At 39.7% G+C, this 72,089-nt stretch overlaps 1 pseudogene; it reads right to left on the minus strand.

The window, feature by feature from the left end:
* Positions 1-37,602: 37,602 nt before the first annotated feature.
* Positions 37,603-54,687, minus strand: LOC148775530 (olfactory receptor 10AG1-like; annotated as a pseudogene).
* Between the last annotated feature and the right edge of the window lie 17,402 nt (positions 54,688-72,089).

The following is a 72,089-nucleotide window of genomic DNA, read 5'->3' on the forward strand; positions in this document are numbered from 1 at the left end:
TTAGCAAAAGCAAGACCAGGAGCTGACTGTGGCTCAGATCATGAACTCCTTATTGCCAAATTCAGACTTCAATTGAAGAAAGTCGGGAAAACCACTAGACCATTCAGGTATGACCTAAATCAAATTCCTTACAATTATATAGTGGAAATGAGAAATAGATTTAAGGGACTAGTTCTGACAGACAGAGTGCCTGATGAACTATGGATGGAAGTTGGTGACATTGTACAGGAAGCAGTAATCAAGACCATCCCCCCAAAAAAAGAAATGCAAATAGGCAAAATGGCTGTCTGAGGAGGCCACACAAATAGCTGTGAAAAGAAGAGAAGTGAAAGGCAAAGGAAAAAAGGAAAGATATACCCATTTGAATGCAGAGTTCCAAAGAATAGCAAGGAGAGATAAGAAAGACTTCCTCAGTGATCAATGCAAATAAATAGAGGAAAGCAATAGACTGGAAAAGACTAAAGATCTCTCCAAGAAAATTAGAGACACAAGGGAAATTTTCCTGCAAAGATAGGCACAATAAAGGACAGAAATGGTATGTACTTAACAGAAATGGTATGGACCTAATCAGAAGATATTAGGAAGAGGTGGCAAGAAAACACAGAACTATGCAAAATAGATCTTCAAGACCCAGATAATCATGATGATGTGATCACTCACCTAGAGCCCAACATCCTGGAATGTGAAGTCAAGAGGGCCTTAGGAAGCATCACTACGAACAAAGCTATTGGAGGTGATGGAATTCCAGTTGACCTATTTCAAATCCTAAAAGATGATGCTGTGAAAGTGCTGTACTCCATATGCTAGCAAATTTGGAAAACTCAGCAGTGGCCAGAGGACTGGAAAAGCTCAGTTTTCATTCCAATCCCAAAGAAAGGCAATGCCAAAGAATGCTCAAACTATCGCACAATTGCACTCATCTCACACAGTAGCAAAATAATGCTCAAAATTCTCCAAGGCAGGTTTCAATGGTACGTGAACTGTGAACTTCCAGATGTTCAAGCTGAATTTAGAAAAGGCAGAGGAATCAGAGATCAAATTGCCAACATACGTTGGATAATGGAAGAAGCAAGAGAGTTCCCAAAAAGTATCTACTTCTGCTTAACTGAGTACACCACAGCCTTTGACTGTGTGTATCACAAAAAACTGTGGAAAATTCATCAAGAGATGGGAATACCAGACCATCTGACCTGCCTCCTGAGAAGTCTGTATGCAGGTCAAGAAGCAACAGTTAGAACTGGACATGGAACAACAGACTGGTTCAAAATTGGGAAAGGAGTAAGTCAAGGCTGTATATTATCATCCTCCTTATTTAACTTATATCCAGAGTGCGTCATGAGAAATGCTGGACTGGATGAAGCAAAAGCTAGAATCAGGATTATCAGGAGAAATATCAATAATCTCAGATATGCAGATGACACTACCCTTATGGCAAAAAGCGACGAGGAGCTTGATGAAGAGTCTCTTGATGAAGGTGAAAGAGAGTGAAAAAGATGGCTTGAAACTGAACATCAAAAAAAAACTAAGATCACTATTTTGCCGTCAAAGGTCCACCTACTTAAAGAAATGGATTTTCCATTAGTCACGTACAGATGTGAGAGTTGGACCGTAAAGAAGGCTGAGCACTAAAGAATTGATGCTTTTGAACTGAGGTGTTGGAAAAGACTCTTTGAGAGTCCCCTGGACTGCATGGAGATCAAACCAATCAATCCTAAAGGAAATCACTCCTGAATATTCATTGGAAGGACTGATGCTGAGGCTGAAGCTTTAATACTTTGGCCACCCGGGAGTGACCTTTGACAAGTGAGGTCCCTGACTCCCTCTGCACCTGCCTGTCTGCTCTGGTGATGCTCAAGAGCCCACCAGAGGTGGCCGTGGGAGGGGACCGTCTCGGGAACCAGGGCACAGGCTGCTCATGTCGCGGCTCCCCAGTGCTTTTAAAAGAAGGACCGTACTTTGCTCTTGAAGTTTATGAGTTTTTGTTTTTCCTGTTTTAGGCAAGGCAAGGAGAAGTGAAGGAATAACACAATAAACTCTTATCAGATACCATGGATAAGCTTGTGTCCGAATCAGATGAGAGGTTTCAGCTTCATCTGAGCCAGCCCCAGGGCCCCTTTACAAAGAGGCACATCTGGCGCAGCCTATCCCGGCCTAGTCTGTGTGTGGGGAAAAGCTCCAGGACAGGAGTTGGAAAACTGTTCCCATAGAGGGCCCCAGAGTAAATGTCTTTACTCGTTATGAATAATTGAGTAGCAGCATTTCATGCTAGTCAATAAGTGTGACAGCATCCACAGGCAGTGTGTAAAGGAACAGATGTAGATGTGTGCCCACAACCCTTACAGAAAGCATCAGTGAGCCAAATCCCCCGATGGCCCCAGTGTTAGCAGCCGCCGTGCTCGAACTTTGTTCTCGGTCCACCCTCACCCCTTCGTTTCTTTCTTAGAAGTTTATTTCTGGGGCTTTGCAGGCAGTCCAGTGTCTGAGAGTCTGCCTTGCAAGGTCAGGGACGCAGGTTCGATCCCTGGTTGGGGAGCTAAGATCCCACATGCCACGTAGCAACCACGACAAAGGAATCCCGCGTGATGCAGCTAAGGCCCAACACAGTCAAATCAATAAGTTTAGGTCAGGATCTTTTAAATAATGTGATAGAAAGATTGAATAAGCTAAAAGCAAGCATTCTCGTATTCCAACTCCAGCCTTCCCTTTTTTCATTTGCTTTGGAAAATGTCTGAAAACTTCCATCAGACCAGCTCAATGGGCAACACTCTGGTTCAGGTTCACTGAAAACCTGTCCCTGCTGCACCAGTGCCCTAAAAACGAGGCCCAGAATCTTCCCTGAGGTTGGTACTTGGGCATCGCTTGTCTGAGAGAGACCAGTGATCACTACAAGTTCTGTGGCACATTTTTCCCCCACAAATCCAAGATGTCACACACACCTCACTAGAGACCACTAGGGCAGTCCCCTCACTTCACCCTGACCTGTGGGGATAGTTTTGTCTCAGGTTTGAATTCGGCATATGAAACCCGTGCCAGCTTCCTGAGTGACCACTGAACTGCAAAAGCTGAAAGCAAGTATAAAGCAGTTTAACTTACCCCAGGGACCTGGCCTCCTTGTATCTAGAAGATCAGTTGGGGAAGGAAGAGATTGTCTGTGTACAAGTTAGTATTAAAATTTGTCAACCAGCACTTCACTCTGGGCGCGAGGTCCGCCCCTCCTCCCGAGGTGCTTTAGGCTTTCAGACAGAAGTGTAACCATTCCGCGGTCCATGCAGCGTCTGTAAGAGCTGACACTAAAGTGCTGTTTGTACCTTTTTCAGAATTCTCTGCTATGGGAAGTTGAAAATGCATAAAAGCAATTCGAAGAAATGCAAAATGACAAGGTACTTAAATCTCTAAATACTTTAGAAATTTGTTAAGAGCTGAATTGAGCTGGGTTCGTCGTTACAGTCACTGCAGATGCTTAGCGAAAGTCGAGTTACATTTTCTTTATGGCTAGTTAACTGCTGTATCGTGTATACAATTTCTGGTTTTGAACATTGAATGTGTTTGCATTATAGGTGGATTTAGAGTGTGTGGCTGTTGTGTGTGGTTCAGAATTCTGAGTAGTCCTTTCTGGGTTCACCCGAAAGCTGAGACAAAGTGTGAGCCTTTCACATGGACAGTGCTGTCCGTCAGAAAGATAATACGAGCCACATACACAATCTAAAATTTCCTAAAAACGAACGGGCTACTTGACGTCCTTTTTTCACCGCGAGACTTGAAACCTTCTGTGTGATTTCCACATCGAGCTTTGCACCGGCCTGTCTCGTGTGCTCAGGGGCTGCACGAGGTGAATGACTGCCCTGGCCAACAGCACAGAGCTGCCAGGTTGGGTCGAGTGACTCGGAAACTTGACCCATTTGACTTGTTTTACCCCGCGAGGAAGTGAAGTGGGGTGTAGAGGAGTGAATGTGAGGAATGCCCCAGAATGCAGGTGAGCTCCATGGAGACAGTTTAAGGCAATGGGAGGAGCGAGGGCAATAGAGTGAGTCCTGGCCCCCCACCTGAACCCCCGCCCCAAGTCCAGCTTCCCTCTACAGACGTCATTGTTGTTAATGACTTGCCATGTTTCCTCAGGAAGCTTTTCTACACCTGAGATGGAACTTCTTATTTATTATGGTTTATAAGGTTTATATTGTTCCGAGTGTTTATATTTGCTATGGGACTTAGAGAATATTTCTCAGAATTAAAATGTTCAGAGTTGATAACTACTCATGTAACCTATTATGTACATTTTGGTGCAAGTGATTTTACACCCAGAAAGCAAGCGGTGCAGGCTGTGTCATTTGCTGCTTCTAAACCTGGAAACCCTGAGAGCTGAACTGGACCAGACGAGGCTACAAGGGGCTCCCCTCCACCAAGGGTAGCCCGCTCCCCCGTGCAGCTCCCCTCAGGGCTGTCGAGTGTGACAAGGGCCTGTCTGGTGTGTGGATATATGACTGGGTGTCGCTCATGGTTGCACCTCAAAGAGCCTGTAGCTTCATGGCCAGCGAGAAGGAGGAGACAAGCATCGTTCCTTAGGGTCGAACTTAGTACCTGGGAGAGTGGTGGTCACGGTATTGACAAAATTCAAAAGCACAGGCTGAGGTTTGGAAGTGGGGGCCGACCAGTTGCTATTTGGGTGTATTCATTTGAGGGGCCTGACAGACTGTGACACTGATGTTTCTTAAGAGTCACAGAGGTTAATGACCTGTAGTCTTTTTCATGTGAATGGAGACTGAGACATGACTTGCCGTTGACTGTGGTGGGAGGAATCACCAGGCTTGTGAATGAGACGAGCAGATTACTGAGCATCCTGATTTTTCTTACTCATTGTTGTAGGCGCAGTAATTCTTATTAAGTATTTAAATGTTTCTTTGTCTTCTTCACGGAAAATGGTTACAAGTGAGAGATGAACTTTAGCAAAGGTTATTAAAGTGCTTAACTGGTGACATTCATTCATCTGTAGGAAATCAACTGCTGCTTGAATCCTGATTTAGGAGACCGTTTGGAGCCCATACGCATATTTCTGCATTTGTGTGCTTAGGGGATCCTCGCGGTCCAGGGTCCCCACCCAGCCTTCTTCTAGAGTAAGGGGATATCATTTGAGACAAAGGCAGAGCCAGAAACTTGCCCTGTGTCCAAAACCACAGCAGGTGGAGTTCAAGGTGAGCATGTGGCCTGCAGAACGGATAGGGGGCATGGCCGGACTTGCTGGCCGAGCTCCTCCAGGGTGAGGGGCTGGTGCTGTCAGAGGTGGAGAACCCCTGTTCCCAGGGTGGATGAGGTGAGTGTGAGGAGGACTGCGTAGACAGTGGAGGAAGGGGAGGTGGACACGGCCTCCTGCTCTTGGGGGTTTGGGTAACGAGGAGGACCCTGGTGCTGGGACCCGTAGGCCTGGCAAGGTTGGGGGGTTCAGATTGAGAAGTCTGGGGCCTGGTCACCAGTCCCCTGTGTGTCAGTGAGAGCGAGAGACGAGAAGAGGAAGCTGCCATGGGGAAGAAGGGGCCGCTGTGCTCTGAAGATGGTGGGCCGCAGCGGCTGGTGCAAGGGAGACATGTCTCCAGGAGGCAGCTCTCAGGGGTCCCGGCAGTGACGTAGCAGCGCAGGCGGGGCCTCGGAGCGGGGCTTGCGGGCAGTGTGGGCTGAGTGGGGGCACTATGCTGGCTCAGGAGGGAGGGAGTGTGTCCTGAAAACCTGGCTCATGGGCAGGGCAGGCTCAGCGTATTTGGCAGGACTTCCCAGAGGAATTGGTCACCTTGTCTAGGAGGAGGGAGAGAGAGATGGAGGCTGCACTCCGCGACGGACCTGGGAGGTGATGATTGGTGGGGGGTGACCAATCCGGAGGCCTCTGTGGCCCTCAGAAGACCTGCAAGGGTTCGCAGTCCCTAGCGGGACTGTGTCATACACCCCACCCAATTCCCAAGTGTGCTCTGGCCCCAGGCCCTTGGGTAGAAGTGGAGCAGAGAAAGCAGTGGTTCTGTCAGGAGGAAGGGGAGACGGGAGGGAAGACAGGTGTGGCTCGGGGAGATTTCAGACTTCCATCTCCTGTACAGCAGTTTTCCTCACAAAACCGTCAAGCAGCGCAGCGTGTGAACCCGAGCAGGCTGAGCTGGTGGTTGGCCCTGGCTGCTCTGCAGACATATGGGGTGTCCTGTCCTCGGAGGAGGGCTCTGTCTCCTGGGTTAGGGACTCCTGCACATGTAGGCGCCACCCTCTTTGCAGAGACAAGACTGAGCAAAGCCCGGGCGGTCCTGCTATGCAGGTGGTTCACAGTCAAGGCAGGGCTGCCCGCCTCTTAGCAGGCCCCTCCTGAGTGAGCGCCTGACACCCGCAGGCCCAGGTCTTAGTGATCAGGGCCTGAGCATCTGTGCTGAGCTTCAGAGTCCGGTGATATGCTCATCTCTGCTTTTGTTTGGGAAACCCCATGGCGGCTCAGCTCCAAACTGTGCTCTGAGGACTTTTTTTGCGGGTTGTCTGAGGCGCCGTTAGAAGCGCTGAGAGCGGTGCAGACAGTGTTCCGGGCAGATGGGAGACTATGATCCACGGACTTCATGAGGGAGATGGAGGTCAGAGCGGGAGCAGGCCAGAGGGGAGGTGGGGTTCCAAGGAGAAAGCAGAGCAGGTGCATGCCCCGCACTGGGATCTGAGGGCAGGTTCCAGGGGGACCACGGACCCCCAAACCCCACACAGGCAATCACACCCTCACCGTGTTTGAGCACAGACGAGCTCAGAAAGATTGTCTTTCCTCATCCCTGCAGGAAATATGTAACGGTTATATATTAATATTCTTATTTTTATAGCAAGTTGTCAGGTAAAGTGATTTTTCCTTAGGCAACAAGTTGACTTGATGTAAATGGTAAATTCTGTCCATCAACTTGTTAGCAACAGTGAAAAACTTTCAGGATGCGTATGTAGAAGTGAAAGTGGAGAGATTACGACCTGTAAGAATCTCGTATTTTAAAATGAAAATAATTTTATTTGCATAATTGAGTATTTAAACTACTATATTAAATCATCCACTACACATTAGGGGAGAATAGCAGTAACCGTGAATTCTAGTTTAATGCAGCACGTTGACATGAATCCAGAAACTCAAACAAAGCTGGTTGAGAACTTCATCAAGTGATGCATTTGTACATATACAACCTTAAAAAAAAAAAAAAAAAAAAAAAAAGATCAACTCAGCATTTCATCTGGTCTGGAGACTTGTGTTTAGAAACTCCAGCTTGTTCGTGAATTGCTCTTTTGATTATACAGAGTTCCCGATTCCCAGTGGATTGGGACATGCATTTCTGCCCTGAGAGCAGGGAAGGTTAAAGTTTGTCAACTTCAGGTATCTCCTCATAGGGAGAGAGTTGCCACCCAGGCCACATCAGAATGTTGGAGTAAATAAGTGAAATCAAATGTGAATGATCAGGGGCCACTTTGTAAGACTCAATATTAAGTTATTCTAAGTTTGAGAATATTCAAAAGAGGGAAAGTCGAACCTGAGAGATGTTAATTGAGCAAATGTTCCTGGAATTTGCTAATCGTGACACAGAATGCCAGCCCAAATATGTTGTCCAGACACCGTCCTCTGCTGACAAAGGCAGGTGATGAGTTTTATTCTATTTTATGTTGGTCCAAGAAGAGAAGGAGAACACGGAGCAGTGGGCCAAGGAGATTTAGAGCAGGGAGGGCAGAGGGAGCTTAGACAACCTCTTCCTTTTAGATCAGTGAGCTCCCTCCACTGGTATCCCGCCTCCTTGCTTGCCGGCTCCTCCCTGCCCAGCAGTGGGTGCTCCGCACCCTGAAGGAGGCAGCACAGCACAGCGCGGGAGGTAGACCAGCTGAGCATCATGACTGGGGTATGTGTCTGCCTCCTCCCTGCCGCGTCCCTCCCGCAGCACACTGGTTTTCTTTCTTTGATTTTTCTCTTTCTACCCAGAAGAAAATCAAGTACATTTGCTATGCTCAGAGGTCTAAGATTTATAAAATTGCCTAGTCTTTAATCGGAGAAGGAAATGGCAACCCACTCCAGTGTTCTTGCCTTCAGAATCCCAGGGATGGGGGAGCCTGGTGGGCTTCTGTCCGTGGGGTCACACAGAGCCCCACACGACTGAAGCGACTTAGCAGCAGCAGCAGTCTTTAATCATTCCATAATGGCACAGTGACAAATTAGTCTTGATATTTGGACCACCGGCTTAGCACGTCATCATGAACTCAGCCAGAGCCTGCCTCTGTAACATTGGGCCTGGCCTGTGCTGGGCACAGCAGCTGCAGGGAAGTTTCTGTTCTCAGGGAGCAGACAGCTTCGTGAATGTAACCATAGGCAGCTCTCATGGCGTGTGAAAACCATGCAGCACATTTTCCACTGGGGATGCCTGGCTGCAGGGTGCAGGGCATGCGGTGGGAACAAAACCAAGAATCTAAACTGGTCTGCTTGCTGATGGGCCTGGTCACACACTCAGTCCAGCTCTGCGTGTGAAACCAGGTTAAAAGCCCGGTGCCCCACGTCCCCAGGGAAGAAGTCGGGCTGCCTCGCTCTTCCGAGTCTAAAAACGGGATGACAACCTAGGGCTTTTGGTGACAGAGTGTGTGGCTCTAAAGCACATGTTCCAGCTTTCTTGCGTGTTTAGCTTAGGTTTTGTGAGTGCGTTGCTGTTTACCCCATGAAATCACGTGCACAACACTCTGCTTTGTGACTGCACTTGTGTTATCACTTTTCTCTGTTACCACCCATTTCATGTTAGCTGCATTGTTAGTCAGCATATAATTAAATTCACTATGAATCACTTTAGCGGCATATGAAGTGGTAACTAGTTCATTTTGTGGTCTTTTGACACATTATTTTTATAATTTGCATCATCAGCTAAGTAGTTGATATTTAAAATTCTTTGACGATTTCTCTGTGGTTTCATGCTTGATTTCTTTCTGAGTATTTGTAAAAGAACAGTTCTGTGTATTTTTTCCTTGTCATTGGAGTTCTCTGATGGTGTGTCTGCTTTCATCATTGGCTTTGATTTTCTGCTTCATCCTGTTGTCTGCTTAGTCCTCAATCCAGACCCCAGCCTCGCTTGTTCTCACTGTTTATTTATTTTCTGTGAGCGGAAACAATTGGCAACTGTAGAGCTTTGGTAACTATATTGCATCATGTTACCCGAGCATCTGTCCTTTCTTACTGATTAAAAATGAAAATAGAATTGCCAGAATAAATTACATCAAAACAAGGAGCAGAATTTTCTCTTTCTGAATTAAATGATCATATGACCACTCCATAGTATTCTCACCACTGGAGTAATGTGCATAAGTACAGAGTAGCTTGTTTTTCAATGACTTGAGTTAAAGCAGGTTAGCTCCCACTGAACTGAGCTAAGAAGGTTTAGATTATGATGTCATGTATATAAGATTTAAAACTTTATAAAACAGTAGCACATATGGAATGTAGAACGTTTTGTAACATAGGAAACATTATTAAATCATAAAAGTACAGAAATTGATAATTTCACAAAGAAACACTAGTTAGTTTTGAGTGTAAGCTAACGCCAACACTAAGGTATGAAATATATGCTATGATATAATATAAGCTATAATATAATGTGTGCTATATACTTTGGTATGTTAGAGACATTTCATATTTAGTTATAAAAATAAATAAAATTCTTCACATTTGCATGTCAATTCAGAAATGTCTTCAAATCTTACAACAATTACTTACCTACATTTAAGATACAGTAGGAATAGAGAGATAAACAGCGTCTCACAACACCTAAGAGATTTGTTTTTGTCCTGAGGACTGTTGCGCATACAAGTGAACTTGGGCTCTGATTTACAGATTAAAAAATAAAGGGGGCCAAAATAAAGGGGGCCAAAATTAAGTTCCCCAGACTTAGGTACCTCCTGAAGGTAAAGACAAACAGGAGAGCTTCTCACAGTTACCTTTGCTCTAAAGGGCTAAATGTTCAGCAGACTGCACAGCAGAAGTGTTCATGTCAGTAGATGGTTTGGGTTTTGAGTTAGGGGCCCAGCTTTGGGTTTGGGCTTGGGGCTAGGGTTAAGATTCAGATCGCAGTTTGGCTTTGGGTTAAAGTTAAGTTTAGAGTTAAGATTAGGGTTAAGATTAAGCATCAGGTTTGTGGTAGGGCTCTGGCTTATATTTAGGTTGTGGTTGGGGTCAAGGTACAGTTGGGGCTGTAATAGTGGTTAGAGCTTTACTGTTTGTTCTTTTGGTTTCATATAAAAATTCTTTGCAGAATTGTTATCGTGAGTATTTACCCCTGTTTTCTTGTATAGGTTTCTTGTTTTTGCTCCTATATTTAGATTGGTGAGATATTTTGTATATATTACTCTGTGTAAGTGATTCAGAGTAAAATAACTTTTTTTCTTTTCTCTTCTTTTGTTTTCCTTTCCTTTCCATTCCTTCCCTTTCCTTTCCCCTTCCTCCTATTTCTCTCTTTCCTTCCTCCCTCCTTCCTTCTTTTCTTGGTTGGTGACTTGTTATCCCTTTGTACCAGCATCCATGTGTAAATGCTCTCAGCTTTTCTCATTGAATTGTTTTGGCAGCTTTGTGAAAAACTGTTCAGCATAGACAGGTATGTGTGTGTATTTTTGTACTCTCAAGTCCATTCCATCAGTAGGTTTTGTATTTTCTGCCATGCCATACTGTCTTGACTACTGTCCCGACTACTGTCCCTTTATAGTACATCTTCGTATTGGAAAATACTAATCTTCCTACTTCATTTCCCTTTTCATGTTGGGCAATTCTAATCCTTTGTATTTGCACATGAATTATACAAATCAGGTTGTCAATTCTACAAAGAAGTATTGTGGAATTTTAATAGGATTATGTAAATCTTGGAAGTATCTTTGGGGAGTATTGCCATCTTAGCATATTAAGCATTCTGGTATGTGAACATTGGACATGTTTTCCATATGTTTACATACTTAATTTCTTTCAACACAGTTTTGTAGTTCTAAGAGTATAGTTTTTGCTCCTTTTTGAATTTATTGCTAAGCACTTAATTCTTTTTTGATGCTGTCATGAATGGAAATTTTTTAAATTGTATTTTCTGATTTTTCTTTGCAAGTTGTCTTTGTCTGCTTGGGCCCTCATAACAAAATAGTGCAGACTGGGCCACTTACACAACAGAAATTTTTATTTTCTCACAATTCTGGAGGTTGGAAAGTCCAAGATTAAGGTTCTGACAGAGTTCAGTTCCTGGTGAGATTTCTCTTCCTGGCTTTCAGATGGCCATTCTCTCACTGTGTACTAAACATTTTGAAGTGAGAGAGATGGGTTTCTAGCACCTCTTTCTGTTTTATAATGACAACAGTTCTATTCATATTGGGTCAGAGTGCCACTCTTATGATCTCATTAATCTCAGTCACTTCACAAAGCATCCTATTTGCTTGATAGTATATTTGGAAGTTAGGGAGTTGATATATGATTTTGGGGCAACACAACCCATTTCAGAGCACAGAAAAAGCAATAAGGCTTTTTATTCTGCACCTTGGTGAACTCATTTCTTAGTCCCATTTTTTTTTTTTTTTTAGTGAATTCCTTTGGATTTTCAATATATAAGATCATGTCATCTGTGAATAAACATTTTCTGTTTCTCTTTCCAGTCTGTGGTCCTTTTATTCAAATTTCTTACCTAATTGCCCTGATTCAGGTCTTCAGTGCAGTACTGAGAGAACTGGCAAGAGTGGATATTCTTGTCTTGTCCCTGATCTCAGGGGCACAGCATGCATTCATTTGCCATTAGGTATGATGTGGATGCTGATTGCAGCCATGAAATTAAAAGACGCTTACTCCTTGGAAGGAAAATTATGACCAACCTAGATAGCATATTCAAAAGCAGAGACATTACTTTGCCAACAAAGGTCCATCTAGTCAAGGCTATGGTTTTTCCCGTGGTCATGTATGGATGTGAGAGTTGGACTGTGAAGAAAGCTGATCGCCAAAGAATTGATGCTTTTGAACTGTGGTGCTGGAGAAGACTCTTGAGAGTCCCTTAGACTACAAAGAGATCCAACCAGTCCATTCTAGAGGAGATCAATCCTGGGTGTTCATTTGGAGGGCTGATGCTAAAGCTGAAGCTCCAATACTTTGGCCACCTCATGGGAAGAGTTGACTCACTGGAAAAGACTCTGATGCTGGGAGGGATTGGGGGCAGGAGGAGACGGGGACGACAGAAGATGAGATGGCTAGATGGCATCACCAACTCAATGGACATAAGTTGAGTGAACTCCAGGAGTTGGTGATGGACAGGGAGGCCTGGTGTGCTGTGATTCGTGAGGTCGCAAAGAGTCGGACAAGACTGAGCGACTGAACTGAACTGAACTGAATGATGCCAGCTGTGGGGTTTTGTAGATGCCCTTGATCAGTTTGAGGAAGTTCCTTCTCCCTAGTCTGTTGAATATTTTATCATGTACTAGGCGAGAGGGCTGGAAAGACATTGGCTAAGAAGAGCTGCAAATCCTGGCCAATGAGGCAGTGAGCTCCTTGATGTATATTGAAGCAGGTGAGATGAAAAGAAGACTTATAATGCTGACCTTTACTGATCTCTTATCCTGTGCTCGGCACTCTCCTAAGTGGTTTACATGCTTGATTCATTCAATCATCACAGCCATCTGAAGTTGTTCAAGTGCAGTTATTAGCTTTCTTTCTCAGATGAGGAAACTAAGGCTCACAAACATTGACTCCTGTATCTGGTTGGTAGAGCTGGGCTTCAGATGACCTTCAGAATCTAAGCAATACATCACCCCCTGAAAGAGGAAGGCCTCTGGGGCCTGAGGATCTTGATGGAGGGGGAGGGGTGGGGTGAGAGTGCTGCAGAGGAGATAGCTGTGGTCAGAGGGGATGTAATCAATGAGTGTTCATGCTCAAGGCACTGTCTTAGGTGATTGGGATGAATCAGTGACCAAATTAGGCTAAGTCTATCTGAGCCAACACTCAAACAATGGCAGACAGACAGCAAACCATAGCTACAGCAGGTGATGTCTATAGTTACACTAGAATATCCATAAATACTAGGCAGTAAAGCAGAAGATAGGAATGCAGAGGATAGGGAGGGGCAGGAGTGTCAGTGTTAGTCCATGTTGAAAAGTTACATTTATACTAGTTAGTTGCTAAGTTATGTCTGACTGTTTGAGATCCCATGGACTGTAGCCCACAAAACTCCTCTGTCCATGGAATTTTCCAGGCAAGAATACTGGAGTCGGTTGCCTTTCCCTTCTCCAGGGAACCTTCCCAACTCAGGGATCGAACCTGTGTCTCCTGCATTGCAGGCAGAGTCTTTACCAACTGAGCCACCAGGGAAGCCATTTACATTTACACTAAGGGAGTGAAGAATAAACTGTGAAGAGTTGTGGAAGGAGTAATCCAGAAGGAGGGATTAAGAAATGCAAGACCCTTAAGTGGGAATTGCCAGGTGTTTTTGAGACCAACACAGAAGCTAGTGTGAATTATGGTTATGGCTTTATAGTTTGGGGTTTGTTTGTTTGTTTGTTTATTTTACCTTTTTTGGTTTTAATGGATAAATATTTGTGTGTTTGGGTTAAGATTATAGGTTAGGTTTTATGGTATCGTTTAGGGATTAGGCTTTTGAGATTAATGACTAGGTTTTAGGGATCATGTGTTAGGTTTTAGGGAAAAGATATTAGGAATTAGGTGTTAGGTTAACTGGTTACTACAGGGGTCAAGTTATGGGTGCAGGTTAGGATTCAGGTATGGGTTAGGGTTATTGTTTCAGTCACTAAGTCATGTTCAACTTTTTGCAACCCTGTGGACTGAGGTTGTTGATATTTCTTCTGGAAACCTTGATTCCAGCTTGTGATTCATCCAATCCAGCATTTCGCATGATGTACACTGTATGTAAGTTAAATAAGCAGGGTGACAATATACAACCTTGGCAAACTCCTTTCTCAACTTGAAACCAGTCTATTATTCCATATCCTGTTCTGACTGTTGCTTCCTGACCTGCATACAAGTTTCTCAGGAGACAGGAAATGTGGTCTGGTATTCCAATCTCTTTAAGAATTTTCCACAGTTTGTTGTGATCCACAGGGTCAAAGAGTTTCTCATACTCAATGAAACAGAAGTAGGTGTTTTTCTGGAATACTCTTGCTTTTTCTATGATCCAACAAATGTTGGCAATTTGACCTCTAGTTTCTCTGCCTTTCCTAAACTCAGCTTGTACATCTGGAATTTCTCGGTTCATGTACTGCTGAAGCCTAACTTGAAGGATTTTGAGCATAACCTTAAAAGCATGTGAAATGAGCACAATCGTACAGTAGTTTGACCATTCACGTGGCTTCCCTGGTGGCTCAGACAGTAAAGAATCCACCTGCAATGCAGGAGACTTGAGTTTGATCCCTGTATTGGTAAGATCTCCTGGAGAAGGGCATGGCTACCCACTCCAATATTCTTGCCTGTAGAATTTCATGGACAGAAGAGCCTGGCAAGCTACAGTCCATGGGGTTGCAAAGAGTAGGAAACAAGTGAAAAACTAACACTTTCACTTTGAACATTCTCTGCCATTGCCCTTATTTGGGGTTGGAAAGAAAACTGACCTTTTGCTTTCCTGTGGCCACTACTGAATTTTCCAAACTTGCTGACATATTAAGTGCAGCACTTTAATGCATAATCATTTAGGATTTTAGCATCCACCATAGTGACAGCATTTTACCGTGCTCAGCTCTTTGAAAATTCCATTTCCAAATACAGCCGCATCCTGGGGTCCTGTGGGCTAGAGGTTCAGAATGTGAATTTTGGGGGATACGAATGAGCCTATACTGTCCTGCTTAGGAATGAGCTAGCATGTGCCTCAGTCCCTCATTCCCTCAAGTCCCATAGGAGTGATGTAATGGCCGAGGGAGAGGCCACTTTTGCAGTGCTTGTGTCCCAGCTGGCGAACCCTTCTCTGCTCTCTTTGATCAGGCAGCAGAAGTCCCAGCCCCGTTCTAGGGTTTTGTGCTGCGTCCTGCTGAGGTGCTCAGTGTTCGGGAACCCAGGAGCCAGCAGCCTCATGAGGACAGGACAGGACACCCCAACCAAAGGGAGAAAACCTATGGGGATTACAGGTGGGAGAGAGTCATGGTCTGGTTTATGTCTCAGAACACATTGAGACGGGGTGTGAGATGCACCATGGGGGCAGGGAGTTTTGAAGGTCCTGATGGAGGGATCAGGCTTGGGCCAGGGCTGTGGCTGTAGAGGGGAATTACTGGCCAAAGGCTCTGGGGGATGAGCTGACAATCGCTGGAGCAGAAGGGAAGTGGGAGGCCCTGGGTGTCTGGGCTCAGCTGACAGGGAAGGTGGGGCTGCTTCTGGGTATGGGTGTTGCAGTGAATAGAAAAAAAAAAAAAAAACAACAATGAGGAATGAGTGTTTTGTTTTGTTTTTTCTTTCCTTTTTCTGAAAACAAAGAAGATGAACAGTGAGCAGGCCTGAACATTCCTAGTATTTTTGCTTTGTTGTTGTTCGGTCACTCAGTGGTGTCAGACTCTGTGACCCCACGGATTGCAGCACTCCAGGTTTCCCTGGTCTTCACTGTCTACTGGAGTTTGTGCAAACTCATGTACATTGAGTCAGTGATGCCATCCTGACTTGGGCCAGATGTATATATTTTCTGACCATCAGTTTAAATGTTGCAATGTCCAGTTTGTCATTTTTATGGGTTTCTCGGGTCCTCCAGTTTCTCAGTTTTTCCAGACATTGCAACACCATCCCTCAACCATTTCTTAAGACCTCAGACCATTATTTAGGGGTTAGATGTATGTTTAGGAGCTAATTTTCTACCTGGAGTTTTTCTCCTTGATAAAGTGAACAGCAGGTAACGATTGTCTTGTCCTGGGTCTGAATGTTTTATGACCCTCCAGACTAGGAAGGCATTCCTCTGAATGTCTCGAAACTGGAACAAATGCAGCTTTAGACTAGTGGAGCCAAAAGCGTTTATGTGAGAGAATTAAAATTGAAATTAGTAAGATAACTGAGGCTCTGACTTCTACACTGACTGCCTAGCAAGTTCTACCTCACTAGGACAGGTTACGGGTAACTTGGACCCTCACAGTCCTTTATCTGCCTGGGGGAGAATGTCTTAAAAGCTGTACATGGGAGATCATGGAGGAATGAGTGTTTGTAGCAGGTGTGGGTGGAAAGATGGCCCTGTACCTATGGCAGCAGGGCCTTCCCAGTGTAAAGATCTGTGTGGTTCCCTAGGCCAGTCAACTCCCCACATCATCCTCCCAGGAAGCAGAGATCCACGACTGCAAGGGCAGAGGCCCTCCCCCTTGTTCATCTGTAACTTCCTGCTCCCACAGTGAGGAACCTGGTGCCCACCACTTGCCATTGATCCATTTATTGTTCCTTTCCAGATGACATGTGTTAGCTACTGAACCTTGGGAAGAACTCCACAAAATAAAGCGCATAGTTTATATGTGATCCACTTTGCCTTTAGTCTACAGAGTCTGTTTGTTGCAGGGAGAAAGCCAATTCTGACTCCATGTTGGAAACTGCTTCTTTCACTTGTTCTTTGTTGTTTCTGTTTTTATAATCATACTTAACAGTATGGACACTGCCCTTCTGCTTGACTGTAAACAAAAGCACCTTTGTTCAGGTCATAGAGAGATAATTCATCCCTACTCATTCAGCAGTGGCCACAGGGCTGGAAGAGGTGAGTTTGCTTTTCAATCCCAAAGAAAAACAAGGCCAAAAATGTTCAAACTATCACACAATTACACTGATTTCACAAACTAGCAAAGTAAGGCTCTAAATTCTCCAAGCCAGGCTTCAACAGTACATGAACTGAGAACTTCCAGATGTCCAAGCTGGATTTAGAAAAGGCAGAGGAACCAGAGATCAAATTGCCAACTTCTGCTGAATCATAGAAAAAACAAGAGACCTCCAGAAATACATCTGCTTCATTGACCACGCTAAAGTTGCTAAGTGTGTGGATCACAACAAACTGGAAAATTCTTGAAGAGATGGGAATACAAGACCACCTTACCTGCCTCCTGAGAAACCTGTATGCAAGTCAAGAAGCAACAGTTAGAACCGGACATGGAACAATAGACTGGCTCCAAATTGAGAAAGAAGTACCTCAAGGCTGTATATTGTCACCCCGCTTATGTAACTTAATATGCATAAAACATCATGCAAGATGCCAGGCTAGATGAAGCACAAAGTGAAATCAAGACTGCTGGGAGAAATGTCAATAACTTCAGATATGCGGATGACACCAACCTTATGGCAGAAAGCAAAGAAGAACTAAAGAGCCTCTTGATGGAGTTGAAAGAGGAGAGTGAAAAAGCTGGCCTAAAGCTCAACATTCAAAAAACTAAGATAATGGCATCTGGTACCATCACTTCATGGCAAATAGATGGGGAAACAATAGAGACAGTGACAGACTTAACTTTCTTGGGCTCCAAAATCACTGTGGTAGGTGAGTGGAAACATGACATTAAAAAAACGATTGCTCCTTGGAAGAAAAGCTATGACTAACCTAGGCAACATATTAAAAAGCACAGATATTACTTTGCAGACAAATGTCCATCAAGCCAAAGCCATGGTTTTTCCAAAAGTGAAGTATGGATGTGAGAGTTTGACCATAAAGAAAACTGAGCACCAAAGAATTGATGCTTTTGAACTATGGTGTTGGAGAAGACTCTTGAGAGTCCCTTGGACTGCAAGGAGATCAAACCAGTCAGTCCTAAAGGAAGTCAACCCTGAATATCCATTGGAAGGCCTGACGATGAAGCTGAAGCTCCAATACTTTGGCCACCTGATGTGAATAACTGACTCATTAGAAAAGACCCTGATGTTGGGGAAAATAGAAGGCAGAAGAAGGGGACAACAGAGGACAAGATGGTTGGATGGCATCACCGACTCAATGGATATAAGTTTGAGCAAGCTCTGGAAAATAGTGATGGACAGGGAAGCCTAGTGTGCTGCAGTCCATGGGATCACAAAGAGTTGGACATGACTGAGTGGCTGAACAATAAACATGTCAGATATGATTTATCTTTGTCTTTCCATTGATTCATGGCTCATTCCTTTCTATTGCTGAACAGTATCCTATTGTTGTGTATGGGAGGAAAAACAATTTTTCCTCTACACTTGTAGGTTATTAGTCAAGACTTCTCCTGTAAAAAAAGAAAAGAAAGAAAAACAAACAAACAAAAAAAGATTATCAGGAGATAAAACAGTTTAATAACATATATACCGCCTATATATAGAAAAGTTACCCAGGAAAACTGAATCACTCCCTGAAGTGTCCAAAGCCATCACCTTAAATACCATTTTAGGGAAAACAAAAGAAAGACCTTGGGGAATGGGGGAAGTCAGTTTTGGCAGGTCATCATGCAAAACACAGAAAAGAAGTATATGATTGTTTGCAGATTGAAATCAGAACTCCTCCACCATCAAATCTCTATGTGAGATTTAATCATCTTTCTGTTTCTGTGCAAAGAAGGACAGCCCTTAAATATGGAGATTTCTCTATTGTAAAAGTACATCACAAAAGGACAATCTCTGCTCAGTTTTCTGAGCAGAAATTCTGAGATTCTTTTTCCTTTTTTGTGAAATAATCCTCAGACTGAAATAATCCTTATATCAGAGAGGTATATTTTGGGGTAGCATATTCTACTTGCCTTGACATGGATGTAACCCATTTTGCTTATACATTCATCTTTTGAAGGATATACTGATTTCCTCAAGCTTTTAGCTATTATGGATATTGTTGATGTGCATAATTGCATCTCTGCTTGAATTTGAAGTTAGATTTTCAAAGCAGTTGACTAAGTACAGAAATCATGATTGTTGGACCCCAAGGTGAGACTTTTTAGCTTTGAAAAAGCTGCCCAACTGTCTTACACAGTGGCTGCACATGCATCCTCTGAGCAGTGAGGGAACGTTCCTGTTGTTCTTCACCCTCTAGCGGTTGATATTGTCATATGTATGGAGTTTAGCAGTCCAAATCGGTGTGGTGTGATATCTCATGACTTTAATCTGTAATTCCCTAGTAGTATGATATTTTGTATAATTTTTGTGTGATAATTGTAAGGCGAGTGGAGAGAAAAAGAAGCATGCTGGGAAGTCTGGCAAGAAAAGGGAAATTTATTAGAAGGAAAAGAGAGGGTGACTGGCTCTTAAGGAGAACCAGCATCCTCTTTTTCTGACAGGGTCCTTCTTATACCCCACCAATGAAAAATTCTCCGAAGTGATAGTCACGTAAGTCAGAGGTCTGGAAGCTGGTGGTCTCACACCTTTGAGAAGATAGGCACTAGTAAGTAAACAGCGTGCCGTTTGGGCAGTTTGGTCAGCCTAACAGATCACTGTGATTTTATTCTTTGTGTGCAAGGTCGACATAATGAGCCATCTTATCAAGGAGATCCCATGTGGGCCCTATCATTCCAGCCTTTTTGATTTAGGATAAGGGCTGAAGGTCAGTCTTCTGTAACTGCTTCTTGCGGGACAGGGGCATCATGGGGGTAAGATGAGGAAAGGCTGAAATGTGGGCCGAGGGGATTTGTGTGGGGTCAAAGTTTTTGATAATCTGAGTGAGTTAGAAGTAGCTCATGGGTAGTTCAGTTGGTAAAAGCTTGTAAGCGGTCCTGAAGATATTTTGAAAAAAGATGCATTAAACATGGACTGAAAGTTAGAAATGGGGAGTGCCGATCCTCTGGGAGACGAGAATGGATAAGCAGATCCAACAAGGTTTGGCCACGTACTGGCCAGGGTCGGGTTTGAGGTATTGAATAAACAACAGGTCAGATTTCCAGTTCTGAACAGGTCGGCAAGTTTGGGGACAGGGTATTAGTGTGAAGTTTGGACTGTAAAAGAAGAGAAAGAGTAAAATCGTGATGTGATGTCTCATGTCTAAGAGGAGAAAATGATAAAAATAAGAATCCAGATGTAGAAATAAATTTGGGACTCCTTGATAAGATGGCTCATTATGTCGACTTCGCAAACAAAGAATAAAATCACAGTGATCCGTGAGACTGACCAAACTGCCCAAACAGCATGCTGTTTTCTCACTGGTGCCTATCTTCTCAAAGGTGTGAGACCACCAGCTTCCAGACCTTTGACTTACGTGACCATCACTTCAGAGAATTTTTCATTGGTGGGGTATAAGAAGGACCCTGTCAGAAAAGGAGGAAGGAAGAGGAGGAAGTGGCATGTCACTCCAGTATTCTTGCCTAGAGAATTCCATGGGTAGAGGAGCCTGGCAGGCTCCACGGGGGCACTAAGAGTCAAACACGACTGAGCAACTAAACACACACACACATTTCAGGGGCAAGGTTTAAGGGATCAAGATACAGGAACTTGACTGTAGTATTAGTCCACTAACTAGGTGCACAGTGGTAAAGAATATGCCTGTCGATGTAGGAGACACAAGAGACACAGGTTCAACCCCTAGGAGAGGTTGGAGGAGAAAATGGCAACCTACTCCAGTATTCTTACCAGGAAAGTTTCAAGAATAGATGAGCCTGGCAGGATATAGTTCATGGTGCCAAAAGAGTCAGACACAACTGAGTGACTGAGTCAGTTCAGTTCAGTTCAGTTCAGTCGCTCATTCGTGTCCCACTTTTTGCGACCCATGAATCACAGCATGCCAGGCCTCCCTGTCCATCACCAACTCCCGGAGTTCATTCAAAATCATGTCCATCGAGTCGATGATGTAATCCAGCCATCTTATTCTCTGTCGTTTCCTTCTCCTCCTGCCCCCAATCCTTCCCAGCATCAGAGTCTTTTCCAGTGAGTCAACGCGTCGCATGAGGTGGCCAAAGTATTGGAGTTTCAGCTTTAGCATCAGTCCTTCCAATGAACACCCAGGATTGATCTCCTTTAGAATGGACTGGTTGGATCTCCTTGCAGTCCAAGCGACTCAAGAGTCTTCTCCAGCACCACAGTTCAAAAGCATCAATTCTTCAGCAATCAGCCTTCTTCACAGTCCAACTCTCACATCCATACATGACCACGGGAAAAACCATAGCCTTGACTAGATGGACCTTTGTTGGCAAACTAATGTCTCTGCTTTTTAATATACTGTCTAGGCTGGTCATAACTTTCCTTTCAAGGAGTAAGCGTCTTTTAATTTCATGGCTGCAATCAGCATCCGAAGTGATTTTGGAGCCCAAAAAAATAAAGTCTGACACTTTTTCCACTGTTTCCCCATCTATTTCCCATGAAGTGATGGGACCAGATGCCATGTTCTTTGTTTTCTGAAAGTTGAGCTTCAAGCCAACCTTTTCACTCTCCTCTTTCACTTGACTGAGTACACAAACACAATTTAGCCTACTACACACTGTCATTGATAACACTGCAGTTGTACGATGACATTTTAAAATCAGTCATTGGTGGGTATATGAAACAGAACTGACACAAGAAGGGGAGTGTAGTGATGAGACTGAAACAGACAGGCTAAAGCACACCAAAGTCTTTAGTGTAGATTCCTTATTTTGCAAAATCTAAAGATAGAAGAGTTAGTATACATTCTTGCGTATTTTTTTATTTTAGTTATTGATTCCTAAAATGATTTTCCCATAATTTGTTATTCAACCATGCAAATTCTGGGAAAGCAGAATCAGTCAGTCAATTCTATTGTTGACCTTCCATTTAATTTGCTTATTTTTTCTCTTTTTTATACCACAAAGTAGATCTAATATAATGGGCCAATTTTAGATGAAATCAGGCTTTAAATACTGTAATAAATTTATATCATATAGATGAAAGTTGGTTATACATGGCAATATATTGACATTCCACTTTGCTTGGAATTTAATATAATTTAATAGTAATGGGTTGGAAGAAGCACAAGCTGGAATCAAGATTTCTGGGAGAAATATCAATAACCTCAGATATACAGATGACACCACCCTTATGGCAGAAAGTGAAGAGGAACACAAAAGCCTCTTGATGAAAGTGAAAGAGGAGAGTGAAAATGTTGGCTTGAAGCTCAACATTCAGAAAACAAAGATCATGGCATCTGGTCCCATCACTTCATGGGAAATAGATGGTGAAACAGTGGAAAAAGTGTCAGACTTTATTTTGGGGGGCTCCAAAATCACTGCAGATGCTAACTGAAGCCAGGAAATTAAAAGCCGCTTACTCCTTGGAAAGAAAGTTATGACCAACCTAGACAGTATATTAAAAAGCAGAGTCATTACTTTGCGAAATAAGGTCCGTCTAGTCAAAGCTATGGTTTTTCCCGTGGTCATGTATGGATGTGAAAGTTGGACTGTGAAGAAGGCTGATCGCCGAAGAATTGATGCTTTTGAACTGTGGTGCTGGAGAAGACTCTGGAGAGTCCCTTGGACTGCAAGGAGATCCAACCAGTCCATTCTAAAGGAGATCAATCCTGGGTGTTCATTGGAAGGACTGATGCTAAAGCTGAAACTCCAATACTTTGGCCACCTCATGCGACAAGTTGACTCACTGGAAAAGAGTCTGATGGTAGGAGGGATTGGGGGTGGGAGGAGACGGGGACGAAAGAGAATGAGATGGCTGGATGGCATCACTGACGCGATGGACATGAGTTTGAGTGAACTCTGGGAGTGGTGATGGACAAGGAGGCCTGGCGTGCTGTGTTTCATGGGGTCGCAACGAGTCGGACACGAGTGAGCGACTGAACTGAACTGAACTGAATAATGTTTTTCTGTGATATTTCTGCTCATAAGCAGCAATTCCAAAAGCATTTGCATGAATCAATGAAATACATTAGAGATAGACTTTTGAAGTTTTACATCTAAAACAAGAATTTTCTGTAGGTTTATATTCACCATGCAATCTTTGCCTAGAATGTCGTAATGTCTAACAAAGGCCTCCCTGAGTAACAGAGGCTTTTCTTAGACTTTACTTATATCTAGAATGTTTTCACATAAGGATATTTTATAGGGCAGTTTGAAAACCTAAAACATCAGTGGCTTTTAGCTTTATAATTTTAATAGATAATTAAGAATGTCTTTCATTCTTGTAAGGCTTTTCAAATATATGACCACATCCACACTTTCTAAACAAAAAGATTTAGCTCAAGCCTTCAAGAAACAAAAACAGATGAAATAGTCAAATATCAAGAGCTTATAGCTCTTTGTACCTGTATGTGTGTGTACTTAGTCATGTCCTACAGTTTATGAACCCATGAACTGTAGTCTGCCAGAATCCTCTCTGCATGGAATTTTCCAGGTAAGAATACTGGAGTAGGTTGCTATTTCCTCCTCCAGGGGATCTTCCAACCCAGGGATTGAACTTGTCGTGTATGGATGTGAGACTTGGACTATAAAGAAAGCTGAGCACCAAAGAATTGATGCTTTTGAGCTGTGATGTTGGAGAAGACTCTTGAGAGTCCCTTGCACTGCAAGGAGATCCAACCAGTCCATCCTAAAGGGTATCAATCATTGGGAGGATTGATGCTGAAGTGAAGGTCCAATAGTTTGGCCACCCTGCAAAGAACGGACTCATTGGAAAAGACTGTGATGCTGGGAAAGATTAAAGGCAGGGGGAGAAGGGGACTATAGAGGATGAGATGGTTGGATGACATCACTCGATGGACATGAGTTTGAGCAAGCATTGGGAGTTGGTGATGGACAAGGAAGCCTGGTGTGCTGCAGTCCATGGAGTCCTAAAGAGTCAGACAGGATTGAGCAACTGAACCAAACTGAATTTTGGAATAGCGTTTATGTAGCAAAAGATTGGTCTTCCCTGGTGACACAGATGGTAAAGAAATCTCTGCAATGTGGGAGAGCTGGGTTTGATCTCTGGGTCTAAAAATCCCCTGTAGAAGGGAATGGGGAGCTTGGGGGGCTACAGTTATGGGTCACAAAGATTCAGACATGACTGAGGAACTTTCACTCACTCACAGCAAAAAATAAATATAATCAGAGAGAAGTATTTCAAAACCATACATATGACAAAGAACTTGTATCCACAATATATTAATAGCTTTCATCATTGGGGGGAAAAAAAGACTTCAAATAGAAGATACATAAGCAAGGAGTTAATGCATGAGAGTTTGCTCAGAACCATTAGTTATTAAGGCAATGAGGGTAAAGCCACAACACAATAACATAACACAAATGTCAAATGGACTGAAATTCATATACTGAGCATAACAAATCCCCTAATTCATCAGAAATCTCATTTGGGAATTAACAGGGACAGGCTTTCTTATCTCTTTGGGTGTTTTTCTTTGTTCTTTTCATTTGTTTGTTTTTTTACTTTTATCTTCTACAAATCCAGGAAATCATTTAGTTTAAATCCGTATAATTATTTCATATTTAATTTTGGAAATGTGATTAATTTTTGGGGGTTTTTTTTGGAAATGTGCTTGTTAATGGCAACTTTTGATACCTTTCTATATATCATTGTTATTCTTGGTTGTGAGGATCTCAACACTGAAATACCAATTGTATTCCTGTGGAGCTATCGGTGAGGCAAAGTTCAGTTCAGTTCAGTCTCTCAGTCATGTCCGACTCTTTGCAACCCCATGAATCACAGCACGCCAGGCCTCTCTGTCCATCACCAACTCCCGGAGTTCACTAAAACTCATGTCCATAGAGTCGGTGATGCCATCCAGCCATCTCATTCTCTGTCGTCCCCTTCTCCTCCTGCCCCCAATCCTTCCCAGCATCAGAGTCTTTTCCAGTGAGTCAACTCTTCGCATGAGGTGGCCAAAGTATTGGAGTTTCAGCTTTAGCATCAGTCCTTCCAAAGAACACCCAGGACTGATCTCCTTTAGAATAGACTGGTTGGATCTCCTTGCAGTCCAAGGGACTCTCAAGAGTCTTCTCCAGCAAAGTTCAACCAAAACTAATTGCTAATGTTTTCCCAGGAAAATCAAGAAATTGATTCATTTATGTTTCAGAAGAATTCTACTATCATCCACTTCTCTGTTACACATATAGTGTATATGAACTGTTCTTGGTCACCTAATTATGGTGGTGAGTCACTCAGTTGTGTCTGACTCTTTGCTACCCTGTAGACTCTATTTGCCAGGCTCATCTGTCCATGGGATTCTCCAGGAAAGAATAATGGAGTGGGTTGCCATTCCCTTCTCCAGGGGATCTTCCTGACTCAGGGATCAAACCTGGGTCTCCTGTATTACAGGAAAATTCTTTACTGTCTGAGCGACCAAGGAAGCTCTAACTATTTTTCCCTCAGAAATCCCTGTCTTCTGGGATGCAACTATTTGCTGCAACAACTATTTTGTTCAGCCAGAACCCAGCTTAGCTTTTTAACAGGGCGGCTCCTCAAACACATGTAGATTAACATCCTTTCAATATTCCCCCACCTAAAAATTTAACTGAGTGTGAGTAACTACATTGTTTTTACAAGCTGGGTAACCTAAGGGGGAAAAAATCTTCCAATGGGATTTGTGTTTCATTAAAAATGGAGATCTTAAATAACTGTAAAACATCTCTTAAAGAGAAAGTGTATTCCGCACATTAAGCAAGTGAGAGAAAGGATATACATTTAGAGTTTTCTTGGTGCTTCGCAGACACTAAAACAATTTTAGGCAGACACATAGTACCCAGACACTCTTCTTCAAAATACTGTTGTCTGTTCTTCAAGCCTATTATGACATGGATTTCATTGTGTGGTATGGTACTGAAGCATTTTATAGCCCCAGGTGCTGTGAAAATGAGGGGAGAGCCAGTGGGTGGATAAAGACAGTGTTGTTCTACAAGCAAGGAGGCACTTTTAGTTAAATAGATTAATAATGTACTGAGATACTCTAGAACGTATGCACTATATCCATTACATAAACATAGAATAAATCCTTTACAAGAAACTTTTAGAATTAAAAATAAAAATTAATAGTTTCTACAATCTCATAGTGAAGGTATTGTGTTTATGGAATGCCATTTTAGATTATAATATACACATAGAAAATTTTAATCTAAATCAGTGCTATTTTTGGAATTCCATTTAATGGGCTTAAAATTCCCTTCTCTTTATATCATTTCCACTAGATCTGATAAAATGAGCCAATATTTATAATGCAATCTTTAGTTGCTGAAATAAATATATATCATAAGCATGAAGAATGATTAATTAATGTGTTCATTAACTCTTAATTAATGGCAATCCATCAACTCCCTATTTTGTTTGATTTTAATATATTCCAGTCAATGTTTTATGCCATGTTTCTCCCCATAAGCAACAATTCAAAAGATATTTGGCTGAACTGATAAAATATACCAGGAGTAGAAAATGTCAACCTTTTATATTATACAGTTATTCTAAGGTGTTTCCACCATGAGAACTCTTTTAAACATGCTATAGTGTTTCACAAATACCACTCTGAATAACAAAGGAATTTTGCAGGCTTTCTATTTCCATTCTGAAATATTTTCACATATGGATATTTTACAATGACATCTAAAAAATTTAAGACTATCAGAGGTCTTTTAACCTTACACCTTTAATGGATAACTAACTGTTCTTCAGTACTTTATGGTATTTCAAATATATGTTTGTATCCTCACTTTCTGTGCTTTAGTCTTCAGGAAACCAGATTCAAGGTATATGAAGCAACAAATATCAAGAATTTATAATTTCTTATATCTAGTGCAATTAATAAATATGTACGTCTTCATAAAAGTCTGTTAACTTTTTGTCCACAACCATTTCTGCACCTTCCCCAAACTGTTGTTATATGCGTACAATAGTTATACTATATTGTGATATATAGGGCTTCCCTGGGGGCTCAGCTGGTAAAGAATCCACCTGTATATTGTGATATATATCTTTATTTTTTAAGACACTTAGCAAGCTCTCAGTTAATTTTGTGTTTCTGAGATATAAGTAATAGCCAAAAAAGGTTGTCTAGTGTTTTTAGGTTAATATATATTTGCTTATTTTATGCTTCAGGCAACTTTCAGTGCTATGGTTAACAAGGATGGAATGCTTTGTTCTTTACCAAAGAATGAGCACAAACAGTGTAATATAAAACAATGCTTTAGGTAAGTGGGTGTTTGTGAACCACAAAGAGACAAAAAAGGGGCACTTATGGCTGAAAGTGAGAGAGAAGGAACGAAAGTCAACTTGGACGAAGTGCAGAAGAATTGATAGTTGATAACAAAAACACAATATTGCATCTTAACAAGTCTCTTTCTATACCTTCCATAGGGCTTTATAATCTAATCTTTAGACTTATTTCCTTCTCATTTTTAAATGTAGCTACCTCAAATATAATTGATAGATACCACATATAGTTACAAGGTATACAATGTGATGAAGTGGTATATGTATACTTTGTGAAATGATTATCAAAATAAGGTTAATTAATACATGCATAACCTCACATAGTTACCATTTTGAGTGTGTATATGGTGAGGACAGTTAAAATCTACTCTTTTAGCAAATTTCAGGTTTATAATCCAGTATTGTTAACTGGAGTCATCATGTAAATTAAATCCCCTAAACTTGTTCAATAAATAATAGAAAATTTGTGCACTGTGACCAACATCACCCTTTTCTCCTATCTTTCAGTCCTTAGCAACAACCAATCTACTCTCCACTTCTGTGAAATTTATTTATTTACTTTGGCTGCACCACAATGCTTACAAGGATCTTAGTTCGCTGACCAGGGATCAAACCCAGGCCTGGGCATTGAAAGCACCAAGTCCTATTCACTGGTCTGCCAGGGAGATGCTCTGTTTTACCTTTTAGACTCTTATCTATATGTAAGATCATGCAGTACTTATCTTCCTCTCTATGGGTTATTTCACTTAGTATGTTGCCTTCACGGTTCTTCTATGTTATAGCAAATATGACTTTTTCTAATAAACATGGGCTTGTATATTTCACAACCTGAATAACTGCCAAATCCTCTATGTACTATCCTTTCACTTCTCAAATTGAGTCTTATTTAGATTTGACTGAATATCTCTATTCAAAGATTATTTTATTTACTTGACCATTTAGTTAATATGTTATTTGTTTTAGCTTATTTTTAGTAGTATTTAAACTGCAGAATGCACTATAGTATATAAAGAATCTACATGCTCAAAGATCACTGAGTAAATGCACAATAAGTCTCAGCATAATTGAAACAATGTTTGAATAAAAACTAAACAAAAATTAGCATAATGGAAAAATCAGAAATGTTTTTCTTTTAAACTAAATGCCATGTACAAATTCTGGAAAGATAATTAAACATGACATGTGAGAGGAACAGTAATAGATTTAAGATTGAGATTTAGTGTAATACTACTTTAAGAAATTGAAAAATTATGTTTGTCATGTGTTCTACCATATAATTTTAATAAACCATCTGTCACTTTATCTGTGTGGATGCATGTTTATTCACATACACCTAACATAAATATTTTGGAGAAGGCAATGACACCCCACTCCAGTATTCTTGCCTGGAAACTCCCATGGATGGGGGAGCCCGGTAGCCTGCAGTCCATGGGGTCTGTGTTTTTATTCTGTCAGGTTTCTTGAGTATACTGTTTTCAATGTTCATCTATATTCTTGAACATATAAGTTTGTTTCATTAAGTGACACAATAGTAATTCATTTTCAGGCTATAACACATTTTATTGGTCCATTGTTCATTTAGATGATCGTTGGGTTATTTCTATTTAGCTATAAGCATTCCTGCCAGTGCTCTTTTAAGGCAGCCCTCATCACCAAATATCATCTTATTCCCATCCTCGAACCACATATCATCCAGGGATATTTCATTGATTTTTGTGACTCTCTCACATTCTCTAAATTGTGCACTTTTTTTTGAATTATGTTTATTTTGTTCATTTGAGAATGTCTCTACTACAATTAAGGCCTCAGAAATATGATCAATGCTTATTTTGCATTTCCTAAGCTCCCTGGTACAAGAAGATGAAAAGTAGGGCTTTCTAAACAATTATTATTAAGTATTTCTTGTTATCAGTGATATAAAATAAATAAAACATAACTGTTAGGGGAATTTTAATATAGATATGGCTCATATGTCCAAAGAAGACCTATTTAGAAAGTTGCACAGGTATGATTATTTTTCTAAATCACCAGAGTTCCATTTTATTCCTAAACTACTGTGTTTCCTGGGAGCTCAGATGGTAAAGAATCTAAAATTTGGTCTCACAACTTGGTATCTCTGATGTGACTGGACTATTTCCCAGCATCCCAGAACTAGTTTTCCTTTCACAATGACCTGAATGACCAAAGGGTCAGTCACTCTCCTTCTATATGTGTGCTGCTTAAGAAGTGCTTCATAAAGGCACTTTGTTTGCATATATGAACAACAAAACTAAGAAGTGACTGCACACTTGCTCACAGATTTAATAACAATGACATAAAAAAACTATTAATAAGCAAATCAGTACTTAGAAATTCCACAGGACTGGAAAAGGTCAGTCTTCATTCCAATCCCAAAGAAACGCAATGCCAAAGAATGCTCAAACTACTGCACAATTGCACTCATTTCACATGCTAGTACAGTCATGCTCACAATTCTCCAAGCAAGGCTTCAGCAATATGTGAACCGTGAACTTCCAGATGTTCAAGCAGGTTTTAGAAAAGGCAGAGGAACCAGAGATCAAATTGCCAACATCTGCTGGATCATGGAGAAAGCAAGAGACTTCCAGAAAAACATCTGTTTCTGCATCATTGACTATGTCAAAGCCTTTGACTGTGTGGATCACAATAAACTGTGGAAAATTCTGAAAGAGATGGGAATACCAGACCACCTGACCTGCCTCTTGAGAAACCCGTATGCAGGTCAGCAGGAAGCAACCGTTAGAACTGGACATGGAAGAGCAGACTGGGTCCAAATAGGAAAAGGAGTATGTTAAGGCTGTATATTGTCACCCTGCTTATTTAGCTTATATGCAGAGTACATCATGAGGAACGCTGGGCTGGAAGAAACACAAGCTGGAATCAAGATTGCCGGGAGAAATATCAATCACTTCAGATATGCAGATGACACCACCCTTATGGCAGAAAGTGAAGAGGAACTAAAGAGACTCTTGATGAAAGTGAAAGAGGAGAGTGAAAAGATTGGCTTGAAGTTCTGCATTCAGAAAACAAAGATCATGGCATCTGGTGCCATCACTTCATGGGAAATAGATGGGGAAACAATAGAAACAGTGACAGACTTTATTTTTTGGGCTCCAAAATCACTGCGGATGCTGACTGCAGCCAGTAAATTATAAGACACTTACTCCTTGGAAAGAAAGTTATGACCAACCTAGATAGCATATTAAAAAGCAGAGACATTACTTTGCCAACAAAGGTCTGTCTAGTCAAGCCTATAGTTTTTCCAGTGGTTATGTATGTATGTTAGAGTTGGACTGTGAAGAAAGCTGATCACCAAAGAATTGATGCTTTTGAACTGTGGTGCTGGAGAAGACTTTTGAGAGTCCCTTGGACTGCAAGGAAATCCAACCAGTCCATTCTAAAGGAGATCAATCCTGGGGGTTCATTGGAGGGACTGATGCTAAAGCTGAAATTCCAATACTTTGGCCACCTCATGCGACTAGTTGACTCACTGGAAAAGTGTCTGATGCTGGGAGGGATTAGGGGTGGGAGGAGAAGGGGAGGACAGAAAATGAGATGCCTGGATGGCATCACCGACTCGATGGACATGAGTTTGAGTGAACTCCGGGAGCTGGTGATGGACAGGGAGGCCTGGCATGCTGTGATTCATGGTGTTGCAAAGAGTCGGATATGACTGAGCGACTGAACTGAACTGAACTTAGAAGTTAACAGAGTTCTACAATGAGCTCATTGATAGTTTGGGAAGAATAAAGCAAATTGTACACTTTTCACATATTTTCCTTAGATATACAGTACCTCTTTATCTTTCTTTTGAATTTTTGCCATACTTTACCTGCTCTGATGAACAAAAATGGTCAGAAATATTGTAAGTCACTTCTGAGTCTAGCCTTTAAGAAGACAATATCTAAAAGTCATGACCTACAGTAAAGAAAGTCTGACAAATCTTCTGAATAACAGATTTGACAAATTCTGAGATAACATGGACTGGGAAGAGGAGAATTTGCGTCTATCTTGCTAGTCATTTACATCCTGTGCAGTAATGAAAGACCTTGCAGTCTAACCATCTTTCCATGAATATTTCATGTATCCTCAGTTAACATGAGAAAAAAAAAAAAAACAACAAGATAATGAGTCAGTGGTCATTCTTTTAAGTTATTTAGGTTTGAAATACAGTTTTATGTAGTAAGAGATAACAGGAACCGTGTGGGGAAATAAATCAGAGAGACAAATTTTAAGTGTGCTGTGCTTAGTCACTCAGTCATGTCTGACTCTCTGTGACCTCATGGACTGTAGCCCACCAGGCTCCTCTGTCCATGGAATTCTCCAGGTAAGAATATGGGAGTGGTTAGTCAATCCCTTCTCCAGGGGATCTTCTCACCCAGGAATTGAACCAGGGTCTCCTGCAGTGCAGGCAGATTCTTTACCATCTGAGCTACCAGGGAAATTGCATATATATATATAAAGATTGAAGAAAGTCTTTGAAAACCATCTATTTATCTGACACAGAGAGAATGCCTTTTGCAGCATAGGTCCACAAATGGATCCAGAGATTTTCATATTGAGAGAAGTAAGTCAGACAGAGAATGATACATATCATAAGATAGCACTTATATGTGAAATCTGGAATATGGTACAAGCAACATTTTTACAAAACAGAAACAGAGTCACAGATGTTTGTGTTCCTTTTCTGATTGCTTCTTTTATTTGTTTCTTGCTCTCATCTACATTATTTTCTCTAAAACTACGAAATTCAGCAGGTTAAAGTTCATTTAATAGTCCATTTTTAATTTTGGGGAAAAGATACCTAGTGAAAAATTATGTTTTTTATTTAATTGTTATTCCCATTCTTGGTATAATAATCCCAAATGTTGTTTATTATTTTAGTCATTATGTCATGTCTGAGTCTTTCATGACCCCATGGACTGTAGCTCACCAGGCTCCTCTGTCCTTGGGATTTCCCAAGCTAGAATACTGAAGTGGATTACCTTTTTCTTCTCCAGGGCATCTTCTCCCAGGGATCAAACCTGTGTCTCATGTATTAGCAGGCAGATTCATTACCACTGAGCCACTAGGGAAGTCAAATGACATCAATACTAAGGTATCAAGTACAGTACTCTATGGAGGTATTTTGAAGGCAAAGATCAAACCACATAACTGTTAATAATTTCTCACTAAAATCAAGAAACTGATGCATTTGTCTTACAAAAGAGTTTTATTATCATTATTTACTTCACTGTCACACATATGGTATATACAGAATTGTTTTAGTCATCTCATTCTACTATGCATTTTAGTTTTCCCCTCAACTACATTCTTATCTTCTGGGAAAAATCCCTTCTGTTGCATTTCATTCATCCAGAACCCAGCTTTAGCTTTTTAACAGTGCTGTTATCAAGACCATGTTGAATACAACTTTTCAATCTACTCTCACCCAACAAATTAAACCCGAGTTTGGGTAGATAAATTATTATTTTAAATTGGGTAACATAAAGTATCTCCCAATGGGATTTGTGTTTCATTAAAAATGGAGATCTTAAATAATTGAAAAACATGTCTTTAGAAGAAAATGTCTTCCTCATATATAAGCAAGTGGGAAAAAAATCTCTAGGATTTTCCTGGTACCCCTGGTAACATTAAGACAAGTTCTCTATTGGCAAATGTGTACTGAGGAGAAAATTACTTTTTTCAGAATGTACTTTCTGTTCCTCAAACCTGGAGAACTATGACACAGTTCATTGGATGATGCAGTACTAAATACATTATGCCTCACTGCAGCTAAGAGAATGACTGGGAGAGCCAGTGTGTGAATAAAGACAGTGTTTTTCTGTAAGCAAGGCAGCATTTATAATAACATAAAAATGAATACTGCACTGAGATACTCAGTGGAATTATACATTACACTAAAATCACATATGTACACTGAACATTCATTTTGTACAATAGGCCTTTCGATTAAAAAATACAAATAAGATTTCTTACCATTTCTCATTGCATCTACTTTGCTTAATGAAAATCAGTCTATTATACATATAGAAATTTTCACCTAAAAAAGTACACTGCAAGTACATTTTCAGAAATGAAACTATAATCAGACCCCCCAAAAATTAATTTGTTGCTTCTTGGCAATTTTACCCACACCCATCACAAATTAATGTTCAATACAATATACCACTTAGCTTGTTTATTTTTGAGGTATATACCAGGGAAATCATATTGCCTTTACACTGCTATGTCTGGCTTCTTTCGCTCAGTATTATGTTTGTGAAATTTCTCCACATGTTGTTGTATGCAGAGGCAGTTCATTCATCTACATTGCAGTCTACTGTTTCAAGATACAAAACTACCATAAAGTTATTTACCTAATCCAGAGCAGGAGTCAGTACATTTTACCTAAGCTGAGACATACCATTTATAAGTGAATACAGATGGTTGCTTTCGGGATATAGCAAAAAAACTGTTTAGGTGTGGCTAAGATTTTATGGCCTACAAACCCTAAAATATACTTTAAAGAAAAGCTTGTCAAGTCCTATACTAATGTACTGGGGAAAAATTTAGTTATTTTCAGTGTTATAGTATTTCAAATACTACTATGGTGAATATTTCTGTACATGTCTTTTAGTGAAGATACTCATTCTTCCCTCCTGGGCATAATTCCAGGCATGGTATTTTTGGTCCTAGGACATTTGTACAGCCAGCATTAGAAGACTCAGCTATGGAGTTTTACCAAGTGCAGCAGCAATTTTCCATCTACTATCAATGTGTGAAGTCCATGGTGCTTCACAACTTCAGGAGTAGTTGATATTTCAATTGCTTATATTCTGCCATTCTGTAGATGATACAGTATAACTTTACTTTTTGTTTCAGTTTTATTTACCTGAGCACTAGTAAGTTTGAATATCTACTTTTATGAGGAATCTATGAGATTCTAAATTTGAATAACAGGCCACACAATTCTTTGTGTGAACATGAAGTGCTGAAGTGACTCATTTTTCTTCCATTTTTCAAGTCTGTTCCAATAATAGGGATGGCTTTACATAGAAATAGAGTCATGTTTTATAGAGGCAGATTGTATCATCTGGAAAGGACCTTACAGGTAATCTGGCTGAAGTCCCCATTTTACACAGGGGGATCCGAGGGATAGAAAGGAAGAGTGATGAGTTCCATTTAGAGTGGCATCGCTACCTGGTCCAGAGCATGTTTCTAACTAGGGAGAGATATTTCCAGTGAGGTTAAACATCACTCCCTCCAGCTTAAACAGAAACCCTCTTATGTATTGGTTTATTGAATATTACTACTGCTCTCTTCCTATCAAATGTGGTTCTACAGCCTATGACCACTATGCATCTCCCTCTTCTCTGTGTTGTATAGGTAACCTAGTCTATCATCATGCCACATTTTCCGTTAAGAATTTAAATTCAAGGATGAAGAAAGGGACTATAGAATGGAAACTTGACTATAATATTGTCACATTATCCACTGTCACTGATAATACTGCACTTGAACAAAGATATTTTTCATCAAGATCGGTGATACATCAGAAGGAGAAAAGGAAAGATAGTGATGAAGACTGAAGTAGACTGGCTAGAATACATCAGAGCCTTTTAATATGTTGCTCCCTTTTTCTGTAAAATTTCATTATAGGAGAGTCTTTACACACCATGTCCAAACTTCTACTTGAGTTATGAATTCCTTAAAAAAATATTCCCATAATTTCTTCTTTAACCTCTGTAATTCCAGACATGAAAGCCAGATATTATGTAGATGTTGTTTGCTGCAATTCTATTTTTGGCTATCAATTGATGGGCTCAGATTTTCTTTCGTTTTCATATCACTTACATTAGATCCAATAAAATGGACCAATGTGCACGTCATATCAGTCTTTAGATAATGTAACAAATATCTGTCATATGAATGAAGATGGATTAATTAGATAATGTTACATCACAATCCATTGATGCCCTATTTTTTTTAGACTTTAATTTTCAGACAGTGCTTTGATCAAGCTGCTTTTTATAGGCAACAGTTCCAAAAGAGTTTGATAAAATGATAAAATATGCTAGGATTAGAAACCTATAAGTCTTTTATCTAAAATAAGAATTCTTTGCAGTATTTTTCCACCATGAGAATTTTTCCTAATATGCCATACATGTATGTGAGCTCAGTCATGTTTGACTCTTTGCAACGCTATAGACTATAGCCTGCCAGACTCCTCTTTTCATGGGATTCTCCAAGAAAAAATATTGGAGAGGGTTATGATTTCTTCCTCCAGGGTGGAATTCCTGACCCAAGGATCAAACCCATGTCTCCTGCATCTCCTACATCGGCAGGCAGATTCTTTACAACTGAGACATCTGGGAAGCCCAATATGCCATAAAGTCTCACAAACAACATTTTGAATAACAGAGTAAGTTCTTCGACTTTACTTCCATTCTGAAATACATTCCCATAAGGATATTTTAGAATGGCAACTAGAAAATTTAAGACAATCATTGGCTTTTAGCTTTTAAAATTTTAAAGGATAATCAACAGTCTTTCCGTAGCTTTTGGTCCTTCAAATATATGGCCATATCTTCACTTTCTCAACAAACTGATTCAGTGCTTAACCTTCAGGAAACAAGAACAAAGGTAAATGTCAATAACTTATAGCTGTTTATTTCTAATGTAATTATTATGCATGTCTTTATGGATCCATTATTAGTGTCCACAACTAATTCACATACATTCCCCCCTGCAAATACTGTTGTATACATGTGTAAACAATATGTATATTCAATTATGCTTTAAATATATATGTGTATGCATGAACGTACATGTATTAACATAGGCTTCCTAGGTGGCACTAGTGGTAAAGAACCCACCTGCCAATGCAGGAAACATGAGACATGGAGTTTGATTACTGGATTGAGAAGATGCCATAGAGGAGGGCATGGCAACCCACTCCAGTATTCTTGCTTGGAGAATCCCATGGACAGAAGAGCCTGGATGTCTACAGTCCACTGTGTTGCAAAGAATCAGACATAAGTGAAACAGAAGTAACAACATACAAACATGCACACAAATATTAACATACATATATATATATATGATTTATGAGCATTCTTTACTAAAGGATTGAGCATCCCATCTCTGTTATCCAAACACTGATTATTGTCTGGTGACATAAAATTGTAAAATAAGCAAATATGTAATAAATCAAAACTAGCAAACAACATTTTAAGTGTTTGTTAGTGCTAATTATATCACAGTTACACAAAATTAACTGAGGGTTTAGTATATACCATATATATTTGTGTATATATATATGCACAACTATATGCATATGGGCTTCCCTGGTAGCTCAGCTGGTAAAGAATCTGCCTGCAACGCGGGAGACCCTGGTTTGATTCCTGCGTCAGGAAGTTCCCCTGGAGTGGCGATAGGCTACCCCTCCCCCCCCCACCTGAGTATTCTTGTGCTTCCCTGGAGGCTCAGATGGTAAAGAATCTGCCTGCAATGTGGGAAACCTGGGTTTGATCCTAGGTTGGGAAGATTCCCTAGAGGAGGGCATGGCAATCCACTCCAATATTCTTGACTGGAGAATCCCCATGGGCAGAGGAGCCTGGTGGGCTACAGTCCATGGGGTAGGAAAGAATCAGGCACAACACAGCGCACATGTGTATGCACATACATATATATGTGTGTGTGTGTATATATATATCTTTTGCAATAGTTCTAGACATTTTGCTTTTGGATTTACAGCCCTCAATTTTTATTTCATGATGATTTTAAGTCTTATTATGAATTACTTGACTTTGTTTCCTTAATGTTTAATATTAACACTAACAACTTTTAGTACAGAATCTACAAGATGTACTATAACATATAAAGGAAATAAGTGTTGAAAATGCTCAGTAAATGCACAATAAGTCTTAGGGAAATTGAAATAACATTTGAATGAAAAAGTGAAACGAAAATTAACTTAATTAGAAAAGTCCAAAGGTTTTTAAAAACAGTGGCACATTTAAATTCTGGAGACACACTAAGCAGACTTGTGAGGGGAACTGTAATATATTTTAGGATTGAGGTTTAATCTAAATACTACTTTATTTAGGAATCTGAGAAATTTATGTTTTTCATGTGTTATGTCATATACTTTTTAAATTAAACAAGTACTATATATGTGTGTGGGTGTGTACACATGCATGTGATATAGATATTTAAAAATGCAAAAAGGACAAAAGGACATTTTGTCTTGATCTAGAGAGTAGGAAGAACTTGGCCTGAAATACATGAAGAGCTGAAATACATTCCAGAGTTCCCTGGAAGATTGCCACAGCAGTTAGGTGAACGGTGCAGGTGGAAAAAGCTTTGAATTTCCTCTCAGCAGAGTGGATCTTCAAGAATGAAAGGATGATATAACAATAAGAGACAAGGACTCCCGAAATGGTACTCAGTTCAGTGAAGCCAAAAACGGTGAATATCACTAATTCATTGATATCTGAACAAGATAGAAATAGGAGAGGAGGAACATCACACAAAAAATGTTTAATCACAATTGACCCACAGAAACATAAGCGGAATGATAATGTCGTGTGTATCAGAGCATCTGCCATTCCCACCAGCTAAACCCCAGCCTTGGAGCACACCCCGCTGGACATGCTGACAGCATACAGCGAGGGGCTGCTGATGGCCTTGTACCGGTCATAGGCCATCACGGCCAGCAGGAGACACTCAGAATCTGCAAAGGTACAGAATACCAAGAATTGCAGATCACAGCCATAGGAGGGAATTACTTTGTTCTTGGAAAATAGGTCCACGATCATCTTGGGGTAAATTGCAGTGGAATAGCAGAGGACACAGAAGGAGAGGTGACCGAGGCAAAAGTACACGGGTGTGTGCAGCTGAGGATCCATCTTAATCAGGAATGTCATCCCAAGATTTGCCAAGTGGCCACTGAGATAAACAATTAGAACCATGGTAAATATGGTCACTTTGTCCTTGGTGTTATCAGTAATTCCCAAGAAAATGAATCCAGTCATGGAGGAGCAACTCCCTCCATCCATTTTTCTTTGTTCTTGTCTAAGCTTTCAGAAAATGATCAAGAAAAGGACAAAGGGATGTGTAACACTTCTGCACATCTGCAATATATCGTAAGATAGAACACAATTCTACCTGCAATTGTCTTCATATTCAGAAAATTATACATTCATGCACCCACTCTTGAAAAAGGCATAACTGTTATTGCTCAATAAAAACAAATACCTGGTGTAGAACGTTGAGAAACTGAACATCTAAATGTAATTTGTGAGGCATGTTACTTTCTACAATCTTGTCTCTGAACCTTCCTTTCTTTACTTCAGAGAATACATTTGATTAATTTACCTGTCTTCTCCTCTTCAAAGTAATATGGATGAGACTCTAATGTTAGAGATGCCTGGCTGTAAGCATCAGGACTAAGCGTTTTCTATGAATATTCATGTGGATACATGCGGGGAGCCGGACTGAACAAGGCCCCAAATTTTGGCCCTGGGAATGCCTTGTAAGTGCTGTTCCCTGTCCCGCCACCCCTTAAGAGAGTCATAAAACGTTTACCAGGCCTTATTTGTTATTCCTTGAGAAAAACAGAGCAAATAATCCTTTGCTAGGTTTCTTGTTTATTCCCCCAGGTTTATGTAGGTTTGTTTTCCTTATCTCTTAAAATAGATGAAGAACGTACCCCCTAATCTTTATGGCCTGCTGACTAGTTTTTCTTATCTCGTGAGCATTAGTCTAAATGCCAAGCTTGTCTTAGAAAGCAAACAAGCCTTTGTAATCTTCTATAGATGCAATAACTAACCTGGTAAATGACTTGGTATTTTTATGTACCTGGTTCCCTGTCTCACTTTGTATAAAAACCCTGGAGCTTTTCAATAAAGTCGCTGATTTGCCTCACGAGCATTCAGTCCTCTCGACCCCATTCTTTACTCCTTAATTCTTTTCTCAGGCTTCTATGTCGTTGCAGTCCGGACCTGTTCTCTTTGCCGGCTGGCACCGGCAGATACAAACCAAGATAACAATTTTAATATTTCTCAAAACCATGACTGTTTTAAGAGTATCTGTATCAGTTCCAGAAATAATGAGCATATCATGGATTGATCATAATAAAATAATTATGTTTCTGGTTTTGGTTTATGTTATGTTCAGTATTTGGTGAGACATTAAACAAGTATTAATGAACAGTTCTCTAGATGTGTTTTGTCATAATATTAATTACCTTTCTGTGGGAATTGTCTGGTGCCAAAGAAAGAATCTCTTTACTCATGGAAGGGAAACATTTCTACGAACTTATTTAACACATATATTTTTATCTCTTGAGCTACCCTTAGCTCAGCTGGTAAAGAATCAGCCTGCAATACAGGAGACCCTGGTTCGATTCCTATACCAGGAAGATCCCTGAAGAATGGGTAGGCTACCCACTCCAATATTCTTGCACTTCCCTGGTGGCTCATATGGTAAAGAATCTACCTGTAATGTGGGAGATCTGAGTTCAGTCCCTGAGTTGGGAAGACCCCATGGAGAAAAGAACAGCTACCCACTCCTGTGAAATATAAAAAAGACTTTTTCTTTATAAAATGGAAGTGAGATGAGTGATAATAAATGCTGTGGCCTTCCCTCGTAGCTCAGCTGGTAAAGAATCTGCCTGCAATGAGGGAGACCTGGGTTTGATCCCTGGGTTGGGAATGATCTCTTGGAGAAGGAACTAGCTATCCACTCCAGTATTCTAGCCTGGAGAATTCCATGGACTCTATAGTTCATGGGATCACAAAGAGTCAGACATGACTGAGTGACTTTCACTTTCAATTGTTTCTGAAATATATAGACTTATCTCCATTATGTTTGCATGCATTTATAATGTGTGTCATGGGGCAGATTCATGTCAATGTATGGCAAAACCAATACAATAATGTGCCTCCAATTAAAAATATATATATATGTGTGTCACATGTTTCCATGTGTGTGTGTCTTGGATAATATGTGAAAATTGGAATATGAGTGATATGTATATTTTTTAGACCTAAAAAATATGGCATATTGTTTATATGAAGTTCAGTTTTTCATAGGTTGTTACTTGTAAGATGGAACCTCAACTACTTTTGAAATAAAGCAACAAGAACCTTCAAACTAATGTTTATACTTGGTTGTTGTTGTTTTGAGACCCCCCCTGGACTGTAGCCCACCAGGCTCCTCTCTCCATAGGATGCTGTATGGTACAATACTGTCTGACCATGGTCAGTATGAAGAATAACAGAATACAGCCCAGTTATTTAACCTGTGCCATTCTGAGACAGTGGTTATAGAGCAAATGAGAGCTTCAGCAGTGTGAATAGAATATAAGCGGAGGAGAAAATGTGTTGTTGATTATTAATTATTCCCATTATAATTTTATGAAATCATTTTTAATGTTTTATATTTTTATGTAATGCTATGTATTATTATGTAATATAGATCAATGTTAGATTTATAGATGAAGCGAAGAAAATATTTGCAAAACATTTTTGCAACAAAGAATTTGTAGCTAAACTATACAAAAATGTTTATAAATAATAAAAACACAACCTAATTAAAAATAGGGACAGGATTTGAACAGATACCTCACCAACAGATATATAAATGGCAATTAAATAATGATATAATAAATAATAATGATGAAAATGATAATAAACAGAAAAAAACATAAGTTATAGAAATATATTTTGCAATTATACATGTCCTTTTATGTCCAGGCTTCAAGTGCATGTTCTCTATAGTGCTTCCCAAAGTCACGTCAGTTGACTGGCCATTGAAGACACAGGTTATACGCTTAGTAGCTCATTGTGTTTCTGATACCAGAGAAGGATGCTCCATACTTTCAGTAGTACTTTCACACATAAAAATAAAAGATAGGGAGGAAAACAAATACTTTGCTTGCAATTAACCTTTAGTCTACAAGATGTCACTTGGAAAATGTTTTCAAATTAATTTGGATTAGCTTGGGTATAGAAGATTCTTGACTTGCTATTGGACAGCACTTAAGAAAAGGTATTTGATTTGGTATTATTGCTTTCCTAGCACCCCTGTCTCATACTATCTGGTTGTACTTTATGTATTTTAATTTATTAAAGAAATAGATGTATTTAAGATCTATCAAGTGTTTAAAATGATTCAGGCATGATTCTCAGTATTTAGTCAAACATGTAGCAGTCATTGATGTAGGTATTATACTCTCCTCATTATACTCTCCTCTCAGACAATTGAGACGAAAAAATAACTTAATCAAACTGCAGTTGGCTAGTTGGGTATAAGAGATAGCACAGAAACCAAAGGAATCTGGCTTCCTCCCTAATCCAGTAATTTCATAAATGCAATCTTGTTAATGAGATATTCTACACATGAGAACACACACAGACACAATCTCTGAAGTTCTTACTATATCTTTTAAGACAACTTAATACAATCTGTTCTAGAATTAACTCCCAGCTCCTAATCATTGGAAGTGACAGACTTTATTTTCTTGGGCTCCAAAATGACTGCAGAAGGTGACTGCAGCCATGAAATTAAAAGACGCTTCCTCCATGGAAGAAAAGGTATGACAAACCTAGACAGCATATTAAAAAGCAGAGACATTACTTTAGCAACAAAAGTCTATCGAGTCAAAGCTATAGTTTTTCCAGTGGTCATGTGTGGATATGAAATATAAACCATAAATAAAGCTGAGTGCTAAAGAATTGATGCTTTTGAACTGTCATGTTGGAGAAGACTCTTGAGAATCCCTTGGCGTGTAAGAAGATCAAACCAGTAAATAATAAAAGAATATTCATTGGAAAGACTGATGCTGAAGCTGAAGCTCCAATACTTTGGTCACCTGATACGAAGAACTGACTCATTGGAAGAGACCCCATAGCTGGGAAAGATTGAAGGCAAGAGAAGGAGACGACAGAGGATGAGATGGTTGAATGGCATCATCAACTCGATGGACATGAGTTTGAACAAGCTCCAGGAGTTGGTGATGGACAGGGAAGCTTGGCATGCTGTAGTCCATGGGGTTGCAAAGAGTCAGGCACAACTGAGTGACTAAACTGAACTGAATAGTTGGAAAGTTTTCCAACTATTAGTTTGCAGCAATGTTGAAACTTTTAAATGTTTCTTTTATCTGGGGGCTATGAAATGTATTTGGCTCTGTGAAAATGACATTTTTATCACAGTATTTCAGAATAAACACAAAGGATGTGTGCCCCAGGGAACTTATATTTCCTCCAAAGTATGACAAGACGATCAACCATATACAGATGCCCCGAGACATTACACCCATGTACAGTAAAGGGTTACAGATGGCAACATAGTGGTCATATGCCATGGCAGCCAAGATCTGTGAAAGTATAGAAGAAATAAAACTGCAAGGCTCAGCCGTGATAGGAAATTGACTTGTTCTGAGAGAGGAAGTTGACAAGCATTTTGGGAACGATGACTGAATAGCAAAGGTCTACAAAGGAGAGGTTACTAAGGAAAAAATACATGGGTGTTTGAAGGTGCGGATCAACCTTGATTAGCATCATCAATCCAATGTTCCCCATTAAAATCATAGAGTACAAAGTCAGAAACAGGAGAACAGGACAATTTGCAGTTCAGGGCGAGCTGGAAACCCTAACAGAATAAACTCAGTCACCAAGGAATAGCTTCCATCTAAAAAGTCCATATTCTGTGCTGTTTTCTTCTTAGGAGAATTCTAACATCCTAAGATGCTATGTTGATACAGCAAAAAATTAGATATAATTATAAGGTTATTTTATTATTTCAACAAACAAACAAGCTATCAAGTCAAGAGTCCCAGACCAAATCTTCCAAATATAAATTCTGAGAAACATATTTCAAAATTTAGTAGCTTTATCTCATGGTTGATAGTTTTATTTTATTTGTTTGATTAATAGCTAGTTCTTCCACTGGACAGATATGTGCAGATAACATCTCATATTTCTTACTTTTTTAATTTTCAAGTACAGTACTATAGCTAATACAGAGGATAAATGAATAATGAAGCAATAAATGAAATGATGATAAGAGGAAAAAATATCTGTTATTAAAAGTGTGATAACTTGAGTACATCTTGCAATTATAACTCTAGAACAATGTACTCCTTCTGTCCAGTATTTAATAGATAGTAGTGTGTTGTACTCTTGGCTGTGATCAGTGATGCAATGAAATGTACTTCAGCTATATAAAAATTAAAAACAAAAATGATACTAGTGAAATGAAAGCAAATGTTAATAAACATCAGCTGAGAGCATGTTTTAGACAGGGACAAGTTTAAGTCAAGTCCTTAAATCCTGTCAAGATACTAAATCAAGGAGATTAAAGTAATTAACTGCTTTTCTCTTTGGCATTCTTTATCATTCTTGGCTTCTTTAAGCACAGCATAAATATTAGATGACTGAGTAAAGTGGGCAAAAAATGAGTATTAAATTCTCATCTTTAAAAATCACTCTATATAGCCTCCTCACTAATTATATATGTGAGCAAACACAAATAGCTGCGTTTAATTTTTATCCTAGTATAATTCAGGCTGTTGAGGCTAAGAATTTTGTCAATTTTTGTTTCTGTAATTTCAGAAATTTTCTGGAAGCAAGGAGAATTTGAACATGATTTTTAAATATAAGACTTCTTATTGTAACCTTGAAGGATTACTTCAGTTCAGTTCAGTTCAGTTCAGTCGCTCAGTCGTGTATGACTTTTTGCGACCCCATGAATCGCAGCAGGCTAGGCCTCCCTGTCCATAACCAACTACCAGAGTTCACTCAAACACATGTCCATCGAGTTTATGATGCCATCCAGCCATCTCATTCTCTGTCATCCTCGTCTCTTCCCATCCCTAATCCCTCCCAGCATCAGAGTCTTTTCCAGTAAGTCAATTCATCGCATGAGGTGGCCAAAGTATTGGAGTTTCAGCTTTAGCCTCAGTCCTTCCAATGAACACCCAGGACTGATCTCCTTTAGAATGGACTGGTTGGATCTCCTTGCAGTACAAGGGACTCTCAAGACCCTTCTCCAACACCACAGTTCAAAAGCATCAATTCTTCGGCGATCAGCTTTCTTCACAGTCCAACTCTCACATCCATACATGACCACTGGAAAAACCATACCCTTGAATAGACGGACCTTTGTTGGCAAAGTAATGTCTCTGCTTTTTAATATACTATCTAGGCTGGTCATAACTTTCCTTCCAAGGAGTAAGTGTCTTTTAATTTCATGGCTGCAGTCAGCATCCTCAGTGATTTTGGAGCCCAAAAAAGTAAAGTCTGTCACTGTTTCCACTGTTTCCCCATCTATTTCCCATGAAGTGATGGGACCAGATGCCATGATTTTTGTTTTCCGAATGTTGAGCTTCAAACCAACATTTTCATTCTCCTCTTTCACTTTCATCAAGAGGCTTTTGTGTTCCTCTTCACTTTCTGCCATAAGGGTGGTGTCATCTGTATATCTGAGGTTATTGATATTTCTCCCAGCAATCTTGATTCCAGCTTGTGCTTCTTCCAGCCCAGCATTCCTCATGATTTACTCTCATATAAGTTAAATAAGCAGGGTGACAGTATACAACCTTAACGTTCTCCTTTTCCTATTTGGAACCAGTCTGTTGTTCCGTGTCCAGTTCTAACTGTTGCTTCCTGACCTGCATACAGGTTTCTCAAGAGGCAGGTCAGGTGGTCTGGGATTCCCATCTCTTTCAGAATTTTCCACAGTTCGGTGTGATCCACACAGTTAAAGGCTTTATCATAGTCAATGAAGCAGAAATGTTTTTCTGGAACTGTCTTGATTTCTCCATGATCCAGTGGATGTTGCCAATTTGATCTCTGGTGCCTCTGCCTTTTCTAAAACCTGCTTGAACATCTGGAATTTCACGGTTCACATATTGCTGAAGCCTGGCTTGGAGAATTTTGAGCATGACTTTACTAGCGTGTGAGATGAGTGCAATTGTGTGGTAGTTTGAGCATTCTTTGGCATTGCCTTTCTTTGGGATTGGAATGAAGACTGACCTTTTCCAGTTACAGTACATGTTGCCAAAACCTAAAGAATCAGTTTTCTATTGAATGAAGTTTATCGCTCTTAATAGCATCAGAAAAATAATTGAAGCTTCATTGATTGATTTGAGAAATCCTGTAGAACATACTTGTAGTCTGTATGGCATGTAATAAACAAATTACTAAGCATGATAACAGGAAAGATTTCATGCCCATACAAGAGGGAAAGTGCCAAAAGCAAACACACATTGAACCAAAATTGGAGTTGGCCAGCAAGAATTTTAAAATAATTCTAAAAACATCCTAAAGAAAATTGTCCAAAAACAATGAAAATGACAAAAGTTGGGAGACATTCAGCAAATGATTGGAAACCTTAGAAAATAAGTTAGAATTGAAAAATGCATATAAATTAGCAACTTATTGAATGGATTTATTGATGCATTGAATTTTTAAAAGCAAAGAATTGGATGAAAAATGACAAGGTCAAAAGGGTTTGAATTAAGGATCTTTGGTTTGGAACTTGCAACTAATATGGTAAAGGAGGTCATTAGGAAAATATATGCTCAGTTCAGTTCAGTTCAGTCAGTCAGTCGTGTCCGACTTTTTGTGACCCCATGAATCACAGCACACCAGGACTCCCTGTCCATCACCAACACCCGGAGTTCACTCAAACTCATGTCCATCGAGTCGATGACACCATCCAGCCATCTCATCCTCTGTCGTCCCCTTCTCCTTCTGCCCCCAATGCCTGCCAGCATCAGAGTCTTTTCCAGTGAGTCAACTTGAAATATATGCGGCTGCTGCTAATTCACTTCAGTCGTGTCCGACTCTGCGACCCCATAGATAGAAGCCCACCAGGCTCCCCGTCCCTGGGATTCTCCAGGCAAGACCACTGGAGTTGGTTGCCATTTCCTTCTCCAATGTGTGAAAGTGAAAAGTGGAAGTGAACTCGCTCAGTCGTGTCTGACCCTTAGCGACCCCACGGACTACAGCCTACCAGGCTCCTCCATCCATTGGATTTTCTAGGCAAGAGTACTGGAGTGGCTTGCCAGTGCCTTCTCCGGAAATATATGCTACTTTCACTCAAATATTTAAATGCTCTCCATGAACCAGCCTTAAGAAAACAGACTTTCCTAGCTAATACTCTTTCACATTGGCACTGCTTGAGAGGAATGAGCTTAAAAAAGTGTTTTCCATGTAGCATAGAACCTAGAATTCTTCCATCTTTCAGACAATAGATGGCACCAGAGACAACTATCTAAACTAGCTAGTATGCCTCTAAGTCAGTCCTGAAAAATAAACTCTCAGTGTTCATAGAGATTTTTGTGTAGTTGAGATTTCCAAGTATGTTAGTACTCTGTTTCTCACTGTGTATATATATTTTCTTTCAGAAATTTAAATTTTCTTTTAAGAAATTCTCCCACTACTTGGTAAATTGATAACACTCCTCTCTGTGCAGGAAACTGTGACTCTCAGGTTCTAGTAAGCCATCATCAAACAAAAAGTCCTGATTCTTCTCATCCTTGGTGTCAATACCCAAATATTCTTGTTGTTTAGTCTCTAAGTCATGTCTGACTCTTTGCAACCCCATGGACTGTAACCCACCAGGCTCCTCTTTCCATAGAATTCTCTAGGCAAGAATACTGGAATGGGTTGCCATTTCCTCCTCCAGGGGATCTTCCTGGCCCAGTGATCAAATCTGGGTCTCCTGTACTGTAGGTAAATTCTTTATCACTGAACCACTGGGGAAGCTCTTGTACTCCAATAGGTTGAATTAATTTTGCAGCAGGTCAGTAAAATACAATTGAATTAAAGTTGAACTCTTTCTAGAATCAGCATCAAACTATGGCTTATAGTCTCACATATAGGGCTTTTCATGGGAAGCTGTGAGACAAGTGGATCTCAATACCCACCAGTCAGAAATTCAAATATTTATATAGAGGTCTTAACAAACTTCAAGCATGTACACTGTCCAGGTGGTCTCAACAGCAAGTTGCTCTCTCAAGACCTCTTGTGACTTTGACAATATCTCTCACTGTAGGAATGCTGGACAGAATGTACATTCTAAAGACAAAGGAGAGGTTGAGGAGCACCCAGGTCCAGTTTGCCAGTCAACCAGATGTCACCTTCCCCAGATGACCTTCTCCCATGGTCCTAAATGAATCTGTCAAATTAATCCCTTTATGTGCATGAGTCCTAAGTTGCTTCAGTCCTGTCTGACTCTTTGTGACCTTCTGGACTGCAGCTCACCGGATTCCTCTGTCTATGGGACTCTGTAGGAAAGAACATTGGAGTGGATTGCTATACTCTCTCCCAGGGGATCTTCCTGACCCAGGGACTGAACCGGCATCTCCTGCAGCTCAGCAGGCAGACTCTTTACTGCCGAGTCACTAGAGAAGCCTGAATCCATTTATACACAATGTCATATCCATGTTTCCAGAAAGAGTTGAATGCAGTTAATATCTTGAAAAAATTGTATGAGATGGCCGAGCTACTGAGATACCCTATGAGTTGTCAATTAGAATATCTTGTGTCCCTTTAGAGGTGAAAGCAAACTTCCTCTGAGAGGCAGTCAAAATAGGCACCGAACAGAGTATATTAGCTAAATCTATGGCTGCAAAACATTTGATACTTGCTAATGGAATGAAGTTGGTAATTTCATTGTTATTGCCTATGGAGCCTTCATAACTGGGGCTATGACATTAAGGTTGTGATCATATGGTGTCATTCATTATTTTCATTTTATGGACCGGCCTAACTGGGTTGTAAAATGGAGAAATGTTTGGAGGTAATCCCCGCCCCCCCCCTTCCTGAATCAACTTGATCTGGAGAAAGGGGATGGATGAAGGTGGAAGACAAAGCAGGGACACAAACCAAGGGCCCCAGGGCATCGTGCGGCTCCTCGCTGCCGGGTGGGTGGATGGGTGGGTGGGAGGATGAGTCCTTCGTCCCTATTCCCTGCAGATTGTTCCCTTGGACTGGGAAGACGGCCTCTGGACCAGCCTATACTCTGAGCCCAGACTGCCTGAGCAGAGGCAAAGCAATGGTCCTTCTGCCTTCCTGGGGAGGCCAGGACTGCTAGGGCCCCCATCATCTCCGACTATAGGAGGATCCAGCTTATGGCCATTCTCTCCCAGATAATCCCCAGCTTGAAGCTGGGGCTGTGCAAGGCCAGCCCCCGGGAGGGGGTGTGCAGGGAGCCTGAGGGCGGACAGGTCTGCGCAGGCTCGCCGAGGCCTTGACACCACAAGTTGCCCGGAGAGTCTGCTCCCCAGGGTCGGGCTGCAGAGGCTGGTGCAGATACAGAAGGAAGGGGAAGGCGAGAAGAGGAAGGAGCTTTTTGGCCCCAATTACTTAAAAAAAAAAACAATTCCCCTTCTCTTTCAAATGGTTCTTGTATAATGAGTTTAAGTCTTAGAGGATCCCATTTTATTTTACACTGGGCCATTTCAACTGTTTTAACTGTGTGCTTTAAAAGCTGTCCACAGTCAAACATCAAATATGGAGTCAGACTCCATGTTACAAGTCTCTTTTCATGAAACATAGCATACATGTGCAGCTGAGCAGTTCTATCAGCTTAATTCCTGCCAGTAAAATATTTGGATAATGGCTTTCTTTCATTTTGTAATCTGTTAATGAATATTGTTGTTGTTGTTTAGTCCCTAAGTCATGTCTGACTCTTTTGCAACCTCATTTGCAACCTCATGGACTATAGCCCACCAGGCTCCTCTGTCCATGGGATTTCCCAGGCAAGAATACTGGAGTGGATGGCCATTTCCTTCTCCAGGGGATCTTCCCCACCCAAGGATTGAACCCTTATATCCTGCTTGGCAGGTGGATTTTTTACCACTGAGCTTTCAAGGAAGCTTGTCAGTGAATATAAACATATATGAATACATATACACTGCATATATACTTTTTATATTTACATATAAATATATAAAAATCTTAAAACTCCGTAATAAAGAAATCAACAGCACAAGTAAAATGTTAGAAAACAATTTGAACAGATAATTCATCAAAGAAGATATAGAGATGACAAATTACACCATGAAAAACTCAGTGTGAAATTACTGAGTTTGATTAGGAAAATCAAAATTAAAAAATGAAGTATCACTAGACACATTATAGTTGAAAAAAATCTAATAAAAACAAAACAACAACAAAAAACAATGCACAAATAATATTTAATGCTGGTGATGATTTAGAACAAGTGAACTTCTGTGCATTTCTCGTAGGAATGGAAAATTGAGACAGCTTCTCTGAAGGCTGGTGGTTTATTATAAAGTTAATTGCACACTTACAAAATACATTTATCCAGAAGTCCCACTTTATAGAGAAATGAAAACTTGTATTTACACAAAAATCTATTACCAAACATTCAGGGCAGCTATAAGAGTGAAGTTCTGGAAACGGCCACGTGTTCTTCACCCAAGGAATGAGTAAACAAACTCTGGTATATTACATAGTGTGAGACACTACAGAGAAATATAAATAAACAAACTATATTGATGCAGGCAGCAATATGCTAAATGCTCTATGCTAAGTGAAAATTCAGACTTAAAAGGCTTTATGATTCCATTTATATGATATTTTCAAAAAGGCATATGGAGAGAGGACTGGTCAGTTCAATTCAGTTCAGTTCCGTCGCTCAGTCGTGTCCGACTCTCTGTGACCCCATGCTGGTAGTAAATTGGTGGGGTATTAACTAGAGAAATAAAAAATGAGAATTTGGAGATTTATCAAGATGTTATGTATTTTGACCATGTTTTTGGTAACATAACTCTGGATTTGTCAGACTTCTCAAAAAGTTTACAACAGAAAAGTGCATTTTAATTTGCATGCAAATTTAAAATATTATAGAATATGTTTTTAAATGCTATCAATTAATGAAAACATCTCTGTGGTATTATACATGGCCATTCCCCTGAACCTTTTATCCTCATTTAACAATCAATTACCTTTGACAACTAGACTGCCATGGTCAGCCTATGGGTTGAGAAATAATCTCAGTTAGATGCTGGCAGGAGGTCTTTGTCGTTCCTGAGTCACTGTTTTGTCACAGATACTCTCATACACCTAATTGATACAGTTTGCAGACAGGGACACACAGAGGATGACAGTAAAATTTAATGTTAAAACAAAACATGTCTGTATGTCACTGTTGTTTGAATGATACATGCACAATATTGTTTAAATTGTTGTATATTTCAAATACCAGAAAGTGATTCTTTCCAGACTAGAGAACAACCCATTCTTCCTGAAAGGCTATTTATAAATATTTAACTATTTAATCTTAATGATAAAATTTTAGTCATAGGAACTTATTATCATATTTGGTTGAACATTCAAAGGAAAGATAGATTGAAACATAACTATAGGTCAGTAACAATATAGGTATTGTTCATTAGAAGCATAGCATATCAAGTAAAGGTGGCGAGAATACACAGAAGAACTAAACAAAAAGATCTTCATGACCCAGATAACCACGATGGTGTGATCACTCACCTAGAACCAGACATCCTGGAATGCGAAGTCAAATGGGCCTTAGGAAGCATCACTATGAACAAAGCTAGTGGAGGTGATGGAATTCCAATTGAGCTATTTCAAATGCTAAAAGATGATGCTGTGAAAGTACTGCACTCAATACGCCAGCAAATTTGGAAAACTCATCAGTGGCCACAGGACTGAAAAAGTTCAGTTTTCATTCCGATCCCAAAGAAAGGCAATGCCAAAGATTGTTCAAATTACCGTACAATTGCACTCATCTAACATGCTAGCAAAGTAATCGTCAACATTCTCCAAGCCAGGCTTCAGGAGTACATGAGCCATAAGCTTCCAGATGTTCAAAACTGGATTTAGAAAAGGCAGAGGAACCAGAGATAAAATTGGTAAAAGTTGGATTATTGAAAAAGCAAGAGAGTTCCAGAAAAAATCAACTTCTGCTTTATTGACTACACCAAAGCCTTTGACTGTGTAGATCAAAACACACTGTGGAACATTCTTAAAGAGATGGGAATACCAGACAACCTGACCTGCCTCCCGAGAAATTTACCCAGGACAAAAAGCAACAGTTAGACCTGGGCATGGAACAACAGACTGGTTCCAAATTGGGAAAGGGGCATGTCAAGCCTATATATTGTTACCATGCTTATTTAATTTATATGCGGAGTACATCGTGAGAAATGCTGGGCTGGATGAAGCACAAGCTGGAATCAAGATTGCTGAGAGAAATATCAATAACTTCAGATACTCAGATGACACCACTCTTATGGCAGAAAGCAAAGAAAAACTGAAGGGCCTCTTGATGAAAGTGAAAGAGGAGAGTGAAAAAGTTGGCTTAAAGCTTAACATTCAGAAAACTAAGATCATGGCATCCAATCCCATCACTTCATGGCAAATAGATGGGGAAACAATAGAAACAGTGACAGACTTTATTTTGAGGGTCTCCAAAATCACTGCAGATGGTGACTGAAGCCATGAAATTAAAAGATGCTTGCTCCTTGGATGAAAAGCTACGACCAACCTAGACACCATATTAAAAAGCAGAGACATTACTTTGCCAACAAAGTTCCTTCTAGTCAAGGCTATGGTTTTTCCAGTGGTCATGTATGGATGTGAGAGTTGGACTATAAAGAAAGCTGAACCTCAAAGAATTGATGCTTTTGACCTGTGGTGTTGGAGAAGACTCTTGAGAGTCCCTTGGACTGCAAGGAGATCCAACCAGTGAATCCCAAAGGAAATCAGTCCTGAATATTCATTGGAAGAACTGATGCTGAAGGTGAAACTCCAATACTTTGGCCACCTGATGCTAAGAGCTGATTCATTTGAAAAGACCCTGATGCTGGGAAAGATTTAAGGCAGGAGGAGACGAGGATGATAGAGGATGAGATGGTTGGATGGCATCACTGACTTGATGGACCTGAGTTTGAATAAGCTCTGGAGGTTGGTGATGGACAGAGGAGTCTGGCGTGCTGCAGTCCATGGGGTCACAAAGAGTTGGACACAACTGAGCGACTGAACTGAATTGAACTGAATCATAAGCTGTGTAAATAGTTCTCCAGGCTTTGGTTTTATCATGATTTCAAATAATGATAATGCGGTCATATTCTTTGTAAGCCAAATTGTAAATAAAATCTGCAAAGCCTGCATGTTCAACAACGTTTTTTAATGTTAAAATCATATAGGAGTAGCAACAAACTGGATGACAAAATGAAACTTTTTTTTTTAAATAGTAGATATTTGTGCAAAAATGCTGTCAAATATCTAGCTATAGGATTTTTAATTATGAAATCCACACCTACAGAAGCATGCAATTTTTTTTTCTTTACAATAAAACCTCTTTAACTGCTCTCACATTGATACCATGAGTATATTAAATTCTTGCAAAGTACTAATGAGATATGTCTGTAGTTACAGTTGATTCTATTCACAGAAGTTCATATAGCAGATGAAGTTGTGTTGAATACATACACAGCAGAGGAAAGCACTGTTTAAACACTGAAGTGCTCAGTCATAACACACATATTAAAATGCCAAAACCTGCACTTCTGAGAAACATTTCCTACCACAAAAGAGCTTCTGCAACAGCTGAAAAGCTACTAAAAAGGTACTATCTACCACCACCAAACACTGTGAAACATGAATGTGTATTTTCTTCTTTAAAATCATATTCAGGCCTGTGTGAAAAAACACGTTTATTCATTTCACACAGCAACACTTCTGGTGGGATGGTATGGCTAGCCACGTGCTTTTAAATAAGCTTCATACTCATTTTAATTTTGTTCTTTAGAAGAATGAAAGGAAAAAATAGTAGCTAAATGACTTGCTCTACATCTGGTAAAGAGAAGATTAAAAACCAGTGATCGAACTCCTGGGAGAGCAGTGATGCACAATTTTGTAAAAATTTCTTTACTAAGTAATACATATATATGGAATCTAAAAAAATGATACTGATGAACCTATTTGTAGGAAAGGAATGGACACACAGATGAAGGGAATGGACTTACATGGGGGGAGAGAGAGTATGAGATGAATGGAGGAAGCAGCATCAGCATACATACACAATAAGGCGTGAGATGGCTGGCTGGTGGGAAGCTGCTGTGCAGCACAGGGAGCCCAGCCTCAGGTGATGACCCGGAGGGATGGGCAGGGCGGGGAGGGAGGAGACTGAAGGCTGGAGGAGAAGGGGATGACAGAGGAGATGGCTGGATGGCATCATGGACTCAATGGACATGAGTTTGAGCAAACTCCAGGAATTGGTGATGGACAGGGAGTCCTGGCGTGCTGAGGTCCATGGGGTTGCAAAGAGTCAGACATGACTGAGCAACTGAACTGAACTGAAAAATATAGTATAAAAAGAAGTGGTTAACTTCTAAACTGGGAAATGTAGACATCTTTAAAAATTTCTCTGATAACCCTGTGGCCAGCATTTAAAGCATTTTAAAATAAACTCATCACATTACTCTTTTTCAGTAATAATTTTCTCAATGCTGCAATCACATCCTTGATTGAACATTGGAGTCACCATGGTGTAGAACAGAGAGAGGTGTCTGTCAGTTCCTGCAGAATGTCTGGATTTGGGCCTTAATTAGGTAATAGCAGCAGATCCAAAGAATAAAAGCACAACCAACAGGTGAGAAGAGCATGTGGAGAAGGCTTTGGCTCTTCCTCTGGCTGTTGGAAACCTCAGAATGGTGGAAATGATTTTGCTGCAAGAGGCAAGGATCAGCATAAAACGTACAGTAACAAACAACAGAGCTCCTGCATAGACTGAGAGCTCGTGTGCAAAAGTGTCCCCGCAGGCCAGCGTCAGAATGGGGGAAATGTCACAGAAGAAGAGGTGAATCTTCTTCGAATGACAGAGATGCAGAGAGAAGATCCGGCACGTTTGCCCTGTCTACACTGGGATTCCACTGACCCAGGAGCCCACAGCCAGCTGGAGGCACACCTTTGGGGTCATGACCAGGGGATAGTGCAGAGGGTGACAGATGGCCACGCAGCGGTCACAAGCCATCACCGCCAGGAGGAGGCATTCAGTGTCTCTAAGGAGTAGAAAGAAATACATTTGGGCAGCACAGTCCAGCACAGAAATGCTTCTGCCCTTAGTCCAAAGGTTCCAGAGTCCTAGGGAGAGTGACAAACACATAACAGATTTCCAAGCAGGAAAAGTTTGCCAAGAAAAAATACATGGGTTTGTGCAGTGCTAGGTCAAGCCTGCTGCTGCTGCTGCTAAGTCACTTCAGTCGTGTCCGACTCTGCGACCCCATAGATAGAAGCCCACCAGGCTCCCCCGTCCCTGGGATTCTTCAGGCAAGAACACTGGAGTGGGTTGCCATTTCCCTCTCCAATGAACGAAAGTGAAAAGTGAAAGTGAAGTCGCTCAGTAGTGTCCGACTCTCGGCGACCCCATGGCCTGCAGCCTACCAGGCTCCTCCGTCCATGGGGTTTTCCAGGCAAGAGTACTGGAGTGGGTTGCCATTGCCTTCTCCATGGATCAAGCCTAGTTAGTCTAGTTGGTATTAATATGAGAATATTTCCAGTTAAGATAATGATGTAAATGATGGAGAACACCCCAAAGAATAACCCTTAAAGGTTTGGAAGGTCAGAAAACGTCAGAAGTACAAATTCCATCACTTTGGATATGTTGTCTCTTGCTTCCATATCTTAATATTTCATCTGTGGGAATGATCCAATCAGAGGTAGTGTTATTTCATTTTTATTAGCTCTTGTTTTCTTATTTATAAAACAGGATGTTACAACTTTCTATTTTTCAATTTCCTATAAAAACCAAACCTATAACACCAGGTGCTTTAAATGTGTGATAAAGTGTGTTTTTCATCATTATTAAATCTATCTGTAAATTAAAAAAAATAACTTTAATCTTTTTATTTCTGGTGTATACAATATTTATTTAGTTCTGAAGACACGTGTTTGTAATTTTGCTATTCGTCTGAACACTCAAAAATACAAATTCTGAATTTAAGTTCCTTTGTGAAATAACTTGATATTTGCATTTGATGTGTTATTCTTTTCACCTCTCCATTCTGTTTTTCATTATCAATTCAAAATTAATTTTTTTGCTCTTTTAAATGTCTTCAGTTCAGCTCAGTCGCTCAGTCATGTCCGACTCTTTGCGACCCTACGAATCACATCACACCAGGCCTCCCTGTCCATCACCAACTCCCGGAGTTCACTCAAACTCATGTCCATCGAGTCGGTGATGCCATCCAGCCATCTCATTCTCTGTCGTCCCCGTCTCCTCCTGCCTCCAAACCCTCCCAGCAACAGAGTCTTTTCCAGTGAGTCAACTCGTCGCAAGAGGTGGCCAAAGTATTGGAGTTTCGGCTTTAGCATCAGTCCTTCCAATGAACACCCAGGACTGATCTCCTTGAGAATGGACTGGTTGGATCTCCTTGCAAGCCTAGGGACTCTTCCAGAGTCTTCTCAAGCACCACAGTTCAAAAGCATCAATTCTTCGGCGATCAGCTTTCTTCACAGTCCAACTCTCACATACATAACCATGCAATATAAAATAGTCTTAGGGATACATATAGTTAATTTTTTAAAATGAGATATTTTTCTGTTGTATTTTCAATGTCTTTTTACCTTTGACATTCTGCATATTTAGCTGTTTTATTGTAAAACAAAATTCATCAGCTAACCACTCAATATTTTTGAATGGTATTTAATTTTTAAAAACTGTATATATCAATATAGTGTCTACAAATCCAGCATTCATAATTTTTATTCAGATTTTTCTGCGCAAAGAATTCTAAGCTGGTCTTCCTGTCCAGGAACTCTCATAAGGGTAAGAGGCAGGTTCATCTAGCATTTATATTCATTAAAGCATTCAAACTAGAAAACTAGAATGTTCACCTGTTACACACTTATTGTAAGAAATACATCCACCACAATAACTATCTCAGAGACTCCTAAATTGCAAAGGACTTCAATAATTGCAACAATTCTGCTGAATACCTTTAATTAATTGTTTTTTGGTGTTTTTTTTTTTTTTTTGCCCCTATGTGAGTGTTAGTTCATGTGTGTGAAAGCTTTAGGTTGAGATTGTCCATCTTTAAGTCATCTTTTTTCTTTGCTATATCTAGATTTTAAGCATTTGATCATCAGTGTATCTTTGTATTAAATGTGTATTATGTTTCTTCCGCAAAAAGTGATTTACTAACTTCTTGAATTAATAATTAAAATGAACCAAGTTGCTTACTTTGTCAAAATAGTCCTCAACGTGTAAGCAAGGGTACTTACCCAAAATTCAAACTGGCCACCCTTCCCTCCTGGTCTTGCTCAGCCATGCCTTCTCTGCATATATGTCTGTGTGTGAGTGTGTGTCTATTTAGAAATTGCACTCTTTTCACTTTTGTAAAATATCAAGTTACTTCATTATTTTCAGTATCTCACACATAGCTCTCATGGTATGTGTTAATTAATTTGGATGTCCACGGAAACAGTCACTGCAAAGCAGAGGCACACCTATATCCATATCTAAGTGTTTTAAGTCATAATGAATGATTAACATTTCAGCTACAGAAACGTAGACACACATGGGGCAGAAGCAACAGTCCATCAAAGATGTGGGCTTGCCGAGGAATTCTGTGACTTAGAAAAAGAAAGCTAATAACATTTCTCTATTTAATTCAGTGTAGAGTATATTACTGGAACACTGATTAAAATTTTTTTAAATTAATTCCCAATCTTTTTAGGCTGACTCCCATCATGCACCTACGTTCAGAAAATCCCACCTGCTTGATTCTCTCTATTGTCTCTGCTCTTTATGTAAGGTCTTCTTTTCTTTGGTCCTGTCTCTCAATTCTTCCTACTATTCAAGTAGGGTAGTACATTTGAAAATAATACTGAATCTAAGGTGCCCAAAAAAAAAAAAGCCAGAAAAATCAAGAATAACAGAATTTGATATTGAGAATGGTGTTCCACATTTACTGAAATCCTTTTTAGCTTTGACTTTTTTTTTTTGGTCAAATGGAACATTTTGTTAATAATCAATGGAATTATCAATGCAAAATCATTTATAATGTAAGACATATTGCAATTATTCAAGTCCCATCCAAATTATACTTAATCTGAACTCAACCTCATCAAATATGCTTTTCTCAAATCTCATAGCATAGCTGCTGGTTTTTGACTTCTGGAAACCTTTAGATGCTTTTATTTCTACAACTCAGGAAGAAAAATACTAAATGATCCAGCATACATAGCCACTTTTGTACTTGCTCAAATAATTTATGTTTATTTTTCTGGCCTTTCCACTGAAATGTTTATCTTTGGTGTGAGATTTATTATTAATATATACACCATCTTCAAAATGTATTCAGTTCAGTTCAGTTCAGTCGCTCAGTCGTGTCTTACTCTTTGCGACCCCATGAATTGCAGCACGCCAGGCGTCCCTGTCCATCACCAACTCCCGGAGTTCACTCAAACTCATGTCCATTGAGTCGGAGATGACATCCAGCCATCTCATCCTCTGTTATCCCCTTCTCCTCCTGCCCCCAATCCCTCCCAGCATTAGAGTATAGGCAAGTTTTAAAAAATCAAATTGGAGACAGGAAATAAAAATCTAGAATTTGTGACTATAATTCAGCAGCCTGTATCATTAGGATAAGCATGTAAATATAAAAATGAAAGCATTTCAATGTCTCATTATTATTTTCCATTTCATTTACTATAAAATTTAAATTTAACAAATATAGAGTCTCTTTAATAATACGATGCAAACCCATTTTAGGAAAGTTCATTTATTATTTTTCTCTTTGCTGCTGCTGCTGCTGCTGCTAAGTCACTTCAGTCGTGTCCGACTCTGTGTGACCCCATAGACGGAAGCCCATCAGGCTCCCCCGTCCCTGGGGTTCTCCAGGCAAGAACACTGGAGTGGGTTGCCATTTCCTTCTCCAATGAATGAAAGTGAAAAGTGAAAGTGAAGTCGCTCAGTCGTGTCTGACTCTTAGCTACCCTGTGGACTGCAGCCCACTAGGCTCCTCCATCCGTGGGATTTTCCAGGCAAGAGTAATGGAGTGGGATGCCATTGCCTTCTCTGAAACTAAAACTGGAGAATGGAATAATTTTCAAAAGAACCGTAGCAGAAGTTCTCAGGGACGGCTACACCAAATCATCTCTTAATGTTGCTGAATTTGAGGATGGAATTGGGAAGATGGGCATTAATAATCCTAGTAAAATATGTTCACTTTCCTTGATTATATCAGTCAATGATTTAAAATTTTCAACACTAAAGGAGGGGATAAAGACATGGAAAGTGAGTCCAGACACACTAATGTAATGCAATTGTATGGACTGTGGGTAATTCTGAAAACAACTTCTAAAACTTTTCTTCACCTTTATATCCATATATATTTTCTTTTAAAAATTCAAATTGACATAGATTTAGCAGTTAGAATGCAGTTATGTAATGGATGAAATAATGCAAAGCAAATTATTTTGGATCAAATTTTCTAAGTAGAATATGCAAATATGTCCAAAGTAAACCAGTTAAGATGAGTAGGAAGGTACTGTTTTACCATGCACTTAGGAAGAGAACAAAGTCTATGAATGCTATTTTTTTGGTTTTATGATTGGAGTAATTTCATGTGAGTTTATAGTAGATAAGCAAATATGCTCCCAATACTATTAGCTCTCTGAAAAATCTAGATTTTTTTTTTCTAGCAGTCGGATGTTGGCACTAGCAATATTCATTTACCCATTCACTCATTCAATCCCTCCTTCAAACATCCAGTTTTCAACTGCTAGTGGTCATTTTCTGTGCTATAGAATCAAAGAATGCCAACAAATACAAGTGTGGAGATACAGATAATTATTAAGATAAGTAAACATATATTTTCCAGTATATTTAAGCCAAAAAATGTAACTGATTCAATTCTGTTTTAATTTTTTTCAACATGTAAATTACTATGTAATTCATGAGGAAGGATTATTCTTATGCATGGAGGATTGATGACTCATTTGTCTGGTATATATCCAAGCCCAGTAAATTGTGGATTTGTCTTTTAAAGTATTCATAAGTGCATCTGAGAAAAGAAGTGGTGAGTCCTTTGGACTGCAAGGAGATCCAACCAGTCCATTCTAAAGGAGATGAGTCTTGGGTGTTCACTGGAAGGACTAATGCTAAAGCTGAAACTCCAATACTTTGGCCACTTCATGTGAAGAGTTGACTCACTGGAAAAGAGTCTGATGCTGGGGGGGATTGGGGGCAGGAGGAGAAGGGGATTACAGAGAATAAGATGGCTGGATGGCATCACAGACTCGATGGACGTGAATTTGAGTGAACTCCGGGAGTTGGTGATGGACAGGGAGGCCTGGCATGCTGTGATTCTTGGGGTCGCAAAGAGTCGGACACGACTAAGTGACTGAACTGAACTGAACTCCTTAAAAAGGGAAGATAGAAGCTGAAAATGTTTCTCTTTTAACTGTTTAGCAAGCAAAACATTTATAATTAAAATCACCAAATTATTTTTTGAGCAATAATTTTCTCAGAGCTATAATCACATCCTTGCTCTGAAGGCTGTGTATCATGTGTTGAACATCGGAGTCACCATAGTGTAGAACAGAGAGAACAGTTCGTCAGTTCCTGCAGAATGACTGGATTTTGGTCTTGAGTAGGTAATGGCAGCAGATCCGAAGAATAAAAGCACAACCATCAGGTGAGAAGAGCATGTGGAGAAGGCTTTAGCCTGTCCTCTGGCTGTTGGTGACCTCAGAATAGTGGAAATGATTTGGCTATAGGAGGCAAGGATCAACATAAAAGGTACAGCAACAAACAACAGAGCTGCTGCATAGACTGAGAGCTCATGTGCAAAAGTGTCTTCGCAAGCCAGCTTTAGAATGGGCGGAATGTCACAGGAGAAGTGGTTAATCTCGTTCGAATGACAGAAACACAGAAAGAAGATCTGGCACATTTGCCCTATCTTCACTGGGATTCCACTGACCCAGGAGCCCACAGCCAGCTGGAGGCATACCTTTGGGGTGATGGCCAGGGGTAGTGCAGAGGGTCACAGATGGCCACACAGCGGTTGTAGGCCATCACCCCAGGAGGAAACGCTCACTGGCTCCAAGGATAAGGAAGAAGCACATTTGGGCAGCACAGTCCAGCACAGAAATGCTTCTGTCCTGAGTCCAAAGGTTCACCAGAATCCTAGGAGAGTAATGGACACGTAACAGATTTCCAAGGAGGGTAAATTTGCCAGGAAAAATACATGGGTTTGTGCAGTGCAGGGTCAAGCCTAGTTAGTATTATTATAAGACTGTTTCCAATAAAGATTATTATGTAAATAATGGAGAACACCCCAAAGAATAGCCCTTGAAGGTTTGGAAGTTCAGAAAACCCCAGGAGTACAAATTGTATCACTGTGGACATGTTGTCTTCTGCTTCTTCTCTTCATATTTCATCTGTGGTAATGATCCAATCAAAGATACTGTTATTCTGTTATTTCACTTTCTTTGGCTTTTGTTTCCTTATCTATATAAAAGATGGTACAACATTCATTTTTTCCAATTCCATTAGAAAACAAGCCTATAATTTCTAAGTGTCTAACAGTTTGTGAATTACATTTTTCATCATTATTAAATTAATTTGTAGGAAAAGTTATCCATTTAAACTTTATTTTCTGCCATGAATTATCACTTTTTCTGAAGATATGTGATTATAATTTTGCTCTTCATCTGAAAGCTCAAAAATGCAAAAATTTGAGTTAAATTCATTTACATAGTTATTTTGCTCTTTCAGCCTGTGTTTTTCTCTTCATCTCTCAATTCTGTGTTTAATTATTATCAATTGAAAGTTAATTTGATTGCATGGTGAAATACATTGTAAGTGACCTAAAATAGTTTTAGGGATGAATATAGTTCATCTTTAAAGTGTTGGTTTTCCTGTGGTATTTCCAAAGTCTTGTTTGGCACTGGCATTCTACATATTTCATTTTTTTTTTATAAATAAAATTGATGAGCTGACTATATAATATTATGGGATATTGCTAGTTTTCAAACTTGTGTATTTCAGTGTAAAGTCCATAAATCAGTAGTGATAAGTTCTATTCAGATTTCTCCATTGAGAGAAAAGGAATTTTAAGCTATTCTTTTGGCCCAGGAACACTCCAGACGTAAGAGGCAAATATATCAAGGTTTATGTCCATGAAAGCAGTGCTAGCTAGAATGTTCACCTGTCACTTACTGACTGGATGAGACAGCTTGCACAACTCATCTGTGAGATATTCCTAAATTACCCACATCCTAAGCAATTCTTGTTTTATTGATGATCCCATTCAACTTATTCATTCTTTCTTTTTTGCATGTGTTTTTGTTAGTCATGTATGTGACTGAGATAGGTTGAGATTTCCCATCTTTTTTGCATTTTTCTTTGTATTTTAACTATATTGCCAGCTTTTTTTTGGTGTTTCTGTAGATCTTTTTTGGCAATGCATAATATAATTCTTCCACTAAATGTGATTCATTAACTTCTAGAATACATTAAAGATGAATCAATTTGATTGCTTCTTTGGAATTTCCCCCAAGTTATAAGAACCCAGATACTCAGTCAGTAGAGCATCAGACTTTTAATCTGAGGGTCCAGGGTTCAAGTCCCTGTTCAGGCGGAGGTTATTTTGGGCTTCCCCGGTAGCTCAGCTGGTAAAGAATCTCTCTGCAATGCAGGAGACCCCGATTTGATCCTGGTTGGGAAGATCCCCTGGAGAAGGGAAAGGCTACCCACTCCAGTATTCTAGCCTGGAGAATTCCATGGACTGTATAGTCTGTGGGGTCACAAAGAGCCAGACACAACTAAAGACTTTCACTTCACTTCACTTCACTTACAAAGTATAAACATGGATTCCCACTGAAAAGGTAAATCTCTCCTTCCTCTCTTTCCTGTTAGAGATCAAGCATACTTTTCGTGGGGCGTGCATGTGTGTATATTTAGAAATTATACTCTTTTTACTCATTCTTGCAGAAGTAGTAAATTGCTTCATTGTTTTCAGCATGTTATACATGTATTTTTCATATTATGTGCTAACTTATTTAGCCATTCCCCGGTGGCTCAGATGTTAAAGAATCTGCCTACAGTGCAGGAGACCCCAGTTCGATCCCTGGGTTGGGAAGATCCTCTGGAGAAGGAAATGGCTACCCACTCCAGTATTCTGGCCTGGAGAATCCCGCAGACAGAGGAGCCTGGTGGACTACAGTCCATGGGGTCACAAAGAGTCAGACACGACTGAGCGATTAACACTTTTGGTTAACTTATGAAAGCCAATAGAAAATAAGTCACTGAAAATAAGATGCACAACTAAATACATATTCTAAGGATATTAAGTGAAGACAAAAGTCAAGATTTCTGCTGCAAGGGGAACACATGTACACCCGGGGCAGATTCATGTCAATGTATGACAAAACCAACAAATATAATATTGTAAAGTAACTAGCCTCCAATTAAATAAATACATAAATAAATAAAAATGTAGACAGACATGGGGTAGAACCAATAGTCCATACAAAAGCAAGAATACTGGGGTGGGTTGCCATTCCCTTCTCAGGGGATTTTCCCTACCCAGATGTCAAACCCAGATCTTCTGCATGGCAGGCAGATTCTTAATCATCTGAGCCATCTGGGAAGCCATACACTATTTATATATGTACTATCTACAATATCTTAAACTACACATTACAGTACTAAAGATATTCAAACTTTTTCCATTATCATACAATTTTGTCAATAAAAATGTCATTGGCAGAAATGCAAAAATGCTATGAATGAGTCTTTTAAATTGTCAGAAGCTAGTGGCTGAGAGATGCATCATATATGAGTCTATGAAATCATGCCTCCTTTTTTCAATACCTTGTCCCAACACCGTTACCAAATTTTATTCACATACTTAAATCAATGTAGAGTGTAGTATTTGGATACTGATTAAAATTGCTTACTGAATGAATCATCAGTCTTTTAGCAAGCAGCATGCACCTACATTTGATCGGTGCATCCATTTCCCGCAGAAAGTGCCATTTGTTTTATTCTTTTTATTGTATCTGCTGTTTATGTATGTAAGGTTTTCTCTCATTTTTTAATCCCCTTTGTAAATTATTCCTTGATGTTCAGGTAGGATAGTGCATTTGAAAAGCATACTGAAACTAAGATGCCAAAGAAAAGCCAGAAAAAGTAAGAAAGCAAAACTTAATATCAAGAATGGAGTGTTCCACATTTATTAAAATATTTTTGTCTCATCTTTTTATCTGTCAAATGGAAACTTTTTATGAATAGTAAATAGAATTGTCAGTATAAAACCATTTCTAAAGTAAGAAATATTATAATTATTCAAATTCTATACAAACTGTACTTATATTCTAAACTCAATCTCACGTTCAAAGATTTCCTCAAATCTTGTGACATATTTTTTGGTTTCTCTGACTTCTGAAAACTGTCAATGCTTCTCTTTATACAATTCAAAGAGAAAATCACTATATAATTCATCTAAATAGAGCCACTTTCGTTTATGTTAAAATAATTCATGTTTATTTTTCTGGTATTTCCACTGAAATGACAATTTTCTTTGATGTAGGGATTATGATATCATGTAAATCAGGTATATCACAATGCATTTAATACTGTTTAGAGCAAGTTTATGAAATCAATTTGAAATAGGAAATGAAAACCTAAAATTGGTGAATGCAGTCTGAAGCTTGCTTCCTTTAGGATAAAAAAGAAAACAGGCCAATATTACTTTAATATTTTCTCATTCATTTGCATAGAATTTAATTTTAACAAACAAATGATTCCCTTGGTATTGGATGAGAACACATTTTAATAACTCCTTTTACTGTCATGCAACTTAGTTAAATAATTTAAAAAATTTTTGTGATATATCCTGATTTAATACTACCTGCAAACTACTTAAACATATGCTTACTATGTAGTAATCACTTAATAAATCTTAATACTTAAGATGACTGATGATAATGATAATAAGGTTGCAATCTTTGATATTTTGGCCAAATATATTACAAGACATTTCCTGGTGGCTCAGTGGTAAAGAATCTGCCTGGAATGTAAGAGATGAGAGACATGGGTTCAGTCCCTGGGGCAGAAAGATCTCCTACAGAAGGGCATGGCAATCCACTCCAGTACTCTTGCCTGGAGAATCCCAAGGACAGAGGAGACTGGTGGACCACAGTCCATAGGTTCCCAAAGAGTCAGACGACTGAAGCGACTGAGTGCACACATGCATATTACAAAGTACTCTGTAATTTCTCACTCGATAATATAATGATGAGAATCAGAAAAGTAAAAAGATCATTTGAATCAGGGTTTTCTAAATTAATTAGCAGTAAGAAGAAATAACTGAACTGAAGAAGAAAGGATCTATTTTTATTTCTTCTGAAATGAATGCATTTTTTGCTGATGCTAAATCTACATAGATATTTGTAAAGCTAAATTTGCTATTGGAAAAAATGATTCATGCTTACCTGTTTGAACTGAAGCTAAATGCAATGCTTACCTTTATCTGTTCTGTTCTGTTCAGTAACTCAGTCGTGTCCGACTCTTTGCGACCCCGTGGACTGTAGCCTACCAGGCTTCTCCGTCCATGGGATTCTCCAGGCAAGAATACTGGAGTGGGTTACCATTTCCTTCTCCAGGGGATCTTCCCGACCCAGGGATCGAACCCGGGTCTCCCGCATTGGAGGCAGACGCTTTAACCTCTGAGCCACCAGGGAAGCCCTTATAGATAGAGTTAAAAGAGAAAAAAGTGAGACTTTTTTGTTTAGGCAATTAGGCAATTTACATTTATTTGGAACAGAGGCTAACCACAGTCTATAATATATTCCTTGTCATAAAAATTAGTGCTCTTTAAATAGAAAATATTCTTTACCCTTCAGTTCAGTTCAGTTCAGACGTTCAGTCGTGTCCGACTCTGTGACCTGATGAATCACAGCACGCCAGGCCTCCCTGTCCATCACCAAATCCCAGAGTTCACTCAAACTCATGTCCATCGAGTCGGTGATGCCATCCAGCCATCTCATTCTCTGTCGTCCCCTTCTCCTCCTGCCCCCAATCCCTCCCAGCATCAGACTCTTTTCCAGTGAGTCAACTCTTCATATGAGGTGGCCAAAGTATTTCAGTTTCAGCTTTAGCATCAGTCCTTCCAATGAACACCCAGGACGAATCTCCTTTAGAATGGACTGGTTGGATCTCCTTGCAGTCCAAGAGACTCTCAAGAGTCTTCTCCAACACCACATTTCAAAAGCATCAATTCTTCGGCGATCAGCTTTCTTCACAGTCTAACTCTCACATCCACACATGACCACGGGAAAAACCATAGCCTTGACTAGACGGACCTTTGTTGGCAAGTAATGTCTCTGCTTTTTAATATGCTGTCTAAAGGAAATGGCAACCCACTCCAGTATTCTTGCCTGGAGAATACCAAGGACAGAGGAGCCTGTTGGGCTGTTGTCTATGGGGTCGCACAGAGTCGGACACGACTGATGCAACTTAGCAGCAGCAGCAGGTTGGTCATAACTTGGGATCAGCTTATTCCCCATGTCACTTCTTAATTAAACTAAACCTTTCTGTCTGACACTGGAGGAGTTTGGTATGACAACCAAAATCATATCTGTCCATATGATTCCTTAAAATTTTCGACCTCTTTTCCTGTATTTTGTGATTATTAAGAAATGGAAGTGTTGTAAAATCAGAAAATTATTATTACATATTACTGACTCTATAAAATAAAAATAAAGATGTTCTAAAAAAGATTTAAGTGAATAATGTCTTGAAGAGAATTGTCTTTGTCATTAAAAATTCAAAAGTAAGAAATCTATAAGACTTCGGACAATTAGATCATGTTCAACAAGAATTTTCCATCTCCACATTCACACTAAGCAGGTAAACCTCACCGTCTCCTAGACTACAGAAAGGGGAGTAAGGGGAAGGGGACACACACTCATTCCTTTTCAGTGTACATGCTGAAAGCAGGAGCCCAGTGGGCTACAGTCCAGAGTGTCGCACAGACAACTAAGCATGTACACATATAAGCAGGAATAAATAGACTTGTATAAAGAATAATGAAAAGAGAGTTAGAGCAATAAATTTTAGAAATATTTTGTCCAGGATTTGAGAGATATCACTATTGAAGGTTTATATGTTATGTAACTTTTCAAGTATTTGGTGGTCTTCCTCTTATTGATCTACATTTTTACTTAATATAAATGCAACATATCACAATCTATGAGATGGAGCCAAAGCAGTAGTTAAATAAAATATTATAGTACTGAACACTTAGAATATTAAAATAGCATCTTAAGTCAATAAATTAAATTTTCACCACAATAAATTCTAAAAGTCATAGTAAAATAAATCCAAATCAAACAGAAGGAACAAAAAACAAAAATAATAGAAATCACTCAGTTCAGTGCATTTCAGTCGCTCAGTTGTGTCCAACTGTTTGCGCCTCCATGAATCACAGCACACCAGGCCTCCCTGTTTATCACCGACTCCTGGAGTTCACTCAAACGCATGTCCATCGAGTCGGTGATGCCATCCAGCCATCTCATTCTCTGTCGTCCTCTTCTCTTCCTGCCCCCAATCCCTCCCAGCATCAGACTCTTTTCCAGTGAGTCATCTCGTCGCATGAGGTGGCCAAAGGATTGGAGTTTTAGCTTTAGCATCAATCCAATGAACACCCAGGAATGATCTCCCTTAGAATGGACAGGTTAGATATCCTTACAGTCAAGGGACTATCAAGTGTCCTCTCCAGCACCACAGTTCAAAAGCATCAATTCTTCGGCCATCAGCTTTCTTCACAGTCCAACTCTCACATCCAAACATGACCACTGGAAAAACCATAGCCTTGACTAGACAGACCTTGGTTGGCAAAGTAATGTCTCTGCTTTTTAATATGCTATCTAGGCTGGTCATAACTTTCCTTCCAAGGAATAAGCGTCTTTCAATTTCATGGCTGCAATCAGCATCCGCAGTGATTTTGGAGCCCCCCCCCCCAAATAAAGTCTGACACTGTTTCCACTGTTTCCCCATCTATTTCCTATGAAGTGATGGGACCAGATACCATGATCTTAGTTTTCTGGATTTTGAGCTTTAAGCCAACTTTTTCACTCTCCTCTTTCTCTTTCATCAAGAGGCTTTTTAAAGTTCCTCTTCACTTTCTGCCATAAGGGTGGTGTCATCTGCTTATCTGAGGTTATTGATATTTCTCCCTGCAATCTTGATTTCAGCTTGTGCTTCTTCCAGCCCAGTGTTCCTCATGATGTACTCTGCATATAAGATAAATAGGCAGGGTGACAGTATTCATTGTTGACATACTCCTTTTCCAATTTGGAACCAGTCTGTTGATCCATGACCGGTTCTAAGTGTTCCTTCCTGACCTGCATAGAGATATCTCATGAGGCAGGTAAGGTGGTCTGGTATTCCCATCTGTTTCAGAATGTTCCACAGTTTATTGTGATCCACAGAGTCAAAGGATTTGGCATAGTCGATGAAGCAGAAATAGATATTTTTCTGTAACTCTCTTGCTTTCTCCATGATCCAGCACATATTGGCAATTTGATTTCTGGTTCCTCTGCCTTTCTAAAACCAGCTTGAACATCTGGAAGTTCACGGTTCATGTATTGCTAAAGCCTGTCTTGGAGAATTTTGAGCATGACTTTACTAGCGTGTGAGATGAGTGCAATTGTGCGGTAGTTTGAGCATTCTTTGGCATTGCCTTCCTTTGGGATGGGGATGAAGACTGACCTTTTCCAGTCCTGTGGCCACTGCTGAGTTTTCCAAATTTGCTTGCATATTGAGTGCAGCACTTTCACATCATCATCTTTCAGGACTTGAAATAGTTCAACTGGAATTCCATCACCTCCACTAGCTTTGTTCGTCATGACTCTCTCTAAGGCCCACTTGACTTCACATTCCAAGATGTCTGGTTCCAGGTGAGTGATTACGCCATCGTGATTCTCTTTGTCATGAAGATCTTTTTTGTACAGTTCTTCTCTGTATTCTTGCCACCTCTTCTTAATATCTTCTGCTTCTGTTAGGTCCATACCATTTCTGTCCTTTATCGAGCCCATCTTTGCATGAAATGTTCCCTTGATATCTCTAATTTTCTTGAAATGATCTCTTGTTTTTCCTATTCTGTTGTTTTCCTCTATTTCTTTGCATTGATCGCTGAGGAAGGCTTTCTTATCTCTCTTTGCTATTCTTTGGAACTCTGCATTCAGATGCTTATATCTTTCCTTTTTTCCTTTGCTTTTCACTTCTCTTCTCTTCACAGCTATTTGTAAGGCCTCCTCAGACAGCCATTTTGATTTTTTGCATTTCTTTTCCATGGGGATGGTCTTGGTCCCTGTCTCCTGTACAATGTCACGAACCTCCGTCCAGAGTTCATCAGGCACTCTATCTATCAGATCTAGACCCTTAAATCTATTTCTTACTTCCACTGTATAATCATAAGGGATTTGATTTAGGTCATATCTGAATGATCTAGTGGTTTTCCCTACTTTCTTCAATTTATGTCTGAATTTGGCAATAAGGAGTTCATGATCTGAGCCACAGTCAGCTCCTGGCCTTGTTTTTGCTAACTGTAAAGAGCTTCTCCATCTTTGGCTGCAAAGAATACAATCAATCTGATTTCGGTGTTGACCATCTGGTGATGTCCATGTGTAGAGTCTTCCCTTGTGTTGTTGGAAGAGGGTGTTTGCTATGACCAGGGCGTTCTCTTGGCAAAACTCTATTAGCCTTTGCCCTTCATTCTGTGTTCCAAGACCAAGTTTGCCTGTTACTCCAGGTGTTTCTTGGCTTCCCGCTTTTGCATTCCAGTCCCCTATAACGAAAAGGACATCTTTTTTGGGTGTTAGTTCTAAAAGGTCTTCTACGTCTTCATAGAACCATTCAACTCGGCTTCTTCAGCATTACTGGTTGGGGCACAGGCTTGGATTACTCTAATATTAAATTGTTTGCCTTGGAAACGAACAGAGATCATTCTGCCATTTTTTAGATTGCATCCAAATACTACATTTGGACTCTTTTGTTGACCATGATGGCTACTCCATTTCTTCTAAGGGACTCCTGCTCACAGGAGTAGATATAATGGTCATCTGAATTAAATTCACCCATTCCAGTCCATTTTAGTTCACTGATTCCTAGAATGTCTACTTTCACTCTTGTCCTAATTCCCCTAGGATATTTATGTGCTTGTGTACTAAGTAGCTTTCAGTCGTGTGTGATTCTTTGTGACCCAGTGGACTGTAGGCCACCAGGTTCCTCTGTCCATGGGTTTCTCCAGGCAAAAATTCTGGAGTCAGTTACCTTGTTATTTAAAGCACTACAGAATAAAGTAATACATCACTGAAAAGAAAAGGTATGGCTAGGGACATTTTTGGTTGCTCTCCAAAATATTTGAATGGCTAGTGTAATGAGCTGGTTCAATTGTACATTGACACGTGAGAGAACTAATTTCCAAGGCCGAAAGAAATCTATTTCTACTTAAAGAGCACTATTTGCTTTGGAGAGAGCAAATGATTTAGAAAGACATTTGAAACACCTAACCTTCAAATTGTTTAAAGTTGAATATCAACAGAACAACATTTAAAATACTCCATATCAAAGAAAGAAATAACTTCATTCCAATCCAGGAAGATAAGCGTGAACTCTTACATCAAAAGTGTTGTTTACATTTTAGATTGATTTTCTTAGGTAATCATGCCATAAATTTCAAAGTTTATTAAGCCAGATTTTTACAGGCTATTAAGATATTATATTAAATTTGATAAGTTAGACTATATTTCAGGCAATGTCTTCATTGTTCTGTTAGAAAATTAGTGAGATAAATGACTAAAAGAATTTTGAAATGTATTGTTAGTTTTAATTTAAAAAGTTATTAAAATAGTTGAGGCAGTTTTGAAGAAAATTCTAAACGTAGGAAAACTTACTGAAGAAAGCAATAATTGGCTTCTTTTTAAATGTTTTAAAAGTGTTTGCATACTACCATCAATGAAATGCAGTATTATTTCTGAAGAAACACTATTTTGAAAAGTATTAGTTGCTCAGTTGTGTCCAACTCTTTCTCCTCATGGACTGTAGCCCACCAGGCTCCTCTTTCCATGGAATTTTCCCACCAGAATATTGGAGTCTTCAGTAGCTATTCCCTTCTCAAGTGGTTCTACCTAACCCAATGTTCAAACCCAGGTCTCCTGCACTGCAGGCAGACTCTTTACCATCTGAGGCAACAGGAAAGTCCTCTTGAATGGAATCTAACATTTTAAGGCATTAAAAGAAAAATCATTGATGTTAGACTTTTCTGATTAAACAAATACTACAAAATCAGACTACAGATATAACTGTCTTTGTCCTCATCCAGAGGGAGTTAGAGCCCTGAGGTCATTAGCTAAGTAAAAGAGAAATTGGCCTGTGTCCCTAAGAAAAGAAGCCAACCTAAAGGAAAAACAAACAAACACAAAGCCTCAATTAAAAGAATCAAGCCTGTTTACTGTTCACTTGGAAGGACTTCTGCAAAAGAAAAGTTTGAGTAGAATTAATTTTAGAGTAATGACGTGACACTGCCTTTCTCCATCTACAGTGAAGGGCTATAAGTATACAATCAAATCACAATACTACTTTCATGTCCAGTATTAGGTGTAGATTGAAAACACCGGTGCTGGTTTAGTCACTATCCTGTCTGACTCTTGCGATCCCCATGGACTGCAGCCCAACAGACTCCTCCATCCAAGAGATTTCCCCAGGGGATCTTCCTGACCCAGAGATTGGACCCATGTCTCCTCCATTACAGGTGGATTCTTTATTGCTGAGCCACCAGGGATTGACTAAGGTGAATATTTTGTTATGAAAATACTGAGAATAATTCATAGGTTGTGATATTTCCATATCTTTCTCTCCCTTCTTTCTTTTCCTCCCTCTCTCCTTCCCACCCTTCTTCCTTCTTTCTTTCCTCCTTCCCCATCTCTCCCGCTCTCTTTCTCTCGTCCTCTTCTTTCTTTTCTCTATGTTGCTTGAATTTCATCCAGCTCATAATCATTTTATTGCCTAAGTATCATTTGAGAAAATAAAATGTGGAGAGCCTTATAATAGATGTGGTGGATAATAACACCATCTCTATATTGCATGTGTGAATGCATGCTCAGTTGTGTCTGACTCTTTGCAATCTCCTAGACTTTAGCCCATCAGGCTCCTCTGTCCATGGAATTTTCCAGGCAAGAATGCTGGAGAGGGCTACTATCTCCTCCTCCAGGCAATCTTCCAGACTCAGGGATCGAACCTGCAACTCTTGCATCTCCTGCACTGGCAGGTGGATTGTTTACCACTAGTGCCATGTGGGAAACCCCTCTGTATTGCATAACACTGTAATTTCAATTAAACTGTTTTGGAAAGTAAACATAAAATCATTTAACAAAAATAGAAACTGTTAATCAAAGTCTGAAATAAATAGTGGACTTGGAATTTGTAGTCACTAACTGTTCGGTTTGTACACTTTTTCTTCGTAACTCCGTTCTTAGTGTTTTAGGTTATTAAAACAGAAATAATGAGTCCAACACAACGTGTGATCAATATATACATCGTTTGCTGTCATAGATGAACACATAATATTTTTCAGTATTATAATAAAACCATGCATGAATGGTTTCCCTGACACCACCTGGAAAACATTCCAAATTCATGGAGAAAATCCTCGGTATTTTTATATGAAGGAAAGATTTTATGCTACTATAATATTTACGGAGGGAATTAGAAATTGGATAGAAATTGTTTAAGAACTTCTCTACATTTCAAAAGGTTTTATGATGCAATTTCTATTTAATATTCATAATACATGTGGAAATTTCAAAAATTACTTATCATTGCATCTTATTAAGAACTTGTCTCAAATCTTAGTTAAGCAAATTAGTACTCAGTTGTAGACTGCTAATTTCCAACTTGTTTTTCAATTGCTATTTTTACTTTTCTCTGATTTGATTTTCCCAAAATACTTAAGAAAAATATGGAAGAAGGTTATTTTTACAGTATTGGAGAAGAATTAAGACAAGACTTCAATGTGCAGAGA

The sequence above is a fragment of the Moschus berezovskii genome, chromosome 14 (assembly GCF_049115385.1).
Source record: "Moschus berezovskii isolate FMDL1 chromosome 14, NW_MosBer_1.0, whole genome shotgun sequence".
Lineage (NCBI taxonomy): Eukaryota > Metazoa > Chordata > Mammalia > Artiodactyla > Moschidae > Moschus > Moschus berezovskii.